This window comes from Protomyctophum bolini (genome assembly GCF_963924005.1).
Source record: "Protomyctophum bolini genome assembly, chromosome: 19".
NCBI classification, from domain to species: domain Eukaryota; kingdom Metazoa; phylum Chordata; class Actinopteri; order Myctophiformes; family Myctophidae; genus Protomyctophum; species Protomyctophum bolini.
In genome coordinates, this window is record NC_137880.1 from 28,710,194 (window position 1) to 28,782,282 (window position 72,089).

At 43.0% G+C, this 72,089-nt stretch overlaps 4 protein-coding genes across 8 annotated transcripts in view; 2 read left to right on the forward strand and 2 right to left on the reverse strand.

The window, feature by feature from the left end:
• Positions 1–5,890, reverse strand: part of ostm1 (osteoclastogenesis associated transmembrane protein 1) — a 6,966-nt gene extending 1,076 nt beyond the window's left edge. Inside the window, exons 1-6 of the mRNA XM_080790635.1 lie at positions 5,422–5,890; positions 3,117–3,237; positions 2,516–2,631; positions 1,781–1,891; positions 1,203–1,368; positions 1–159 (exon numbers count right to left, since the gene is read on the reverse strand). The exon at positions 1–159 is cut by the window's left edge and continues 1,076 nt beyond it. Coding sequence (XP_080646761.1) covers positions 104–159; positions 1,203–1,368; positions 1,781–1,891; positions 2,516–2,631; positions 3,117–3,237; positions 5,422–5,814 — 963 coding nt within the window. The 5' untranslated portion in view covers positions 5,815–5,890 and the 3' untranslated portion in view covers positions 1–103. The remainder of the gene's footprint in view (positions 160–1,202; positions 1,369–1,780; positions 1,892–2,515; positions 2,632–3,116; positions 3,238–5,421) is intronic.
• Positions 5,891–17,942: 12,052 nt separating this feature from the next.
• nr2e1 (nuclear receptor subfamily 2, group E, member 1) lies at positions 17,943–23,810 on the forward strand (the record flags this gene model as incomplete). 2 transcript variants are annotated; one of them, XM_080790350.1, is made up of 9 exons in its annotated part: positions 17,943–18,003; positions 20,458–20,603; positions 21,130–21,217; positions 21,480–21,715; positions 21,954–22,097; positions 22,312–22,408; positions 22,601–22,750; positions 22,921–23,026; positions 23,540–23,810. In XM_080790350.1, the coding sequence occupies 9 exons, from the start codon at positions 17,943–17,945 to the stop codon at positions 23,700–23,702; spliced, it is 1,191 nt and encodes a 396-aa protein (XP_080646476.1). In that variant the 3' UTR covers positions 23,703–23,810. The 2 variants fall into 2 exon arrangements, with proteins under 2 accessions (XP_080646476.1, XP_080646477.1); XM_080790351.1 differs by having other exon boundaries at positions 17,943–17,970.
• A 1,101-nt stretch (positions 23,811–24,911) lies between these two features.
• On the reverse strand, positions 24,912–46,661 carry snx3 (sorting nexin 3). Of its 2 annotated transcripts, none has more exons than XM_080790809.1 (4): positions 46,380–46,661; positions 30,877–30,972; positions 29,555–29,679; positions 24,912–25,892 (listed from the first exon to the last, which is right to left on the reverse strand). In XM_080790809.1, exons 1-4 carry the CDS (start codon positions 46,542–46,544, stop codon positions 25,787–25,789), a joined length of 492 nt encoding a protein of 163 aa, XP_080646935.1. In that variant the 5' UTR covers positions 46,545–46,661; the 3' UTR covers positions 24,912–25,786. The 2 variants fall into 2 exon arrangements, with proteins under 2 accessions (XP_080646935.1, XP_080646934.1); XM_080790808.1 differs by lacking the exon at positions 24,912–25,892 and adding an exon at positions 29,162–29,405.
• A 971-nt stretch (positions 46,662–47,632) lies between these two features.
• Positions 47,633–72,089, forward strand: part of afg1lb (AFG1 like ATPase b) — a 34,358-nt gene continuing 9,901 nt past the window's right edge. For all 3 annotated transcript variants that reach the window (XM_080790342.1, XM_080790343.1, XM_080790341.1), the window contains exons 1-9: positions 47,633–47,753; positions 48,264–48,565; positions 53,107–53,167; positions 53,966–54,067; positions 54,374–54,501; positions 58,312–58,411; positions 63,926–63,984; positions 70,975–71,057; positions 71,896–71,966. In XM_080790342.1, coding sequence (XP_080646468.1) covers positions 47,639–47,753; positions 48,264–48,565; positions 53,107–53,167; positions 53,966–54,067; positions 54,374–54,501; positions 58,312–58,411; positions 63,926–63,984; positions 70,975–71,057; positions 71,896–71,966 — 1,021 coding nt within the window. In that variant the 5' untranslated portion in view covers positions 47,633–47,638. The remainder of the gene's footprint in view (positions 47,754–48,263; positions 48,566–53,106; positions 53,168–53,965; positions 54,068–54,373; positions 54,502–58,311; positions 58,412–63,925; positions 63,985–70,974; positions 71,058–71,895; positions 71,967–72,089) is intronic.

Sequence of the window (72,089 nt, forward strand, 5' to 3'; positions counted from 1 at the left end):
TAAATGATCTTCAAGCTGAAGGCTTGAACAAAGCAACTTAAAGTTATTAAGGATACTGGGAGCGGTGACTTGTTTTCTTCCATTTTAGCCATAATACCACTTCTCAGCTGAACTTGTCCTGAATGTTCATAAGACTGGTCTTGGACTTGGCTCGTTTTGCTGCAGAAAGAGAATTACAATTAAATATGTACTAACAGACAAGTATGACATCCAGAAATGATTTACAGCAATGTTTCACATAGTATTATTGGTTAGTTTTTTAAATGTACATACCATTTACAAAGCAAACAACTCATCACTAAACACTACTAGCTTTTGTTTTAGAATAAGATTACTTCTCAGTAAATTAAAACGTAACATGGCAGACAGTCAGAGGACTGCAATAATCTCACTCAAAAAATATAAAATATGTATGACCTTCTTTCTAACACTGTAAATATGTTTTGCTCCATTGCCCTTAATGGGGTCAAGGTCAAATCTTTAATGAATGTGAACATACAAAATAGGATGGCCATGAAAAAAAAAGAAAACTAAAGATCAATGAGAACACCGTGTTAAACTACAAGACAACAAACTGTTGGAAATACATAATGTATGTGTAATGCTATATTTCAATATATAATTCCTCCTGTTATGCATTTAAAAGACCAAATGCTGGTAGAGATTAGAATGCACATAACTTTGGATACTCCATGCCACTGGATATTGGAAGCTAATAAATCCATATATAGTAGGCCTATAAATGGAAAGTTATGCTTTTGTACAAAAGTGTGTTTATAAATAATTAACTTAATTAAATAATTAACCCACTCTTTCATACCACTTATCACTTACATTACTTTATCAAACATTAGTTCTTCAGTTTCGATGTCTAAAGTGCCAAACCCATTAGTTATAGATTTAGCATCCACCTAAGCTTCACACCCATATAAAATCTCCCTGCATTTTTCTGAAACCTTAAAGAGCCCCTGTGGTCACTGACCTCTCGTGCACCACCCAAGGAATCCTTCAACCTCGATGATCCAGAGGTTTGCTAGAGGCAACCGTGCAATGCTTTCAGAGCTACCCAGGATACCCCTCTCAGCTAGACCCCCAAAATCACCCACCCTCCTCCACAAAAGACACAACACTCCTGCACCCCTCAAAACCCCTGTCAAAAAATCTCTCTATGCGACAATGGCCGAATTAAGCTGGTTACTCACGGTGTATGAGCTTGCGTTTCTTTTGTTCGGAGTGAAGGAAGCTGCTCAAGTAGAAGATGATGGGCAGAAAGAGCATGAAGCAGGACACAGCGATGACAGGAACCGTCTCCTCGCGGGGAAAGGAACAATTGAAATTCTTGCTCCACAGTCTGCGGGTCACGTTCATCTGAAACGAAGGCAAGGTGTCGAACAATGCTTCAGATGACCACAGTGAAGGGGCACACTATCAATTTAAAGAATATTTTATTAGGCGTTTTCTTTCCATAAAATCCCTTAACTAAAATGAGCTATAGAATAATTTTCTCTAGTACCTCTTATTTGGTGTATTTTCCTGTTTTCTATAGTCTTAATCAGATGAATCCTAGTGCCTCTATTCTGCGCATGTATATTCTGCGCATGTCATAATAGGCAAACATTTGGTGAAAATAGAAGATCTACAAGCTCACAAGCTTCTATTTCTGGCAAAGAGATTTGATATAGAGGGCAAAAAGGTACAGACTCCTGGGGGACCGCTGTCAAAGTATAGAGTTTAAGTGATTAAAAAGCATTTTGCGATTGCCAAGTGCACAGATACATACCGCATCCTCAATGTCGATACAAAGAGTTCCGTTCTTATCCATACGACCATACAGCTCATTCAGGTCCCTATATGTGATCTTACACTGCTTGCACAGTTCTGAGTGGTTTCCCTGTTTGACAAAAAAAAGAACAATCCTCCATATAAATACATGACCTCTCAGCAGAAATAAACTCAATATTGAACATAACTGGGGGAGGGTGGTATACGATGATATACGTATATTCAGTATTCACAAGCAACATGAAACAATGGGCAGTGCTATAGTGAGTCTGAGGAATAGATTTTTCTGTACATGTACAGTATGTACATGGGTCATTCAAGCAATTAGCACTGGCAATCTGTGTGAAAATAACAGCTTATTTACTAAGGCAGGAGCTAATTACGCCACCAGCGAATGGACCGCCTTCTTTACACATTTTTGCACATGAAGCCGAGCTTAAAAGGTGAACTTGAACGGTTGGATCTTTGCAACATGTAGCCCTCTACCAGCTCAGGAATGAAAATAAATTCTGAAATATAAATATAACCCTAAACCTAATTAAGTAACAGAACAGACCCATTTTAGAGGGACACAATGAAACTCCAACTGTCTGAAAGAAGTGGAATGTGGGCAACTGTTGCTCATATAACGCATATAGGACAAAAAAAATGCATAAACAGAGTGCATAAAAAGAGGATCGAAATAAGTTTGGAGTTTCATTTTGGACCCAGTTCTTCCACATTCACACCTTACCTGTTGAAACTTCTCAAAGCAGGTGAGAGATTGGTTGAGAGCCTCCATGAAGTACAGCGTGTCAGTGGTCAGGCCTTTGTATAGATAGTCCTGGGTTTTGTCCTTGATGACACAACCTTAAAAACATTTTTTTTTCACAGACCCATAATACTTTTTTTTAAATGGAAAATACAAAATATGTTTAGATAATATGCATTATCATAGTACTTGGATACAATCAGCAGATATAATAGAACATGTTCTGATATTGGGCAGCTGGAGATTGTTAAAGTACGGAAATTAATGGGTTTGGTGCCTGCAGTGGCCACTTTTTCCTATTGTCATTGAGTAAGACATTGAACTCTTATTCACAAGGCACTCCTTGTTGGTGATTATTGGATGTGTATGGCTCTGGCTGTCATAAGCCCAGTCTGCACCAATGATTTTCAACTTGCTACCAGCTGCAAGAAATTGATTTGACCTTTTGTAGTAGGTCGGCAAGTTGCAACGAGTTGCATTGTGAATCATCGGTGTACTGTGGACTGAGCTTTATGTGGACAATTCCCTAGTTATTCTGTGGGTAATATGGTGATTGAATGCTTGTTATTCAAGAACAGCTTACGATCACAGACTGCTATGTCCCATATGTCTTTCAGGTTACTGTACAGCAGATAGACCAGCATCAGGCGGTCACTCCGTAGAAGGCTATCCTTGCAGCTCACGTTGCCAGGCGGCGGCCCCATCTGAAGATACACAAGCACATTTAAGAAAACAGTTGGGACTGTTTATTTTCATGGCATGGCCTACTATTTGTTGATTTATACAAATATAAAAAACAATAAAGTATGTTTAGAATAAAATAATAATAATAATAATAAAGAATCGAAACTCCTCACAAAAAGTTTGGAAACTTCATTTTGGTTGATTATTTCTCCCCTTTAATAATACCAATTGGTAATTTGGTATTGAATTTTATATTGTTTTTATCGTCTTTACCACATCCGAAAATTTGCCAAAATGGCTGGGGCAAACTTTTCCGGGAATCTGGCCGACGCGGGTGGAGCTTCTTTTCCATCCACCAGCTGTCTAAAAACCTGGAAAAGACCTCTGGAGTCAGCTTCCTTTGGCCGTGCATGGAATCTTAGATGTGCCCATAACCTGTTAGGGAACTGGAACACACCACAGCTTGGCATATGGGGCGGCATCTCTCTCACAGGCAACACAGAACTCATCAGCAATCTCAAGTCAATGTAGTGAGATATCAGGATGATATTTTGGAGACAGTGGCAATCCCATATGTTCAGAATCTGGGACGCTTGCCCCCACAGAGCCCATTTTTTATAATGGGATTAATCTAGAGTTGCAATAACCTCCATTGACATCCCATTGATCCAAATGCATTTCCGATCTGCTTGTATTAAACAACGTTAAACTCACCACAAACTCACACCGTGGCGGACTGGCGGTGGATCAGCGGTAGAGTGGCTGGATGGGAACAGCAAGGTTCCAGTTAGAACCTGGGCTCCCCCAGAGTTATTAGTGTCGAGCAAGATGCTGAACCCCTAATTGCTCCCGATGTGCAGGTTACTGCCTTGCATGGTTTCCTCCATCATCGGTGTATGAACATGTGTGTGAATGTAATGCACAATCTATGTAAAGCCCAACACACACCGGGTGCGCAGCGCAACGACGCGGCACAGGCGTTGCCGCGCGGCAACGCCTGGAAAATAGAACAGTGGCGTATCGGGGCGTCAGGCGAGGCGTGAACACACGTCGGACGCCGCCGGTGTGGGATAGGTTCATTGAAAATAACGGAGGCGGCTGTTTTGACGTGCGGCGTTCGCAGACGGTGTGTGGAGGGCTTAAAGCGCCTTGGATAAAGGCACTATATAAATGCACCATTTACCAATATTGCAGCTGTAGAGAAAGCTTAAATTATCATCTTCCAAACTGTTTCATAAAAATCCACCGTAGACATGTTATGAGCTACTTTCTGTCAAGAAATTATGTGCAGGTGATTCTTTTTCTAAGTGTTAGAGTTTGTTAGCGCTTGTCAAAGTCACTGAACGGTCCTGCATACCACCTGTTTCAAATTTGCACAGAATGCAGGAGGTAGCTGCACGACCGGTTAATAAAAAAATCTAGTGTTGCAAATTGCGGCTAAGAGTGGAGAGGATGGAATGGCCTGTCGTGAGTCCAGACCTCAACCCAATTGAACACTTGTGGGTAGCCCCAATATGTTCCCTCAGCACTACGCTCATTCTGTAGGGAGAGTGCACATATGGAACACATATAGAGTGACCAACTCTTAACTCTAGCAACCATGTTGGCTGACTTGCAACAACACCTTGTTGAGGGATGGGCCGGATGCTTGGTCCTTACAAACTGTAAAAGGTGACTAATCAACGATAAAAAACAATAAATACAATACCAATTGGTAATATTAAAGGGGAGAAATAATCGACCAATCCACCTCTCCAGGGACCCTCAATGTTACTTCAGGGGTTTCTAAATCTACTGTACAGTTACAGGTCTAACTCCATGAAATCAAAACGGTTTGAGAACCACTGACTGGTGGTAGGTACGGCCTTTTCAAAAACACAAGCATCTACAATCACACAACATGCACAATCACAACAGTGTCACTCATGGACCAAAATAGATAACCGCACCATGTGAACTGAAATATGGTTCTGCTGCTCTGCATGCCATTTTGAGAACAAGTCGCATGATCCCATAGTTCACGGCACGCCACTATTACAGCAGCTAGACATGCAGGCAGCATCACATGATCTCGTGACTGAAGAGATGGGGGGGGGGGGTACTTTACTAGTCCAATCTAATTTGCACATGCAGGCAGGCTCTATTGTACACAACACACACATTCAACGGTGTCAACTTTTTTTTGTACTTAGTATTTACTATACCTCAGTTGATATATTGTGGTAGATGGCACCAAGGCTACCATAACTGGCGAAACAGTTCTGGCACACTTTGACAGGTCGCGCGGAGGGCACCATGCAATTCACATACGTGACATATTGTTGTCCAAAGAGATGCAGGAGCGCCGTGCAATAATCGCTGATCTCCAGATCTTCTGGAAATGCAGCGACCAAGTTTAAGGAGAAGGAAGATCCCGCAGGCTTGAATACGGGCGACTCGGCCACCACTGCATGGCTCGACACGGGGATTTGTTGTGTCATTTCTCCGACTAATTCTGAAGCGGTAAGGTTCGCTGTGTCGGAAGACGCGGACGCCCAGCCGTTTAGTAGGCCTACCACCAGCGCCATCAAAAACAAGTTCACGTTGCGCGGAGCCATTCTGTAAAACGGAGATGTTAACTGGGCTTCTTGCTTCTTTCACATCTAAGAGACCATTACAACTTGACTTCCTTGTTTTCTCGATGTGATCATGTGACAGTCAGCACAGATCTCGCGAGTGTTGACGCGCAGCTCTAACTTGGACTTGGGGTGATCGATCTCTCTCTCTCTCTCTCTCTCTCTCTCTCCCCAGTCGCAGCCAAGTGTGAGCATTAGCAGTGTGAATACTGAATAGCTTGTGATGAAACAAGGCATATGCATGATATGCTGCATGCATAATCTAAAAGATTGCACAGACTCAGTGACAGAGATGTAGCCTATAGACTTTGTAGAAATATTGCACATATATAGCCTTATTAGCCTATATAGATACAGAAAACATGTTGTGTGTGTGTGTGTGTGTGTGTGTGTGTGTGTGTGTGTGTGTGCGTGCGTGTGCGTGTGCGTGTGTGTATGATGGATGTTTACCCTGTATAACTTATACAGGGTAAACATCCATCACACACACACACGCACACACACTTATACAGTATAAGTTATAACATGTATAACGACACGATGTATAGCATATAGCTCTTATGTTATAGCCTACCCCCTCAGTTTATACATTTTAACAGTTTTTATTATATTTTGACAAATGCTTTGGCAAAGTTAATGTATGTTTTTTCATGCCAATAAAGCTCATTTGAATTGAATTGAGTGCCTGTCTGCCACTCTGCTCTTACTATAGTACATGCATGATGTAGAGCTCAATAGATATTTATAATGTATAATATAGCTCGCGCATGCTCTCCCACTCATTATTTGGCATTTGCACACTATACGGTTTTGACACCATACAATTTTCGAATGTGCGTGTGCTGCATGGTTCGGAGCAAATAATCACGGAGTCAAGGTAAATGATTTGGGTTCAAATTCTGATTGTGATAATTGTCGAAAAGCCCTCGAATCAAACCACTGCAGTCAATGGTCTTTAATGTGAAATTAGTGGCTCTTGATAACTCGCAGGCCGCAGCAATCCTGCAGTCATGAGAGCCTAATGAAAATGAGGGGGAGAAAATGCGTGGCATTAGGGTCTATTCTAATACTGCTCACAAGTCTAGCGGTAAATATGCCGTTTTTATATGGATTCTGGCCTCTATACTCCACTCGCGGCACTCGATACCGTCAGCTCATTAACTCTTCTGTTCCTGTCCAGAGTTCAGCTAATTGTTCAGATGTTCCCCCCCCCCTCCTCCCCCCACCAGTGCATCCCATCTCTAAAAGAAAGAAAAAAGATGATTAGGCTATACATACTGTACAGCTTTGCCTAGCTTTGAAATTCTTTCTGCATCCATACATGGGTTCACTTTGGTTGGAAACATTTTTTGGAAGGAAAAGTATAGCCTTATATACATGCAGCAACATAACCATATACAAAATATATATTAAAAAATCACACCCATGTGAAGTGAGGGGCGCTAATATATTAAAGTCAAACAAACATTAAATTATCTTTATTGTTAATGGTATTTAATGTTTGTGCTATAGGCACAAGATGACGTACATTTTCCCTTCATTGTCAATGGCGTTTTGAAAAACAAACATTGAACTAAAAACAAACATTAAACCTGTATATAGGCTCAAAAATAACATAATAATAATAATAATAATAATAATAATAATAATAATAATAATAATAATAATCAATTATTATTATTATCATCATCATCATCATCCAGGGCCAGGCATATTGTTATTTGCGCGGTGTAGGCCAAATCTATAGGCATGCAGGGCTAGATGGACAATGGTCTCAACTCTCAATGAATGTGCAAAATAATAAAATAATACTGATAATACTCAACTGTATATTATTTCGATTCATTGAATTGTGGAATGAAGAAATAGGCCTAAAACGACATTTAGATTATCATGGATCAGCCTCTTCCATAGGCTAATCAACAAAATCGGCATGTCATAATTTGAGATGGCCGTTCATTTCAGAAGGAAAAAAATATAGCCTATACCTAAAATGTGCCTATATACCCAGATAGTGAAACCGGCCTGACGAGGACAAAAATCACTTTAATTAGGCTCAGAGAGAGAGAAAGGCCGCCACGAGAGCTCTTCAAGAGGGTGACGAGGACATACAAGATTCGTGAAGTATAGCCTGCAAGTGCGAAACCTGAAAGAAACCTATCAATAATGAACTTGAAAGAACGTTACGTAGCTTGTATGACAAAACAGAACGGTGCACCTGCGGAAAGATATGCAAGCTCCATGCACTCAAAGCCAACAACAAACAAACAAGAAGTACTACATTCCCATTGTAGTCTATCACGCCATGCATTAAAATGTGCCCAAAACGACATAGCCTATAGCCTATCTTGGTCCGATATTGCTACAGCCTATAGCCTATTCTTGTCTATACTCGTGAACTGGACACCACAAACGGTTAACTTAAACCGATTCAGTCTTAAACTTGGCTCTACAGCAAGGGAGAAAATAGCTGTAAAGTTATGCAGAAGTTATTCTTCATCCTTCGGGCCGTCCCTAATCCGCCAAAACCTCATTCTTTCATCAGAGAACTGTGCCTCTTTTCTTGTTTTCTCCTCTCTATACAACATAAAGTCAGACTGCATTTAATGGTTATGTCGGGATGTGAGAGGGCTTTCCCAAATGCGAGGCCCCTTTCTTCGGAATATTGCCCTCTTCGTCGTGTGAGTCTACCAACCCACAGCGACCCCATATATTCTTCCTTCGCGTCTGACTCGAATAACAAACTAGCCTGATTTTCACATTCCATGGGAAATGCAGAGGGTGATAATAGAGATTTCGCTTTCATTTTTTACGCTTGACTTGGTTATTGTTGCTTTTCTCTTCTCCCGTGATTCCCTTTCCAGGGATTAGCCCTGACTTCGCCCACTACTGGCGGCCAAAGTGCCCTAAAACCCCGCGATGACAATTGATGCAGATCAAGGCAGGTCTATTCTGTGCTATTTCAAGTTGAAAAGAAATTATCTGAGCAAAGAGAGACCCATCAAGTGGAGTTTCGGTGAGGCCGCTCACCAAAGTGAAAGCCACTCTTTAGTGGAAGAAATGTAAATTAAAAGTATAGGCCAGACTAAAGAGAAAAAAGGGGGGAAAAAAGGTGAAAAGTTGTCAAATGCAGGCAGGCCTATAGCCTTCTTAGGCAGGTGCTATTATCAAAGACAGGTCAATATCAGAAAGTGGACAGTCGCATAGCCTAAATGAATGCTGGATTTGGTGTTTTGCTAATAGCCTATTATAGCCGATCGATTAACGATTACGTTTGGTGTGTCGCCTTTGCCTGCTGAAATACAACATGATACATGCATGGGGGACGTTGTTTGACTCAGTGCACTGAGTGCAGCGCAGCCCTTTGGCAGCATTTAACACGAGAGGGGTAGGCTGGCTATAGGCTGTGTATTGCTGTGTGACTGTCTTCCCCAATCAAGCATCTCTGTGGCACTGTGAGAAGTTAATCTTTGTTGACGGTATATTGTGCACTCTTCCATCGGCTGGTTGGTTTGGATCTCTCTTGGAACCCAAGTCTGCGCACACAGACAGGATAATTAACAAACACGCAGCCGGCAGTAGCGACACAAAAGCGGCTTTGACTTCCTCACTGCTGGTCGCCTCTATGGGGCGGCCGTGCGCGGGGAGCGCGCGCTCCCATGCGCGCACATGGCCGCTTCTCGTCGCTCCTGCTATAGCTCAGATGCAGTCAGAGAGTGGAGGAGACGTCTTGTTTCATAACAAGACACGAAGCTGACTTCTCTCAGCTCCAGTGAACTGGACATAAACCTCGACTGACAACCTCCAGTGCCCAAACAGAACGAGAGGGCGGGTGGGCCAGCTAGGGATGGAGAACAAGAGAGAGAGGAAGGGGGGCAGCAGACTCGGACTCGCACAACTTAAGAAATGTTATTATTCGGCAAATTCTTGCATCTTTTAAAAGAAAGAAAGACTACAGCCTATATCACCGCCACCGGCTCTTGTATTGAAGCAGAAATACCCCATGGCCATGGGGCAGTTATTTTGTCCTTGCCAGTTCAGTATCATTTAGGACCAAACATTGAATCCAGCTTTTTCCTTTTGACTGCAGCACTGCCTGGCATAGAGAATATATTTGTTGTACAGCTCCTTGTTAGTGGCTAACTCATTTTTGTGAGAGTTGTTCTTTGTTGGCCTCTCAGAGCCATCTTCCCCCTCTCAGAGCGCAGTGCGTTACACCAATTAAAGTACGACGTGCTGTAAATGTAATGGCCCGGGCGGTGATTGTTTCTGACAAGCAACAAAACACATAGGCCCGCCCCTCCTATTAGCCCGCAGGAGGGGGTGGGGTGACGGGTTCACGTCGGCCGACCTGAGACGGGTCAGGGCTGCGTGTGTGGCGCGCGCGCACGCGCGTGTGACATGTATGTCACTTTCAAGAATTTGTGGGGAGTCGGGACCGGCAGTGGGGATTCATCATCATCATCATCATCATCAACATCATCATCAACAAACAACATCTTCATAAAGCCCTATAAAAAAAAGATATAGGCAGCTAATGCCTATTTGGTATAGTATAGCCCTATAGGCTAAAATAAGCTACCACAAACTTTTATGCTGTGATCTAAGTCACCTTTACACTTTTACAGAAAATGTTACAGAAAAATGCAGGCTATGTCGTACAGTATTATGGAGATGCCAATTTGCTTGGGTTAATTATTTTGCTCTTGTGGAAACTGGAAATCTGGAAAACAAAAAACTGCCTGGAACATAAATAAATCAAAATCAGAATAACTGGTGCTATAGAAACATGCCAACTGGCTTTTCAACTAAATATCCTGCATATTTTGTATGAAGAGGAACTGTTAAATTGACTTAAGTAAAGCTGAAATATATACTAGAATTAGGCTATAACTTATATAGACTCCAAAGGAAGTTAGCTTGTTAGTTAGTAAGAAGTTATCTTTAAAGTGAGCTCAGATTTGTAAACGAGGGATGCTGGAGGGCTTGGTCCTCAGGAAAGCCTCTCCTGGCCCAGAAGAAAAGAACTTGGCCCAGATGCAGGCTGCATGAGGCAGCGATGTTAACTTTGAGTGGCCCCTGTGGCTCCAGCGCTGTGCCACCCCCAACCCCACCCCCCACACTTCCCACTTCCCAAGCCCCCAGGTTGCCTTTGCATGACATCATCCCCAAACTATGCCCCCCATACCCATGTGAATTTGAGCTGTCACAATCGGCAGCTCCCCCATTAAACTGTACTGCACTGCACCCCCCCCCCCCTTTCTCTCTCTCTCTCTCTCTCTCTCTCTCTCTCTCTCTCTCTCTCTCTCTCTTCTCTTGGACCAATCTCCTCCCTTCTTCTTCTTCTTCTTTTTTAACCCCCAGAAAGGCATTGTTTGAGTCAGGGCTTGATCAAAAAACTGTTGCCGGCCAACCATGGGGCTTTCTGTAAATTCAATAAGGCCACCTTAAAGATTTTCCTAATTAATGGATGACATCTTTGGCTGGAGGAGAGGCGAGGCATTCTGCTCCAGCTCGCTCTTTGTTCACCTCCTAATTAACTTTCCTAGGTCACTCAGGTCCCCGCAACCTGAGAGTGAAGAGCCCCCATTGAGGAGGGAGTTGTAAACTTACTTTTTTTGCCTCGGCACTTAAAAGGGGAAAGCAACTATAGGGAACAGAAAATATCCTATTTAAGTCCTTTGTGCGTGAACTGCTTGCACATGTTCTAATAAAGGAAGTCTTCTAAATAAGCTGCCATGTTGCTCTCCACTCCCCCTCTCCCTCCCTTATTCCACCTCTTTCAATCCCAGGTCCCAACAGAAAGGTTATGAATGATAGCTCTAGGTTGAGGGGGGTAAAGGACGAAAGGACAGCATCTGGGCATTGTTGAATTGTTAGCATCTGAATCTTTGAGGGAATCTGAGGATGGGAAAGCACTGAACTGCCAGACGGTGGATGGGCTTGATGACTGAGAAAAATGCAGTGAATATGAGTAGGGGGGGAAACAGTTTCTTCATCCTTATCTTTGTTAAGAGTATATTTCTAAAAGACCGTTTTTCCACTGATCCTTATTTTTCAAAAAGGTCCCACAACCATTAAGTCATTAATCAACGGTATGCAATCAAAACTGAAGAAGCTGCAGAAATGTACGTTGTTGGTGATGTAATGTGTATAATAAGGGCAGTGATGTGGGTGCGCAAAATTGCTAAAAAACTGAAATGGCTTGAGGGGAAAAAAAGTGATGGTAAGACATAAGAGGATCTAAAGATAAATTTCACATAGAGGAAGAATTTGTAGTAGTCTCTCATACCTTGCCTGATCACTTGCTATGGTGATGTCTTCAGTTTCATTACATTGAGTCAGTCACAGATCATATAAGCATGGAAATCTTCACTTACCCTCACACTTTCTCAAACACCCGTAGTTCTCTACACACAAGTTCACAACCAACCACCCACCCACCCACACTCTCGTGCACGCAAACACACAAACAAACACACACACACACACACGCACACGCACACGCACACGCACGCACGCGCACGCACACACACACACACACACACACACACACACACACACACACACACACACACACACACACACACACACACACACACACACACACATAAATACCAGTAAGACGCCCTGCCCTGTCTTACTGGGTCGCGTGCACACATCCGCCTGAGTGACGGTGGCGCTTTGGCATAATGTCAGATCAACATATGGAATGAATTATGTACTGGCCATATATGGAGAGTGTCTTGAGTGTACAGGGTTTGATGAGGTCAGATCAACATATGGAACTCCACTTATGGAGATCTAAGGGTTTGAGGTCAGATATAGAGTTGCTGGTAGGCTGCAGATCTAGGTGATGATTCAGTCCATCTCCAGAATCAAGACCTCCTTGTGAATTGTGATTGGTGTCAACAAAAACAAGTGTGTATTTGGGATGCTAGTAAAAACATCGCATGCACAACTAAACCAAACCGGTAACACTCTTGAATGTTTATACATTGCAGCACTGGATGGCATATATTTTCGAACTGCATCAACAATATTGTCGTGGCGAGCAATATTCATTTTTTTTGTATGCAGTATGCACTACATCCATTTGTTATGTGTGCGATGGATTCTAGGTGTTGTTCAGAATCATGATGGTTTATACAGAGTGGAGGGTGGATGTCGGAACTCGGGATACCAGATTGACAGATTGTACGTGGTTAGTAATACTTGCAGTCTTGCTTTGATGATGAATTTTAAAACATCCTCCCAGTATCAAATGTATAGACCCATATAATGGCTTATTAAAGTTGGTGTGAAATACAAAAAACAAAAGCAAACATTTTATGTATCACATAAAGCACATCAGAAGCAAGTCTAAATTCACACAAATCTAAATACCAGAAAAGTAACACATTCCTGATTCCATTTTGATACCGCAAAGGTGGTGTTATAGTGTATCCCAACTGTTGGTATCCCTTGTGCAGTCTGCTTGGCTGCATATTAAGACCCACTAAGTGAGTGTGAGGTTGCCAGTGACAGCTCCTGTGCTGCAGGGCCCTTGCAGGTTAATGACAAGGGGAAACTGTGACCTCCAGACCGTGACCATTGAACCTGACCTGTGGGCTGTGGGGCCTGCCGGCCCTGGTCGGTGTGTGAGGGACCATGACTGACTGCTTGTGAAACAGAGTCGCTTACGCTACGGCGGATTGCAGGAGAATGACTGTCAGAGTGACTCCAGGTGAACTTCATGGAGGGATGACCGCGACAGTCGTTGTGGTCACAGCCAATGATAGCGATTCTGTGGCTAATCTATCCGACGACCGCGACCACAGTGTACTACTGTTGTCCAAAGACAGTCACTCCATTCATTTAGTGAATATGTGTATGAATTGTGTGTGTGTGTGTGTGTGTGTGTGTGTGTGTGTCACTGAAACATTCATAAATGCAAGAGCATATACAAATGTAACCAAATGGACACTTTTTTTGTACACTCTCAGAGGATTAATCTGCGTATGGCTGGACTTGATATATGTTGGTTGGTTGAAGTCACACAAATCTCTGCAATGTGGCATTCCTGGCTCCTTTGCTTTCACATGTTTGTCTTTGTGGGTGTGAACAGCCTAAGCCCCTCTACTCAGCTGTCATAATTTGTTAACGAATCTTTTCAGTGGGGGGAAAAAAGAAAGAGAGAAGACAGAAAAAACGAAAGAAAAGAAGGCTCTTCATGAGTGACTGAAAGCAGAGGTCCATCCAGAGAACCCACGGGTGACATCAGACTGATTTCAGACCAGCCTGTGATGGCATCTCTGTATATTTTAATATTAATGACTTGGGCCGCAAAGCCGCCTCTAAGCCTGTAACAGGTGCCTCAGCCCCACTTAAGTCTGGAAAACTGACACATCCAGGATCATCCAACATCCCACTATTAGCCACCATGCACTAAAATGAAGAAGAAAAAGAAGAGGATAAGGAAGAAGAAAGACGGTGGAGGGGGTAGGCAAAAAGTGGAAGCAGAGTTGGGAGTCAGTCATCTCTCACAAATAAGTTTTTGAGTCACTTTCCCGAGCTGAAACACGGGTCGATATTTTTCCACCCTTGAGAAAGAGATTGACTTTTGTTTGGAGTTTGTGAGAAGTGGGAATCAGGACCAGGACAATGGGACTCCCCATGGTGAGAGGCTCAGAGGAGCCATCTCAAATCAGTCAGCCAGGGGACTGACTAATCCGTTCATTGTCCCTCCCTAGCCACCGGCCGCACATCAACACATTCGCCCCCATTGTCCCCACCCTCATGCAGCGGGATTTGCTCTCCCCAACAGCCAGTTTTGTCCAAGGCAGTTCGAGCGGAAGTTTCTCACTGACAATTTGCCCCAAATAGATTTGTCAGAGCGTCCAGTGCTCTGCACCGACTTCTGGGTTTGGATCTCGGTCCAGGCTGGGTTAGCCCTTTCCTGGACTGTTCCTTGTTGAAATTGCACAGAGTGTTCATTTAACTCTGAGAGTACTGTTCCCTGCATAAGCGGGTCTATGTGGTTACATTTGCACACTTTGAGAGTTAAAAATGGCACTGTGTGTGTGTGTGTGTGTGTGTGTGTGTGTGTGTGTGTGTGTGTGTGTGCGTGTGTGCGTGCGTGCGTGTATGCATGCATGCATGGAGGCTACATACCAATGCACACAGTGTGTGTGTGTGTGTGTGTGTGTGTGTGTGTGCGTGCGTGTGCGTGTGCGTGTGCGTGTGCGTGTGCGCGTGCGCGCGTGTGTGCGCGCGTGTGTGTGTGTGTGTGGGTGGCCTCATGGCCAATACATATGTGGCACATTTATACCACCAATACAAATGTGGCAGAGTGACTTGAATGTGCTCCCTCCTGTACCTGCAATAAATCATTCACCTGGCAGTTTTGCATGCGTATATGATTATGTTTATGCTTCCTATTAAAGACACATGAAGGGTCCTGAATAATAGGCTATACCGGCTATTGCAAATTGTCAGCTTCTTGTCAGACTAGAGCCTCTAGGGCCCATTATCCTTATGGTTACATCATGATCCATATTATTGGTTCATATAGAAAGAGTATGCCATGATAGGAATTATTAATCTTTATGAATAAAGACTGTTGCATGGCACAGCAAAAATTGTAATGTCAAATGCAGGAAACGGTGGGATAAAACAAAATAAAAACTGTGCTGCATGGCTTTTAAATTGATCAGCCGAAATATTGAATTGCACCAGAAATGTCATTGAGCACGTAATCCATTGAATTGAAGAAAAATGAACTGTCCGTGGTACTGAAACTTGCCAACATAATTTGCGGTTTCTGATTAGCAAATTTGTATTATAAGTGTATAGAAATGTTTGCTCTTGTACAAGTATTTTGTTTTGCAAGCACACGACGACAAGTTAACATAAAGATTTATATCGATTTGTGTATAAGGCCTATAGTTTGAAGTGCATGTATACTTGCAGTGCCGTCCTGCTATTATGGTCCTCAGGACAGTTTTAAAGGATGGCTGCGCCTTTGGTTGGCTTGAATTCTTGCTATTATGTTTGCTCTCTGGCGCTAAGTGACTTCTCTCCAAAGCCAATTGGTTTACGCCTGGTTACCTACGCGCCAATAGCCGCCTACTCTACTCCTCGTGTCTGACATTTCACATATTTTCAAAGCTATATTTTTCTCCACAGTAATTTTACACATCTGACGACGCACACATCAGTATAACTTACAGTGACTTCTTACTTAGTCCTCCACATAGGCGCTATGGGCAGGGGAATCTTCTCGCATTAAGCCTTTGGAGAAAACAAAACATATAGCAGCCGCATGAGCTACACACAAAACACAATCCACTGGTCCTTTTAACAATATTTCATTGACTGCTGGAGGAGAAGAGAGTCACTAATACAAAAAGTGAAAAGGCAACCCGGGCAACCATGATGTTGGTTATATTTGTGTAAAGGCTATCAGTGAATGACGAGGATTAGAACGAGTTAAGGAGATTATGTCGCACATTCACCCCCACCCGCCCAACCACCTACCCTACCCAACCACCCACCCACCCACACACACTCATACGCGCGCACGCTAACAATAAAGTGAAGTTATTCAATTATGAAGACCACATGGCGCAGTCATTTTCATCGTCCGTAATACGGTATTGTCGTAGTCTATGTGTGGCTACGAATTTAAAAATCATGCTTCTTAGCTGTGTCGCTATAGTCTCTTATAGGTTGAAAGGTTGGACAATAGCTAATTGCAATTAACTACGCCTCTCTACCCCACCCTCGTCCGTTTAAATCGACACTTTCAACGTCCATATGGCCTCTAGTGTACCGTGGGAATGAACACAATTAAAAACAGAATATGGATTTCTGGAGTTACCGGGTGAAAGCACAGCAAGCTGTCAAGGTCAGGGTGTCAATGAATGATGTACGGGTGCTCCGACCGACCGACCGACAGACAGAAAGACAGAGAGACAGAGACACGCGCGCGTGTGTCTCTGTCTGTCTGTCTGCGTGCACACACACACACACACACACACACACACACACACACACACACACACACACACACACACACTGATCGAGCCATGCATATACGATATACAACCTGTTGAAAATGTCCAACCTGTTGAAAATGTCCAACCTGTTGAAAATGTTCAACCTGTTGAAAATGTTCAACCTGTTGAAAATGTTTAACCTGTTGAAAATGTTTAACCAGCTGTTGAAAATGTTTAACCAGCTGTTGAAAATGTTTAACCTGTTGAAAATGCTCAACAGGTTGCACAAAATTCTAGTGACGCGCGATGGTGTATAGGCGGCTATATACAATATGTCCTATACAACAAAATAAATCACCACAAATGTATCAAGAAACATCGCAAAAACACCATTCATTTCATTCTCTCGAAAAGGAAAACAAATCTCTGTCTTGCATCTTCATTATAGGCAACCTGTACACCCGAACCTCCCCCCCCCTCCTCCCCCCGTTGGTGACGTCATGCTGGCGCTGGAGTTGGGAGTAGAAAGCAGGGAAAGCTAAGTGGATGAAGGAAGTGGAGTTCTCCACCCTCCGCCTCCCCTGACTCCTCTCATAAATATTACCATGCAAGGTTTAATCTAAGGACTCACGGCAGTAAGTCACATCGGCTCCCGGTTTGAACAAGCTCTCTCTGCTTAGAGAAGCCTATATTTGTTTTTCATTAAGAATTACCCACTGCCCACTATAGGCTTAGTGAGGTGCGCTGCATCGGGCAGTTTTTCCGTTTCTTTCTCAACTTTGCGCTTTGGTCGCCCAGAGGCGAGCGACTGCTTCTGTTGTGGTCGGTCCCGTTAACTGCACGCACGGCGGCAGCGGGTCTCCAACTCTGTAAAGGACCTTGTGTGACCCGGACTCCGGTCTGTCCACGCCAAGACGATGTGCAGTCGGATATGTTGATTTGGGGTGCTTGGAAACTAGCTATATAGGCCGTCTACTTCACGTTGGGTTACTCTTACTGCAGGACATTAATAGCCCATCTCGATGAGTTTGTAAAATTAAGGCTTTCATAAAAGGTTGCTTATTGTTCGTGATTTCAACAACAGAAAGAACGTTTTGTTTCCAAACTTTGCCTATTATTAAGTCAGTTTCCATGATGAGCAAACCCGCCGGCTCAACAAGTGGCTGTTTGGATATTTTGAACGTGAAATCAAGTAAGTGCTTCCCGCATTTCATTATGTGGAGATCTTTACAAATCCTGTCTGTTGACAAAAAGTGCATGTCAGATAATTAAAAAAAAAGTATAAGCATAATTATCATATTTGTATTGGGCACCTGTAGCCTGCAATCAGCAGTCTATACCGTCTATTGCTGGCGCTGGCATATAGGATGCATATACCTTTTTATTACAAACGTAGCCTACTCTTTAAAGCTAATAGAAACATGTGTATATTTATTGAAATTGTGTTATTAGAAATCCCACATTTTGCTTAATGCGCCACGCAGATTGACAGCTGCGCAGATTGAATTGCGTTTGCTTAATTGATCTATTAAATCTCTCGTGCACGGTTTGTTGGTTGGGTGATGTGTAAGTGAAGAAATAAAATAAATAGCCCATACACCAAATGGTCCATCTTTAAAGTTAGGCTAATGAGTGTCACTTTTATGTTGGCTATCTCATTTAAATATTATTGTCAAAATGATTACGTTTAAGAGTTAAATACAACAGAGATAAATAATTAAAACAATTAATGATTCTCATTGACTGTTTATTTATACGTGTAAGCATGGGTGTGTGTGTGTGTGTGTGTGTGTGTGTGTGCGTGCGCGCGTGCGCGCGTGCACGCACAACACGTATGAAACGTTTAAATATAGCTTCACATTAATTAATTTAATTATTCATGATTATGTTAATTGAGTTGAATAAAGCTGCTGAATGTGTTACTGCTTTGTAATTTTAAATAGATTTTAACGGTATTTTTTTCCTTTGTAAAATAAGAATTGTCACATTATCAGATATGAATTAATTCATGTTATATGTATAATAAATATGCCTTTGATAATAATAAATCTGCCTTTTAAACAGCAAAACGTGATGCGTTTAATTTCGATATAGCCTATTATAACTTTAAAATATCAGAACATATGCCTACAAACATAGGTTTGGCAAGTTATAAAGGTCTACTTCATGATTTTAAAGAAAGTCCCATGCATTAGGCCTATACAGATATGGGTGTGGATGGGACTTTATCAAATTTAGGAATGCATGCAAGCTGCACGTATAGGAAACTTAATTCCCATTTAATATGCCACATAACGAACTATACTGAGAGCAGAGAGGTGATAAATAAGTTCCCATTTTAACAAACTGTATGTATTTCAGTCATTCTTAATCTGTACCAAAAAAAGGATTTGATAGTTTATAGTGGAAATATTGGAATCTTTCGTTTGATGTTTAGGCCTATACTATATGAATGAATTATTCACACTTTGTTCACAATTGTTTTTTAAAGTGAAAGTACGTGCAGTGTGAATTTGAAATTTACAAACATATCATTCAATAGCTGACCAGCTTCTTTTTGAATCCCAGATGTTTCATTTAACTTCACATCTAGCTATGAAAAGTTAGGCCTATATATATTCTATTTATTAAAGCTTTTTTATTTATTTTTTAATATAACATATCAAAGACTCGATAGTGCAAGTGCAGAATGCTAATTCGTCTCTTAACTTAGACTAGCTATATATTACAAGGCAGAAGCGCACAGTTTAATATGCTATTCTGATTCTCATGGTGGGCTCTAGTAAAATGTCAGCCCTATAGTGAAGTCGATTGTTTTTGCTGCCGTGTAGTTAACGGGCGGGCCGCATCCGAATTCCCATGCTACCCCTTTTGACGGGTCACTGGTGAATCAATGAGCAGGTGGCAAAACGTCAGTGTAATTACATAGACGGCTTTCCCCCGAGAGAAAAAGACTCCCTCATATGCATACAAATATAGTTCTTTTAAATAGATTTGAATACAACATCTTTACAGAAATCACATTTTTTCATCTACTCCGGGGTCGATTTACATACACTTCATTTGAGTTGGTGAAACGAGTTGGTGAGCATTATTCTCGGTGCCGTGTCACTCCCTAATCCTTGGGCCTATAGACCTGCGGGATAAAGCAGCTGTCGAGTCCCATTATGAAGGGGAGTTGGCAGCTTGTCGAGATCGAGGCAGTCAGACGAGGTTCAATGGGGAAAATCATTAAGTTAACACTTTCCCTAATGTCTCCTTTGTGCGCCTTCGCGCATTGTCTTAGAGAACTCAGATATGACGCTTCCCACCGAACTTTTACTTGAACTAGTATATACATGCACATACAGACAGTGGGTTCCAATGGTAGGAGTTGCATGTGTGTGTGTGTGTGTGTGTGTGTGTGTGTGCGCGCGCGCCATGGGAGGTATAATGCGTGCAGTTTCATTTAACTTTTTCGAAGAATAAATACATTCGATATTTCCTCAGAGATAGAAAAACAATCGTTAATATAAACGAATAGAACTTTCTTCTTTTGTAGATTGACATATAGGCTAATTATGAAGTTTAGAAGTTATGGAAGATTCGTATTCAATAAAAACTAAATGAAGACGCTGCAGGCTAATTGAATGTCTGCATTTCACAGGTCGCATATTGGATATTCCATGCAAAGTGTGTGGCGACCGCAGTTCAGGTAAACACTATGGTGTGTATGCCTGCGATGGCTGCTCTGGTTTCTTCAAGAGGAGCATCCGCAGGAATAGAACCTACGTCTGTAAATCTGGCTCTCAGGTGATTATTTCCCCTTTAAAACACAATTGGTGCCTATATATTTTTTCACCTTGTACAAAAAAATAAAAACTCACAAGGGTTTTATACCCATGGATTGCGCATTTTACGCACCGCCACCAAGTGTTTTATTTGGTTCACCTCCTCGGGGCTCATTAAGTCTTCGAGTATAGCCTATAGCTACGAGTAGCCTATACCTTAATGTCTTCTCCTGGATCATTACCTACAGGGCTAAACACCGCGCTGCTTCAATAGATCAGGTGTAATCCAATCTAATGTATTGACACTAAGGCGCGGATTTAGTCAGCAGTGGGCGGGATACGCTACTTATCTGCTGGGATGAGGCCGCACTTGGAGCGGCAGGGGAGCAAGTTGATCACTATGATAATAGCATGATCTTTCACCTGGAGATTGGTGTCCCAGGAAGATAATGGCAAGAAGCTTTTGTCCCCGTGCTGCGCGAAATTCAGCTTGAAGCTGTGTAAAAAAAAACCCTCTCCTCTTTTTCTCCCTCCCTCTCTTGTTATAGGGGGGTTGCCCTGTGGACAAAACTCACAGAAACCAATGCCGAGCCTGCCGCTTGAAAAAGTGTCTGGAAGTGAACATGAATAAAGACGGTAAATGGGATTTAATTGAATCAACACTCTATTATACCGCATGCGGTTTCATTTAGATTTGGGGTGGCCAAGTCGTTTGGAAAAGTGTATTTAACGCAATCAACTGAGCAACACGCGTTAACAGGGGTTGCATTCATAACGCTCCATGCATGAGAGGCAAATCATTCATCTCACTGTGCCTCTCTACTAAATACAAACAAACTTAATATAGCGCATTCACTCCCAGAGTACATCAGAGTCGTGTATCTCTCTCATTTCACAGCCGTGCAGCACGAGAGGGGCCCCAGGACTTCGACCATACGCAAACAAGTCGCCCTATATTTCCGGGGACATAAAGAGGTGAACGGCTCATCGACCCATTTCCCGGGTTCCTCTCTAGCAGGCCCGCCATTCTTCACCACGGTCACGCAACTGGAACCGCACAGCCTGGAGATGAGCTCAGTGGCGACCACACCAGAGAGGCAAGCCATTGTTGGTCTCGCTCAGCCTACTCCAAAGGTAAAAGCACCTGCCTTGCGTCACAATCCGGTAGGCCATGTGCCCTACAAACGTTTAAACGCTGTACCTGTATGGCTGTATTACAACATATGACATTCTTCTTCCGTTTCAGTATGGCCTATAGAACCAACTTTAGAAATTGTTTGTGTGTGTTTTCAATTTAAGATAATTAACTTACTATAGACTAGACGAGAATTAAGTATACTGATCATGATCATGCCATTCAATGTTGCTACAGTACCCACATGAAGTGAGTACACCCATGTATCTGTACGAAGTGGCGACGGAGTCCGTGTGCGAATCGGCCGCGCGCCTGCTTTTCATGAGCATCAAGTGGGCCAAAAGCGTGCCCGCCTTCTCCACGCTCCCTTTATCTGACCAGGTATAAGTCTAAGAAACGCAATTAACTGATTATTAATGCATTCAAATGGGGTGTCATATTAAAACCCTGCTTTTACGCACACACATCGACGCGGTCTTATTGTTCCATCCATTAAAAATAATAAGTAAACTGATTTCCATTCAAAGGCTATACCACATTTCCAGTTGTCTCTCCATAGTGGTAGGCCTACTTACTGAAACAATCCGTTTTGCAGCTGATCCTGCTGGAGGATGCCTGGAGGGAATTGTTTGTTCTCGGTATCGCTCAGTGGGCCATTCCTGTGGACTCCAGCACCCTTCTGGCGGTTTCTGGTATGTGTAGCCTACTGGGCATCATGGGCATGAGAACACACACACTCACATCTATATGCATAATAATAATAGTCGGGACGTCAGCCGGTTCCCAAGGATCCCAATACAATTGAAGATGCCAACAGATGTGCGTAAAATATGTTAAACATGCGGGCTATATCTGTGCTGACTTTGTTTTGTGATCATTTACAGGAATGAATACAGATAACACAGAGTCTCAGCGACTGAATAAGATTATCTCAGAAATACAAGCGCTGCAAGAAGTTGTTACGCGTTTCAGACAGATGCGTCTAGATGCAACCGAATTCGCCTGTTTGAAGTGCATAGTCACATTCAAAGCTGGTGAGTTAAAACCGCCTCTTCACAGTTACTTCCACCAATTCAGCACCTACAAGTTATAAGAAATAAGATATAAGAAACCTATAAGAAATTATGCAAAGGAGAAACAGTTTTTAGAGGTTATAGCCGATGCGGCAAAGGTTAAAATGCCTCTACCCTCTACTATCACACAGTTCCAACGCATGGTGCTACTGAATTAAGAAGTTTCCGCAATGCCAGTGCCATCGCCGCGTTGCAAGACGAGGCACAGCTCACACTCAACAGTTATATACACACCAGGTAGGCCACGAGTCAACCTCTGTTTCCACTCCTCCCATTCCTCTGGGCAGTCAAACTTGAATTCACTCGGTGGATTAAACTTCGGCATTTTTGTCCGTCTTTTTTTTTCTTTCTACAACGACACGCCCGGTTCTGACACCATGTAATGTCTGTTGATGTGTATCATAGGACATATAATATCACAAGCAGACTCAGCGAGTTCTCATGTCAGTTGTAGTAGTATTTATTATAACTTCCCTCCACAAGCTCGGGTAATACATTAACTTCCTTTATGACGCGGACCGGATGTCCACGTCACTCAAGACACAACACAACGACTCTTAACAAGACAAGACCACTGTCTCAGTACATTCACTCATTACAGTGTGTGTCATTAATTGTGACAGTAGGCCTTATACCAGTGACACCAGTCATTGCATATATATCACAATAAGAGATTGCCTATATTATATTGGAGAGAATTCAACTGTCAATCACCTGGATCAACTGACGTTGAGCCCTTGTGTATCTCAGGTATCCCACTCAGCCCTGTCGCTTTGGGAAGCTGCTCCTACTGTTGCCCGCCCTCCGCGCAGTCAGTCCATCAACTATAGAAGAAGTGTTTTTTAAGAAGACCATCGGAAACGTGCCAATCACGAGGCTGCTCTCTGACATGTACAAGTCCAGCGATATATGAAAACATGTGGTCATTTCATTGCACACGGAAGTGACTTAAACAAAGCAACAATCAAGCACTCCACCCAATGCAAAGTCGTATAGCAGGTGGAACCATGGACTGAATCTTGATGAGCACATTTCTATTCTTAATGGTTTAAGAAAACCATTTAGGCCTGAGCTATGTTGAAAAAGACTGTACAACAGCTAACAGTGGCTCTAGTCTAGAGTTAAGGATAAAAGAGTAGCTTTTTATTTTATTATAGTGTCCTTAAGATGTTGAACTACAATCTTTGGTGTAAGCCTCGATGGCCTATACAGTGTAAAGTTGTAAATGTTAAGGCGAACCCTGCGAATGTTTTGCAAAGAAACTCCTCCCACAAGTTTTTCGCGAGTGTAAAACCAATGAGCTTGACAACCAATGTCCTTCCAATCCAATCCAAACGGAGGAAACCAAAAGACGACACGTGCGTATGCCAGGGCAGCAAAACATGAGAGTCGCTGTCCATCTGACCCAGTGCTGAAACCAAACGCGACGCATGCGCCGTCGAAGAGGAACTGAAGAGACATTCTGCATATGAATATGCTTGCACTGGCTCCCCAAACTCTGAAATTGAAATGACCAGAAGGGGTGTCTGTGTTTAAGTGGATACTTTCATGTTTGTGTTGGTGTGCCCCAGCCAAGAGACAGCATTAAACCTATCAATCTACAGTACTTTGTCATGTTAGACACTAACACTGGATTCAGCACTTGGAACAGTTTTATGGGCTGTAATATTTTTATTCTGTTGTACAAAGTGGAAGTTATAATTCTTTGAAAAGTGTAATGAAGTATAGGACATTAAATATGTTGAATTAAAATGTCTTGAATATAACCTAATGGAATTGCAAGCTGTTGTTTTGAAACACGTTTTATAGAACAAATACTGGTCGGGGAATTACACAGGGGGCAAAAAAAACCTTGCTAGTGCCACAAATTATCACAATTTCAAATTGAAAACAGCTCCAATGACCTCATGAAAACAAAGAAAAACCCAGACAACTCAGGACAATGTTGCCATCTCTGAAACTCCCAGGGTAGTCAGTGGACAACATATTTACATTTTCATTCTTCTATAAACATGATAAAGGTTAGATATGTGTGCCTGAGTTACTGTAGTAGTTCTCATGTGCATGTACAGTGATGGTGAGGATCATCGATGAATGACAGCCTTATATGCTTATACATGAATGCATTTGACCTGTTTTTATTGGAAAATTGTCAAAGTACAACAAAAATGGCACAGCAGTATATAAATCTCAAAATGCACATAGCCAGTAGAAATACTGCGGTTCCCTCTGTGTATGTTTTACTCGCTAGAAAATCATTATAGGAGGATAACAGGAGAGGTGCTGGTTGGTGTACAGTACACACACACACACACACACACACACACACACACACACACACACACACACACACACACACACACACACACACACACACACACACACACACACACACACACACACACACACACACACACACACACACACACACACACACACTTAAACAAAGGGACAATTACAATGTGAGATTTACATGGCAGGGACCATCCAGACGTGTGTGCTAAGGTCACAGTTATGGTGAGCAACATTCCAGTTGGATATATATATATATGTATATATATATATTATATGGAAAGTAAAGTATTGTGGCTTTTACACAAGGTTTGCATACGTGGAACATTCTTTTCATGTTACTCTATAAATGAATACATACAAAGTACAAACATACTTCACTGATAAATACATAAAACACCCATGTTAGTGGCAGTTCCAGACCAAAACAGAAATGATTATAAATTATTTTCAACCACAATTAACAATAACATGTCACACATTCTTATAACTGGATCAAATTACAAGGTGAAAAACAAGCACTAGTTGGCATCACTAATTAAAAGGGGAAGAAGGGACAGGTCCCTGGAAAAAAGATCATTGAAGTGTTTGTGGGGTTCCAGAGGGATTTTTTTCTTAGCAGTTGAGAAAGAGCTTTGGGTTGCTTTGGGGCTGAGCTGGTCTTAGCCAGGCCACACCAGGCCAAACAAAGCCACCGTGTTAGCTTTAGGCTTGTCTAATTTTGGACGGGGTGTAGGTCTTGTCCACAGATTCGTCCTGTAGAAACATGTGCAGGCAACGTTCATTCTGGGCTAGAGGGTGACCGGCCACTCTGAAAAAGAAACGAGAGCAAAAAGGTAAGTTCACTCACACACGCACACATAGGAGTGATGAAGTCAAAACAATCGAACCCCTGCATTGTGACTAACTATGAAAATCTGCAAATAAAAATGAAGTAAACAAGAGTTCATACATATGTTGATAAATCAGTAGTTCATGTCAAGGACCCCCCAAAGATGAGTTAAAAATATTCACTTAAAAAAAAAAGTCAGCGTCAGTTCTCTCTTATCTCCTGAATAGATCAAATTAGTATCCTGACCTAAAAATGCCTTTTCTGTTCACTAAAGAGCGGAGAGACAGGTTGAGCTCGGTTACTGAACAAACACCCTATAGCGGTGATTCTCAACCTGTGGTACGAGACGACCCCTCTGGTGGTACGAGGAATCGTCAGAAAATGAAAAGGCGTGATTGTGATTGATGTCTCGGACGGACCTACAACACTATGGCTGCCTTCAGGAGCGCCAGTGAAATGACACACAGGTTGGTGTTGTGGTCGCCGTTCAAATGGAAGAAACACTAGAGTGGGGGGGGGGGCAGAGGAGTGAAAACAAAACGCCTGGAGACGTCTTCAAGGCTAGCAGAGGAGCAGCCTACAGACAGTGGTAATGAATGAAACCCATTTCAAACGCATCTTACAGCCACAGCCAAACGTACGTAGCCTACTGAAAAGTGTTGATTCAAGACAGCTGTAACCAATTAAAGCCAGCTACATGCGTATCGCAAAGCCGGTGGTAAAAGTTAAACTTTCTCATAGCTCCCTTGCACATTTTTCTACTTCTCACTAGCAAAAGCACAAGTGTGTGCGCGCGCGCGCGTCTCTCCATCTGTTGTGTGGCAACTGTAAGAGTTAAAGTGCCAGTTTTATTATCATTTTCTTTGTTGGCTGACAACTGTGGAAAAATATATACTATTTTCATATATAAATTAGAATTAATTTGCTTCCTGTGGGATTAGGATTATTAGTGTACGCTACTGTATTTGAATTTAAATCATAATGGTGGTACCCCGGAGAGAGCCAAATATTTTCTGAGGTGGTACTTAGTGAAAAAAGGTTGAGAACCACTGCCCTATAGCAATAATACTTTGACACTTATTTGAACAAAAACACAACTTAACCAGAATTCAGCACTAAACATCAGTAAGAGTACACATGTTACAAACACAAATCTGACTGTATGATGGAATGCCAATGTTGGGCAAGAAAATAGCAGCCAGGAGAATGAGAATAGCAGGACACTGCCAAAGACACCAAGAGCTGCCAGCCAGCAAACTAGTGCTGTGGGATCCAACACACGGCCACCAGTCACAAGGACGTCCCACATTAACATATGGCGCAGGAGCGCAAAGCACCAACGAGCTGGCCAGATGTATGGAGAATCGGGATGACTGGATTCAGCAACGATGGAGGGCTCGTCTGAGGACGACCTAGAGGTCTCTCTCCAAGTCGTCCTCAGACTTAACGGACCTTTAAGTGGCTAAATGAATGATGTATCCATTTCAATACCATTACAAAAGCATGTGATGCAATGCAAACGTCCAAAAGCATGGGGAGAGAGTATGTTTTGCACCTTGTCCATCCATCCGTCCGTGCACTTGTGTCCTTCTGTGATCAGCTAATCTCCGGCACCATTGGCTTGATCAAAGCAAAACTGTGCACACACACTCCCTGGATGGCCAATGTTTTTCAAATGGGCCTGTTATAGCGCAACCAGGAGCTCGATTTTTGCAAAATACATTTCTTGACGGTACACTTACAGATTGTCAAAACATCAAGCAGAATCTCTATAGCCATGAAACGAAATGAGTCTTTCAGATGCTTCATACATACTTCATACTGGCTTAGAACAAAGTTTGTAGGAATGCTCCATTTTGAACAAAATGCCTGAATTAATTAACACAGTGTTTGTTTTCCATGTGATCAGGCATTCTATAATGATTTGTCATCTAAAGTTTGCAGGTGAGGCCCGTTTTGAAAAAAATGCCAAAAAATCATGAGCACAACGTCCTGTCATAATAAATCCTCCACCCACATCACACTACAACTACCATCTACTGTAAATCATTGTCTATTGGCTATTAATAGCCATGAATTATAATGCCAGAATTGTACCTCTTAGTCCCGGCATAGTAGTTCCGGAGTGGTTCCAACGGATTGTGTGGCCCTGGTCTTTCCCTAGTGGGTCTGATCGAGGGTAGCTACCGGGACGTAAGTCGGGACTTGATCACCCCGGCTGGGTCACCCGAGTGAGGGGTATGATGTTCGTGAGACCCGAAACCCAGATGACTTTGGGATAAATCACTGAGAATACGTCCCAGTTGCATCCATGCGATGTATTTTCGTTCACCTGGTAATAGTGTACACCCCAATAATTGTATGACAAAAATTATACCACTATGCCAAGAAATCAGGATTGGATTCCTCTCCTTGTTAAGCTTTTAGAAGCTCTCATCAGAACATACAGTAGTGCACCTGAGACTTTTAAGATGTAATCTTTCAAGGGCAAATCTTTCATAATAGAAAATGTTCTCCTATCAGCAAATCTCTATTATAATAGCCAGGCTGAGCAGCGCTAAACACATACACAGCTGAACTTTTAAATGGGAAATATTTAAGATGGGGGAAAGCACTCTCAAGGAGGCACTTACTATGCAGTTCACAATTCACATACCATTAAAGTCTGTTCATTGGAGATTTTAATTTACCCAACATCATCTTCAAGGACCAAATTAAACCTACTCAATTGGTTTTGGAAATTTTGACAGGACGGAAAAATGATGCAAACAACTTCTTCAGTTGAAGAATGCATTTAGTCTAAACTCCCTAATTGAAAAGTGACAGTTCTCCCTCCCTTTCCATTTGTTGTGTGGCGATAATCATGTTTACCATTCCAAAACATTTCCCCCTCACAATGCTCTCAATCACAGATTAAACACCATCGTCAGCCAGCTTGGCCGCTATTAAGTCTGAACAATGATATGATCAACACTAGTGTTTCATTCACAGGAATATCTTAATTACCAACATATTCTGAGCTTCTATAAAAAAGAAGAAGAAAAGAAATCTATTTATGGATTTTTTTTATGTTCTCGACTGTCTACACACACACACACACACACACACACACACACACACACACACTTAAGATTCTAACAGGTAACGCTGACGCATTTGCACATGAAACAAAGATAATGGCCAAGTCTGCAATCAAAGCAAATAATTACATTCCCACTGTAACTTTTATTGTTCGACAGCGAAGAATGAAGACATACTGGATCAAAAATAAGCAGGGGTGCACACACTATCCCTCAAGGAACCGTGCGCTGTAATTTGAGCTGCAATTATCATAAATTACACATCAACACTTAAACAAATGTGGGAAAAATTATTGTTGCAGGGGGTGCGCACTTGTGTCCTCTTTGGCTGTTCTCATCTTGTACGAGGTAATTATGAAAGAGAATGGAGGAGAATGTGAGAGAACGGCTTACCCTTCTCTTTGGGTTCAGTCTGTTAACAATACAAAGAGAAGTGAAAAAGTTGTGTCTTCTGCCCATCATACAAAAAGTGTTTGATTGTTCACAAAGTGAAAATGATGAGATAACACACTTGTGTGCAAGCTAGAATGAAAATAAACTTGCACAAGTTAGTTGACTCACTTGTTGAGGAATTGTTCCAGGCCTGAACGCCGTTCCTCGATGAAAGAGTCATCAAATATTCCATCGTCTCCTCGGAACGGGAGCTGACGGAAGAGCGCTTTGCCAGGAAGAGGTGGGACCACAACCTGGAGCAAAAGAAACCAAGGAGTCGTACAAGAGGTGGTTTATGTTTCTTCTTCTTATTCTGTTTTTCCCTTCTAAAATGTCCCCCTTTCCTCCCAATTTGGCTATTCCATTTCCAAATTCCCCACACGCTTGTGTAGTCTTGTTACCGCTGGCTCCTTCTGGTTAGTCTTCAAACTGACTGGTCCAAGGGATGGCCCTGAAACCATACTATGCGTCCTCCAATATGCATTGAATCACCTGCTACTTTTCCCCTGCCAGTGAGGAGCCTCACTTGGAGGATGTACTCACAGTTCAACTAGAGATCTCAACAGGCCTGAAAATAAAGGCCCGGAACGTGTAAGGTCAGGTTTGGGCAGAATTTGAGAACTCTATCACAGAGTAAAAAGTGAAACAGCACCATCTTCGTAATACCGTAGATTAATACACACAGAACAGAATCACCGTTATTATTATAACAAAACTAAATATACATATATTTTCTCATGGAGCCCAAGGCCCCTCTATGCATTTTAGGCCCGGCCCGAAAAAGTTGGGTCGGGTTCGGGCAGAATTTGAGAACTCTAAGTTCAACAACCCATAATGACAGACAAGGTCCTTGACCAACCTACAGGAGTCACTGATACACTCCAGTGACAATGACTGCATTCCCTGCCCTGGCTTCCCTCCCGCAAACAAGGCTCTATGCACACCAAGCCCCCAGGGATGCTCTCCAGCGTTGAAGCACTCTGCCCTACTGGTCAGAGCTGAGAATGCAGGCGGGCCCCTGCATTTTGCCCGAGGAAACCCTGTGCAGCTCGGGTTTAACATTGAGCGACAACCAACTGTTGGTGTCCAAATGCGGTGTCCATAGCGCGCAGAGCTTTTCCAGTTAGCCAACATGCTCAATACAGCAACCTGCCTGTTTGACCAGAATGGAACAGAGCCTTCATTAGTATCATCGGTAACACCTGTGAAGGAAGTAGGGAAGGGGCCCAGTTCCTTCCAAAATGGCATGTATCCACATAGCCCATTGTGCTCATATGGATGGACGTAATTCTCTATAACATCATAATGACACTCACTTTCTTGGTTAACAATATTTCAAATTCATAGAATTTTTTTATTCAGTCAATACTGAAAGAATAAATCTAGTGAAAGATTAATTAATTAACTGAGAGGGACAAGCATAGGTTGAAAAGCTATAAACCATAACTTACCTTACTCTCTCTTTCCAGCTCTGCTCTGAGCCATTCAAAGTCACTGTATCGCCTCCGCACACGAGACTCCTTCAGCTTGAAGATAGGCAGGTTGGTCTGTCCAAACACACAAAGATGACCAGCGGACAATAGGGAATTAAAATATGTTCTACTTGTTCATTTGAAAAAGGCACTGGCTCATTACACTGTTTGAGAGTGGATAACTTGCCCAAATGTAAATAATGTTTCCCTAAAGATTCTGATGATGCGAGTTGGCCAAAACCAGTAATTGAAAATAGTTTTACTGATTCATTGATGAATAGAATAGTTGAGTTCAATGCCAGAGTTCCAGGGACCTTCCCGTACACCGGGGCTCCACCGGGCGCGTCAGCGTCACGTCTCCGTCACCATCAGGGAATGTTCCCTTTTTAATCAATGAAGGGTGGCTCCACTGCCCGCGTTGCGTTGAGTTGCGTGACTGCATTAAAATTGCCCCGGTTTGTTTTTTGACGCACGCTGATTGAGATGCACCGCGCCCGGTGGATCCTCGCTGTTATATTCAAACATATAGTGGCAAGTACCCTATAGAGCGTCGCAGTCCCTCCCCCTTTCAGAACGACGAGTGGCCCAGGAAATGAAATGCGATGCATTTCTCCCATAGGGTTTCTTTAAGTATTTATTTAAAGACGGTTACGCCGCGGACAAAGCCAACTCGGATCGTGACAAATCATGACAATGAACACAATGTTTTGGGCCGATCAAATAATTTATAAGAAGAAAACCAAAACAAAGTGTTGTCTCCTGCCTTTATTTTCTTCTTTCTAATGATTTGATCGGCACAAAATATTGTGTTCATTGTCATGATTTGTCACGATGCGAGTTGGCTTTGTCCGTGGCGTAACCGTCTTTAAATAAATACTTAAAGAAAATCCTATGGGAGAAATGCATTGCATTTCATTTCCTGGGCCACTCGTCGTTCTGAAAGGGGGAGGGACTGCGACGCTATAAGACTGTGTTCTTTCCAATAGAAATATCCTAAAAAACTCGGTCGTATTATAAACAGGGACTAGACTGTTTTGACATTCAAATGTTCTTTTTCCACAAAAAAATGGAGGTCTTATAATCAGAGTCTAGATATTTGGGACAATACATTATTATTTTTCTCTCAAATACTCAAAACTGAACCTTTCCTGGCACTAAGGTCACCCACCCATCAATATATAATAGGAAAAGAGGAACCAATGCCTGCCTGCCCGGTGATCATTTTATGTCAGAAAATTACTGACAGAGATGGAGTGCAAGATTGTGCCAATTTCAAGCAGTCAACGGATTGAAATGTCTCCTTTTGTTTGGTTTGTTTCTAGCTTTGTGTGATCCACTCCGACTTGATTTATTACAAAAATAAATTGAAATCCAACTTTACTGAATAATGAAAAGAAAATAACTTCACCAAGGTATCTTGTGTGTGTGTGTGTGTGTGTGTCTGTCTGTATGTTTGTGTGTTTTATTCCAAGTTGCGGTTTACAAGCAATCATATTAAAAACTGGAGATGTTTTGACATTGACGGAGAACAATGAAGCAAACAGCACATTAGAGCACAATGCCAAACCTCTTAACACTAGTCTTGACAGCACATGGCCATCAGATGACAACATACAGACGAGCAGGGGGAGAGAGATAGAGAGCACAGGACATTTCATTGGCGGAACACAATCACAGAAGGTCAGAATTCACAGCAGAAGGAGCTACAAGTGCAGTGTACTTGAGTGCTGTACTCGGTGCTGCAGCTGCGATAACCGCACGCAGCCCGTGAGCCGCGCGCACGCATGCAGACTGATCGATGGATAGACTAAACGTGTGTAAAAGAGATTGGAGACGAGAGTTAACTTGACAACTGGGTAAATGGCTGAATGGAGGAGAGCAGAAGCAAGGGTTGTAGTCATTATGGACCAGGAGGAGAGAAAACTGAAGAGTTTTATTTGCTCTATGGATGATTAAATTAACAGTATAGGAGGGCAGAACTGGCCATGGTCACCCACTCTGTGACAATAAGTCAGACGGTCGCCCTTGAGCCTCCTTTGAAAATATTTTCAATGTGGAAAACTCAAACCCTCTCTTCTCTATAATCTGCCCACTCTTCAGTCTATCAAATTCTGGATCTGCACCTCCTCACCACTGCTAGAGGGTCAGTCGTTAATATTGAAAATAAAGTGTTAAAATGAAAAAGAAAAACGATAATCGTAGGGCACTTCCTACGTCTGTGTGTTACTTCCTGATTGACATGTCAACTGGCGATGACGCATTGTGTTCATGGACGTTACGGTAAGCGCCACCCCGCTTGCGCCAAATGTGACAAGCTTTATTGCTTTCAGATATAAACAGCTGTAGTGAACAATAGGAGATCAAACTAATTTGTAATTTTAACTATAAAAAAAAGTAACTGGAAAGAAAATGACGTTTTAAGTTAAAAGTTTCTATGTCAGTGGTATTCAACGGGATATTGCCCAGGGCACGATAGAGGCAGGCACCAAGCCACAGGTGTAATCTTTTGGATGGAATTTTGGTGGCCGTCGGACTGATTTCAAGTGCTTCGGCAACATACGGACACGTAGCACCTCTGTTCATGATTTATCCGTCTCCCTGACACAGACTGCCACCCTCTCTATCTCAAGTTTGTTATCATTTGCATAATGCTTCATTTCTTTCCCACCTACCCTCTCATTTCAAGTCGTGGAGTTCTCCCCGAGGCGAGGCCGGCGGTGCCCCCCGCCCCATACCCCCTCCCCTTCACTCAGGTCACAGGAGAAGTGGATTAAGCTTAGCTTTATCGCCCCACCACCCTTGCATTAAACCTCCTCTCTCTCTCTCTTCTCACCGTGGGCTGGCCCGCTGCGTCGTGTTACCTCGCAGTGTGGAGCACCGCAAAGTTAATCCCCCCATGACAACAGATCATGGTTACAGGTAATCTGCCACCGCCGTGACTCTAATCCCCTCATGTACATACCCAGAAAGCACACACAAATGCACGGACACACACTATGCACAGGTGTTAAGTTATACACGTTTGACCAGTCGCACAGTTAACGCAAATAATAAATGATAGCACGCTGCATTGCATTCGAGCATGCTCATACACAGACAGACACACGTACGTACACACAGGTATGGGCCACTCATCTCTTGACAAAAGGTGCTTGGAAGGAGAGAATAAGTCACCTGCCCTTTCAATCCCCTCTCCCAGTCAAAAGCCTATGATTAAGAGATTGGCATTACAGGACGAGGGGAGGAACGAAAGTGTGGGATTGAAAATAGAGAGGTATGACACACACACACACACACACACACACACACACACACACACACACATTAAAAAGGCGGTGCGTGGGAGATCTACAAGTCAAAGATCAGATTTCCCTCGCCTCTGTTCCCTTCACGGCTGGTTAGAGGTTAGGGCTCGGGTGTCTCGAGTTACCGGGACACAGGGCCGGCCCACACCCCTCCTAGGTCTTAGCATTTTCTTAACAGTTTAAAGGCACACTTTGTCCAACTCACTTGCAGAGTAAGAAAGCGGAGAGAAACCTAACCTAGCGAGAGAAGAGGATAAGCAATTAATTAAAGAATAGCAGACCTACAAGATCATAGACCATACATTTAACTGAGAGTGGAAAAATGTACCCCAATGAATGGTCCCATAATACAAAGAAAAATTAATATGAATCCATAGTCATCTCATCTATAATAATCACAGACCTAACAAGAAATGTAACAAATTAATTTAACAAATGATGCGATAAGAAGTGTGGGAGAGAGCATGCAAAGTTGCTTATAGAAATCCAAATACGGTGGCCTGGGCCATGGCTCAATGGTCCAGGCACCTTGGCCATGGCTCAATGGTCCAGGCACCTTGGCTGGTAATCCAGTCTGGCAGTGTGACGTGGGTTCGACTCCCGATCCAGACAGCCTTTACTGCATGTCACCCCCCCCCATCTCTCGTCCCTCCATACAAAATATTAAATAAAACCCTGCATAAGAGAAGCAGATGATTCATCATGTTTAGGACATGATGAATATGGCTCATTAAGGTAAGGGACAGGCTGAAAAGGATCCCAGAGAGATGTGTGTGTCAAGATCACTCGTCTCCTGTGAGAATGGTTCACAGTCGCCGATGCTGCGATGCATTAGCTTTTAGCAGGATGGATTAACGCATTCTGACCCGAGATCAGATTCTAAAAATGTCTTCTACATCCTGACAGTTTTCTGAAAAAACTATGTTTCCATGTCAGTCGTTCTTCGATTTAAAAAAAATAGCAGACCTACAATAGCAGATCTACAAGCAGATCTACAAGCTCATAGCGCGGCACTCGGTGGCGCGCTATGAGCTTGTAGATCTGCTATTTTTCAATAGCTAAAGCATATCATAATGCTAACACCAAAGGGGTTCCCGCCCAAAATGGTTTAAGTCAAGTTTGAGCATCCTTAACCCGGCATGGCCCCTTCTTACCCCTCCCATGATTCCCCTTTCACAATAATGGTATTAAAATGGCAACACAATGCCATCTCCATTGCATTATATTCCGAAAGGAGAAAGAATATATATATATAATATATATACAGAGGGAACAAAAGCGACGGGGCTGTGGGTCTTTCACTCACTCTACTCTCTCTCTCCATGTACTCGCTTTATTTCTCCCTGGCTAGCTGGCCCCTGTAGCCCCAATGCCTCCCTCCTCCCTCGACTCGCCTAGCTGACAAAAAGCTGCTTTGTTGCCATAGTATCAACTCTCACTTTTGATACTGTCATTTCAAGTAGGATATGGTAGCCTTGATACAATATGTTCCCTATTTCCATTAAAATAGTTGTCGGAGGATGCTGTAGACTTTGGATTACCCTTGACTGTGCCTGACAAAACCCCCCACCAAAAACCGTCCTCGTTGTATTAATGACCAAACACCCCCAACTCCACCTCCAAATAGAAGAGAGAAAGAAGGAGAGAGGAGGGGTGAGAGTACCATAAGAGCTTTTTATGTGCTCCTGTCCATAAACAAAGTGAGATCCCAAAGTTCACTCTCCTGAGTGTGCCCTTTGGAGGGGATGGAAGCCAGCAGCAGAAGACAATGCCTATAATGCTTTTTCCTTCCATTGTATGCAGAGTTCAAAACAGTAATAAACAATATGCTTTTAGGGGCAAGACCAGTGGGGAGACTCATTCAAACCCACAGACTGAAAGGATAAGCATAAAGGTTATATAGAAACTCTGCAAGGAGTGACCTAGCATGAAATATACAAGAGGAAGGTAAGGGGGGGGTGATAATCAATACTTATTCAACCTGCCACTCATGATTGACAGTATATGCCCTTTGAGAAACCTAAAAATTCGTATAACACAAGACAGAAATGTCACAAGTCTGCAGTTTGAAAAGTACTATAAAATTCAGGAATTCTAAATAAACTTTCCATCTATTCTACCTCCTTCTCAAAGACCATGAAATCTAGATCACATCACCCTATGTAACCAGTTGGCCTTGGCGTGTCAAATTGGTCATGTGACAAATGGGCCATGAAGTCTCTCATATGACCATGAACTCCTTCAATGACCTTGCCCAAATGTTTTGTTGTAAAGGAATAAGCAGGTTAGTGATATCTAATTACTGACGTAAAAAGGTGCATTACAACTTTCCCATTGATTTTATTTTTGGCACATTATTAAACTAATTTGACTGCTGGGTAAACATACTAATCAATTTCTCTAGAGAAATCTTGTGATAAGCATTACCAGCGTTTTGTACTTTATCACATAATTTGACCATTAATTTTACCCAAAAGAACCAGTACAGCCACAGCCCTACAAAGCCTCCACCTGTAGGGGAGTGCTACTATATGGGACTGGTCTATATAGTCATCACAGGGGCTAAGATAACCATTCTACAAACAAGGCAACTGACTGCACACAGCTGGGTGAGAAAGGGGATAAGTGGGAAGGGAGACGAAGGCCGTCGGGGGGGAGGGAAGGGGGCAGGGGGTGGCTTTCTGCCCTCCTATGGGTGGGGAGACAAGGATGGGGAGCAAACGGTCCAGCTCTCCCACCCCCTGGCCCGATTCATTCTTATCCCCTCTCAATGAAGGGATTAGGGCAGACTCACTCAGTACGGACGCAAGGACTCTCTTGAATTGGGACGGATTGGCGGTGGTGGGGTGCAGTGAGAACAGAGCAGAAGGGGTTGGGGAGTGATAAAACCAAACATTTTATGGCATATAATTAAAGAAAAATACATTCAAATTTGGTCCCCAAATATTAGAAGCATGGTTTAACAGAAATCCAAACAAAAGCCTATGCCACGCATTCCAGTCCTAGGTATCATGCCCTTCACTTTCACTTGCCGTAAAACGCTTCTAAAGAAAAGGAGAAGAAAGGAGGAGTAGGAGAATCGAAGCAAAGTTGACACCACGTTTGTTAAGAAGTAAGGGATGCTCCTCTTCTTGTGCTCTTATGCAAAGCAGGGTCACAGAGGGTTACGAGGCGCACAATAATGCTGATTACACGCATATGCTAATTATTACACGCTAATCAAGTACAGTAGCCTTATATTCAACCGCTTATTTTTTTCTTCTTCCATCCTTAAAAAAGGTATGGAAACTATAAATACTTGAGGGCGCTAACCAATCGAATTGCTCCAGGCCACTAACCACAGGGATGTCAGTCACACCGCGGATGACAACCAAGGAAAACACCAGGCAATCATACAGAGTGGGAAGACTGTTCCATAGCGCCTATAGCCACCACCTACACATCACAAAATATAAAGACCTTCCAAGAATAACTCAAATCGATACTAATGATTGAATGACAGCTAGAACTGATGGAAAATACAGCAAGACTGAAATGTCTTGGACAAGAAACTTTTTTCTAATCATGAAAAGTATTGTAATTAATAACATGGAACTCATGTTTGTTCTACCGTCTATCTAACTAATAGGGGTGGGGGTTGCAGATCAATTCATGATTATTAATTTATTCATAGAACAATTAGATATTCATAGAATGCTAAAATAAATGTAATTAAAACTCTAAATTATGTGCTAATTGACCCAGAGGTGAAGTAAGCTGAAGAACAGTCTGTTAAGCTAAAGAACAGTTTGTTGTACAACTGTAGGGATGTTGAGACTAAAGGCCCATTTATACTCAACACTGAACTGGCACGAATACTGGAGAACTCGGGTCGCCGACTCTTCTTCATCTTTGCCGAGATTTCTTCCCCTTTCGCCGACTCTTCGTCACTTTCCGGTCCGAGTTCTGTCTGAGAACTCGGACGGAAAGTGACGAAGAGTCGCCGAAACGGGAAGAAATCTCGGCACTGGAGCGCGCATCTAGCTACTGCATGATGATCATGCACGCTGATCAGACAGCAGATCAATAAAAGCATGCAAAAGCATTCAGCTTTCACAAGTGTGCCCATATAGAGAAGGAAAATAATTAAGAATTCGGTGGCATTTCTTTCACATTGCAAAAGAGCAATTTTTGCTCTTTGCTCTTTGTCCTTATAGATAGAAATGTGATGATTTTTGTATAGTTGTGGATTAACAAATTATAAAGCACAGGGCCTCGCATTTCTCAATGAATAAACCCAAACATGGTATTTCATGTTTTATTTTATTATTTAAGACATTGTTTCCTTCTCTCAGTCCCTGTCGCAGGGTAAACAAAACGTCATATAGCACATGGCTAACTGAGCGCTCGAGCACTGTTCATGCAGCCTGGAGTTCAGAGGAGTGGGACTAGCTGGAGTTTGATAGTTGAGATTGTAGAGCTTGTAAATCTGTCTGTTTTTGCAGCTCCGGTGTCAGGGTAACAATAAGAAAAAATTATAGGCAGAGATGAAGTGAAGTTGAACAGCCAAGCAGCAGCAAGCTAAGCTACGCTAAGCTAACATCACCACCACGGCTGGTGTTGTGTTAGCTTAGCAGCTAAGCCTTAGCTTCTTGCAATGCTATAGCGTTCTCACTGCGGTCTCACGGTGCAGGCACTGTGGGCTGCTGCTTGGAGAGGAGAGGCTACAGGCGGCTCAGCGGCTGCTATGACCAAATTGATTGTGTGCAACATGACAACTGTTTTAAAGTATTGTACAGTGACAACTATTGAAACTTTATTGTAAACAAACACTGCGGTCCACCCAGCTCCACCCCCCTGGCTACAGCAGGCAGCCAGCAGTGAGCCTGAGCACCGCGGCGAGCGTTGTTTCCTTCCTGAAAATGATCATTATGATTCTAGATAGATGGCATTCCCGCTCCTGCACGCTCCCGTTGACTTTCCCGATCACGGGATTAATAAAAAAATGTGGTTGTGTTGCTTTAGCATCGTTAGCACAGTAGCTAGCAGTAGCTAACATTCAGAAACTTGCAGCTGCAGCTGCTGAAAGTGCCCCGAAACGTGGAGAATATTCGGCAGAATCTGAAGAAGAGTCGTCGCGCGGCGAATCTTCTTAAGAGTCTGCCGAATATTCTCCACGGTTTGCCGACTTGTCTTGAGAAGTCGGCAAAAAGGGTAAATCCGCCGAGTGTTCTTGTTACCACTGGCACTATGTAGTGTTGGGTATCAGGCTCAGCGGACACTTTTGGAGAAATAACATGATGGCAGCCAACGCCTTTGCCTTCATTGCCCAAGATTTGTGACGTGAAACTCTTTGCTGGAGTGTTTTTGCCTGAATGGGCCGTGCCGGCATGCCTGTGACAGGCTCGTGAATGAACCCTGCAGTGCATTGGGAGTGGAGAGGATGGAATGGCCTGCCATGAATCCAGACCTCAACCCAATTGAACACTTGTTGGATCAGCTTGGACGTGCTTGTACGCGTTAGTGACCAACAGAACCGTGACGTTGTCTGACTTGCAACAAATCCAGGTTGAGGAATGGGATGCCATCCCACAGCAAAATGTGGCTAGGTTGGTGACCAGCATGAGGACGGCTGAGTTTGGATTCTCCACCCGCTACTGAGTTCCAAAACACTGTAAGATTTATTAATAATTAATAAATGAATAAAGTGTAAAAATGAACAATATGTGTTGCTTATTACTGTGGGAGAGTGCAATCATCCAATCCACTAAGATCAAGTAACTCAAAGCAAGGGTTGAACTTGAATACCATCCATTTGCCATTTTTGCTAATTGTTACATTTTTTCTTTTATTTCGTTTCAATGAATAATTACTTCTATTACTTAATCTAAAAAAAACACTCCAGTTTGGGTTTAGTGTGTAGTTCTCAGCACCAACCAGACACATGTAGTCTTTAAATAATGTTTTATTGTGTACAATATTTTAGAGCAATAATATTGAGTTTTGAATAGAAGCTGGCATGAGGGAAAAGGCTCAGCAGCCACCTGAAGTTCAGAGTAGGACCCGCATCGTCAGGCGTAAAACAAGAAATCTATTCTGTACTGCCCGAGAATAGAAAACATCATGTTTTCTAGTATGGAGTTATTTTTGTGTTAGAGTAAAATAGCTTCGCTTAGGACGCAGTAGTGCGCAGTGTCACTCATAAGAAATAATAAAATGAAAGAAATGTGGTATTTTAATTTCGCTACGCTAAAATGAAACACTACTTTGTCAGCTGTTTATTATGTGTACAGGCTTTAGTTTAGACATACTATTGGTCCGACTGTCATTAGACTGACAACCTACCTCAAACCCTAACCTAAACCCAAACCATGCATGTCCGACCGTTGTCGCATATCAGTCCGTTGGTGCGTCTAATCTGCACGTGCATCCAGTTTATTATGCTTTGTATGTATCCAAGTTTAACATGCAACGTATACACTGTGAATTTGTAGCGAAAATAAAATACACAAGTAGTGTCCGGTATTTGTACTATAAGTTAGGTCCAAGTTTAAATGTAGCCTGTTCATAATAAACGGCTGACATTTGTACTTTACGTTTTACACCTGTAATGTGACAAAGGTTCTGATTCTGAGTATGTGATGCAGTACATAAGGGACAGGCAGCTGTCTGCCCCTCAAAAAAAAAGAAAAAAATTAAATCCCTGCCCACACCGATTTCACAGTTTTCTCCAATACAGTTTTTAAACACCAATGTGTCTTATGATGAGATTCTGAATTTGTAACCCCACCTACCCCCATGTCACGCTGGGAAAGACCTACGCTGTTGATTGTCTACTCTAAACGGAAGTGGTGGAATTTGGCAGAAGTGGGAAAAATGACAACTTCCAGGAAGCTCTTCTTCCGGCTAGTAGTGGTGGGTGGGTATTGCCTGCAAACTCACAATAGATGTGCATCATGATACAGAGGCCACAATACAATATATATGTAATTATGTATCTTGATATACAATATCAAAAGTTGATTCCAAATAATGACCATGTATTTACTATAAGAGCTCTTCTTTTGCACAAATAAAACACTTTCACTTTCTGACAAATTTTCTGCAGATATTGTCCTTTGTAAAGAACGAAACAACGATACATTGCATGGATGCAACTGGGACTCACTCCTCAGTGATGTAGCCCAAGGTCATCAGGGTTTCGGGTCTCGCGAACATCATACCCCTCACTCGAGTGACCCAGCCGGGGTGATCAAGTCCCGACTTACGTCCCAGTAGCTACCCTCGATCAGACCTACTAGGGAAAGATCAGGGCCACACAATCCGTTACTTGGAACCACTCAGGAACTACTATGCCGGGACTGAGAGGTACAATTCTGGCATGTGGAGGGACTAGGCTCTGTGGGTTGACTTTGACTCCTGTCCGGGCCCCTCCTACGTCTCACCAGGTCCACTCCTGCTCTCACCAGGAGTACAGCTCCTGGTGTTTGTAAATATATACCAATAAATGATTTTGTGAAATAAACATATTTTTTCACTGATAGTTCGATTATGTGTTGAAAAATGCATTATTTCCATGTGTCACGGGGCAACCCGTGCCCTATATACAAATCCACATCAAACTGCTTTTATAACATGAAAGGACTATCGTTTTAAACTTGTACTGTATTGAAAACCATATGTTTTGCCATTTGTCTCCTGCACTGCTGGTGTCAATTCCCTTGATGGGCCAATTGCTGTGCAGGAGAGGGGTGTTGGTTTCCTATGTTATGAGTAATGTTTCTTTTTCATTGAGATTTCATGCTGATTTGTTTAATTGTAACGCATCTTTAGTATGTTTAGGTTACTTTTATACAATTTGTATACAATATTTATGGAAGTATTTATATGGAAGTATTGTTAGTGTATTGAATAGAATTGTTGCTAATTGATTTTGTGTCCTGTGGTAGGATCCACTCTCCTATTTTAAGGGAGGCTGCATGTGGGCATTGACACAGATAACATCCCTGAGGGAGCGCTACAGGGCCTTGTGTGATCAAGGCATAGCCTGAAGAGAGTTCTCATCCTGTTTGGGTTTTGTTAAGGAGTGTTGAAGTATTTATTTATCTTTTTGTCCTTTCTTTATTTTGTTGCCAGTATTATAGTTTGCTATTGAGAATTATTGCACTGAACAATTCTGTCTGGACTTTTGATGGAGGAGTTTGGTGGAAAAAAAAGCACTTAAACTGCATTTCTGACATGCCTTGGCCGTTCGGGCAACTTCACACCATGGCCTTAAAATCATTGAATTAATTGATGGCCTTCCTGCCACAACATGTGGTCTGTGTGTGTGCCAAATCATTTACAAGATTACATTATTGTAAATTGATTATAACCTCCTAATTTTCATAATTGAATTTGCTAGTTAGTTACGAACACACTGAACTCTGAAGGGAGGCTGGAACAACAAGTCAAAAACACAATCTGGGTATATTTTTCAGTCAAATAATCAGACTTTAAAGTGTAGGGCACAACAACGCTGTTCTACATGATCCAAAACGCAGATATGTTGTTTAGGTCTACTAAGGGCTTGTGGTAAGCTGAAGTTCAAATCTAGACAGTTTCTTCTTGAAACCGACAGCAGACACAGCCTCTACTGCTCTGATGCAGATCGTGTTGCATTTCCAAACAGGGTTTTTTAGATTGCTCAGAGTGCAAATATTTCTCTCTGCAACAGACTTGGTTGGTAAACAGTTATTACCACACAGATTGCTTCAGCTGGACCTACATTTTCATTTTGAATCGATTAACGTGATGTTGTGTGATTCCTGTCAAGTGGCCGTGCATTTAGTGCAGTGCAGTGATCCACCAGGTATTGCGAAAAGCCCTGTGACGCCAGGTTAAACCTGGCTCAGCTACAGTATTGAGCAGCCAGTATATGGTGGATTAGAATGGAACTGTGATCTTGTAAGGCCAGCTGCTGTGCAAGTTTACATGGGCCCAGACTGAGCCATGGGAGAACTTGCAAGGCAGACTTTAAAGAATATATATTCAAGACTTAATCTTAACATTTGAATGTTCTTATTTTTGAGGGGCACTAGCACCTCCTATGTCCAGCTTTTTGCGTAGGCTATGTTCACAAACTTTGTCCTACACAAACATTAAATTCCTGCTGACAATAAAAGGGACAATTTACGTCATGAACATGTACGATGATAAGATATCATCAACCAGTATCAGGATGCATTAGGATGTTGATATTCATTCATCAGCCAACACTCCCCACTCACAGGTAGTACCCCACCCCCCAGAGGACGTATAGGGCCAAATCACACCTTGGAAAGCATGAGTGTCTATTTCAAACAAATTGTTTTTTGACTGGGGGGTCATATTTTGACAGCAGGAATTGCCTGTCATAATTTGACCCCCCAGTATCAGGATGTATTAGGGCCGATTCATACTCCTATTTTACCGCTGTTTCGGCGCTGTAGTGCCGAAATGATTTCGGCTCGTCAGAAGTTTTCAGTAGCACCGAAGAGACTACTTTAGCACGGTAACCGCCCCCCGAGCCTCAAATGATGTCAAATTGTAGGCTCTACAGAGCCGAACCGACTTTTATTCGGCTCTAAAATAGGAGTATGAATCGGCCCTTAGGATGTTGATATTCATTCATCAGCCAACACTCCCCACAGGTGGGATCCTTTTTTTTTTAGGGGCGCCAGCCCCTCATATACACAAGTTTAATGTTTGTCTTTAGTTCAACGTTTGTTTTGTAAACGCATTGACAATGAAGGGAAAATTTACGTCATAATGTGTCATTTACGTCATATTGTCTCTTTATTGCTAATGGCGTTTAATGTTTGCACAGTTTGTTTTACATCACCATTACATCACCTAATCAAGTTAGACTTTAATATATTAGCGCCCCTCATTTCACACAGGTGTGATTTTTACAATTTTAATATAGGTTTTTAAAAAGGAAATACATCGCATGGATGCAACTGGGACGTATCCTCAGTGATGTATCCCAAGGTCATCAGGGTTTCGCGAACATCATACCCCTCACTCGGGTGACCCAGCCGGGGTGATCAAGTCCCGACTTACGTCCCAGTAGCTACCCTCAATCAGACCCACTAGGGAAAGACCAGGGCCACACAATCCGTTGGAACCACTCCGGAACTACTATACCGGGTCTGAGAGGTACAATTCTGGCATGTGGAGGGACTAGGACTAGGCTCTGTGGGTTGCCTCCTGTCCGGGCCCATCCTACGTCTCACCAGGTCTACTCCTGCTCTCACCAGGAGTACCAGACTCACAGCACCAGACACTTCATTCAGGAGTGGTGGATTCTTGAGTCTCAATGGTTCTGCAGGCTCCACCGCTGGGCAATGGTAGTACTGCACGCTCGACTTGCGGCTCAAATGGCCCTCCTAAAATCCTCATTGAAGGTTTTTGAGCTTCCTCCTCAGGAGGATGCAGGCTGGGGCGCTAACCCATACTGCTCCCGGGGTGCCGTCTACATTCCGGCTGTCACCCGTCTCTCCGGTGGTCACCAGACTATACCTGGTTGTCACATAGTCTATTCCTATGAGTGAATATTATTTGACAGGCTTAATTAAAGACCTACTTCAGTACACACAACATAAGAGGCCCGCCTATTGTATGTATTGGGTGCAAGGTTAATAGAGTAACAGCAGAGTCAAAAAGTGACCCAAATTGATTTTTGAGTCCTTGAGTTGTTAAATTTTAACTGGCAGCAGGATTACACAAATGTTTTGCAATAAAAGAGGGTCCAATCATACACAATACATATTATTAAAGAAGGATTTGGGTCCTTGCAAAAACCTTCTCATTATGACTATATTCATCTTCTTTGAGAAAATGTGTGCTCTATATCCTCTGCAACTGTTGACCAAGGGGAAGGAAATGCGAAGTGTGGGGCGGTGGACTAGGAAGGACCGGGGAGCTTGCAACATCCTGTCTGAAGTTCCAGCTAAAGCTGACTAATGCAATTCTGTTGCCTTTTACCGCTCATGCTGGACAGCATTCTAGAGTTTTGTAGTGGAATAATAAAGCCAGTATAACACATGTTACACACATGTACCAAACCCATATTGAGTGTGTGAAAAGGGAACTCCGTTTTGGGTCATATGCTTCCCTTTCAAATCAGGTTATCATGGTGTGTGACATACTATTATCTATCCTTTGCAGTGAGTAACAGGGTGTGGCTGGGATTCATCATCTGCAACGATTCGAAAATAATGTCACTTAGTTTACGAACAAAGTTAACTGTGATCTAAACCTATACTCCTATTCTTGTCAGCTATTGGTATATTTTTAGTGCAGTTGATATGTTCACGCGACACCACAGAAGCCACAAGTGTAAACAAATGATCTGCTGCAGCAAAATTGTTAGCTATAGCTACAGGTTATGAAAAACCTCATTAGATATTGTTATAATATTAGCTGTCTTTAAATATACCGAGTAATGTTTGCTCGCATCATCCTCAAAGTGATATTGTCAATAACGTATCGCAGCTATTTAACGTTGGCAAGCCAGCATTCTGGCCCAGGACCCAGGTAACATTAACAAGACTGCTAAGAAGCTAGTAGCAACCGTTAGTTAGCATAACAGCTACCGTTATTCAAGGAGCAAATAGCAGTCCGTCAGCTGTGATCCTGTGACTTTGTAAACATGTTCAGACGTCACCTAACATATTTATATCTAGTCTAACATTGCATGTTCTTCCTTTTCACTTGACGGTTAACATTTCGAGCACTTTTTTGTCCCATATAAAAAGTTGTTAGCAAGTTAGCTTACGGGCTGGTATTGTCACTTACTACTAGCCTGTAAGCTAACTCGATTAAGTGAATGACTAAATGAGCAAGAAAGGGCTTAATTTGAGGGAGTTCAACAAAAATGATGTAATTTCTTTCCCCACACAGCCATTGGAAATTGCCATTTTCTGTCGAGCGAAAGAAAGGCTCGGGCGATCAAATAACACAGCAGCCCTTTGCTGCCGAAAATAGCCGATATACAAGCTCACAACACGCCGCATCTGCAACGAGTTGTGAGCTTGTAGATGGGCTATTTTCGCGACACGGTCGAACGACGAAGTGTATAAGCAGACAGGGCTTTTTATTTTATTTATTAAGATGGAGTGGACAGTGGAGTGTGGACTGGTCTTTCCCTTTTAACACGGCACTGCTGCTGCTCACCTTCAGTCTGATTTCATACGTGGTGAATCTGGTCCGGCCGACCCCTACTGTCTCCGGGTTGCTCACGTCGATCTCTAGAAAGTTACTCGGCGGTCCATACGCGTCATTTAAGTTCTGAGGCTTGGTGAATAGCCTCCTTGTATCAGCTATGGTATCAGCCATCATGTTGTCTGCCTTTTTTCCACCCTCCTGCTGTGCTAGTGCTGCTAGCTAGCTTCTCTCCTCCACCGACACACACGCTCGTAGCCTGCCTCACTCACTCACTCGTCTCAGTCACACACACTGCTGGCCTGCTGCTACACTTCCGATCAGCTGACGTTCAGCTGATGCTGCTGGCAACCTGCGGCATGTTTTTGTTTACAACCACATAGAGCAGTCAGGGTGACTGATTCTCCAACCTTTTATCAGTCCCCCCCCCCTGTCCACCCGTCCCACGTCCCCCTGTCCACCAGGCTATGGGCGATTTTGATCTCCGGTACCACATTGCCATTTTACTACACTGTTGATTTTACAGTGTAGTATAGGGGGTCTATCGCTATTCGCTACACCTACCCATGTACCTGTTCAAATTGTCACACACTCACAAGTTACACCAGAGGGAGTTCAACAAATTCACATGCAACTCAGATTCGGCACAAACAAGGGACTAAATTATTTTCGCTCCTATGCCACCAAAATGTGGAACGCCCTACCAACAGTCATTAAGACATGTGAATCCCTTGACTCCTTCAAAACCGCTCTCAAAGGGCACCTACGGATGGCTGCAATTCGAAACTGGCCTCTGTAAAATCTGAATCCCCCCCACCGCACCCCCCTTTTCCCCTCACTGTATATGTATCCTTTCCCTTTTTGCTTCCTACATGATGAATTCCTGTTCTGTTCTTTAACTACATAGAAGTGTCTATATTTGTATGTCTCTAAATGTTTTGATGAATTGAACAATGTGGACCCACCCAGCTGTTGTAAACAAGTGTAATGCTTAATTGGGTCGTCCACTCACAGTTAACAGTCTCTGTATTGAGTTTGTGCTTAAAATGTACTGTAATTCTACAAACTGTTAATAAATATTTCAATCAATCAATCAAACTTGTTTAACAACATTATTTGATTGTACAAGTATTGGGAATTACCACTAGAAACTTAGAAAGTGACAATTTGCAAGTGCTGCCCCTATCTGCTATACTTGGAATCGTGATTATGTGAATGCATGTTCTGTTCTCTCGGGTGTATCAATAAAGTTGTATTATTTTTGAAACAACATGGCGAGTTACATGTCGCCTTTGCCGACTAGAACTTTGATGAAATGCTTAATGAAATACATGTTTATGAGGCCAAATAAATTGCGGTGTCTTAGTTCCTGTAACACCGCGAAAGGTGAGCTTTTCTTCATTTTGTTCGGGTTCTTAAATTGTTGACGTCATTGATGTCAATGGTGTCATTGGTGTGTGTGTACAGTACTGTGTTGTAGGGCTGTATAGGGTACTATGTAGCCCCTCTCGGAACCCCCTGGGTCAGCCCAATCCGAACCGAACCGGGCTGACCCGTAGGGTCCCTGTGCGTTACTTTGTTTTCGTATGGGAATGTTGGAACAAGGACATAAATATCCTCGGTAAAAATATCAGAAACTTCAGTACCATTGGGTTCTGCTTGTAGGGCTAGGTACTATATAGAGTAGACTGCATAATGCAGTCGTTGCTTTCATACACTACATTTACACTACTGCAGCACTTTCTGGTCACAATTTAGAAGTTGTGGCTTCCCTTACTAAAGGTAAACGACAATGATATACCTATAACAATAAGCTTACATTTTATTTGCTTGATTTATTTAGCCGCCCTATGTTTGGTATATGACTAATGGTTATTTTATTTGTGGTGTCTATAGGTTACTCTTCGAGCACAAGTGATGCATCTACTAAATACTTCGTGAGAAAGGCACACTCAAATTCTTCTACCTCTAGTAACATTATTGGACACTATGACAGCCTCGTTCAGTGTGGCTCCCTGCTGGAAGATGCTCAGCAACGAGATGTCCTACACCAGTTCAGTCTAGTGCAGAAGACTCTACAAAGCTACTCCAACAGTGTATACTTGAAAGAGTATACTATGCCAAAGAGTGACAAAACTAAACTTCATGAAGGAAAGAATAAGGAGCCCAGGTCCAGCAAAACAGAAAATGAAGAAAAGGTAACATTCTTATTGGACAACAGTATGGTGTGCCACTGCCAAACATACAAACTATTCGCATTTATTTAGGATTAAGGCATTTCTCAAGAGCTGTTAGTAGCTTATTGTATTATTGTTGTTAAATGCTATGGCTCATGGGTGATAGTTTTTATTTATTTATTTATTTTAACCCAAATGCAGGATGTCATTTCAGTAAGCTTTTCTGTCTGCAGTGACCACGCACACCCCATGGGCACATATGAGCAGACAGCCGCGGACAGAAGAAGCTGCGTTTGACGTCATTTCCGAGTTTTTAGACAGCTGGTAGATGGAAAAGAAGCTCCACCTCCACGGCTGACTGACGCGACGGACAGATTCCCGGAAACGCTCTCCTCCGCGTCAGTCAGCCGTGTAGGTGGAGCTTCTTTTCCATCCACCAGCTGTCTAAAAACTCGGAAATTACGTCAAACGCAGCTTCTTCTGTCCGCGGCTGTGCGCTAAGGTCTGCCCAGGGGGACACAGTGTACAATATCTCTCACTAAACATGATGCACAACCCAGAGCCATAGAGTAAGACAGAGTTACGACAACTCCGTTCACTTCATGGGTAGTCTCGCGTAGCCAGACAACTATTCCACAATCTCCGAATGCTATATAGAGTCTGGCTCTATAGCCCCCATGAGCTGAGTAACGGAAGCTGCCATTTCCGTTCACAAAAATATATTTAAAAATATCTTTAGAGCTTATTATTTTATTTCCTTTTCTGCTAAGCAACAAGCTATATGCTTAGATGTTTTCTATTTATATTAGGATAAATGTGCGCGATTGTAAAGACGAAACGGAAGTGGTGAGGAGGCTCCACTTCGGCTTTATAGTTTAGTCATGACAGCTCTTCCGTTGGCCCAGACTGTATGATGAAGCATTTGGAAATTGCGGAGGCAACAGTCTGGTAACACGAGCCTACTTCATGGGGCCAGTCCAAAGGCGGCTCTGAACCGGAAGTTTACGGAATGCATTGGAGTCTATGGGTGTGTTCGGAAATGCGCCCTGAACGCACCAGTGTGCTCTCTTGTCGTTCGTTTATTCAGTGCACTCGGTGCGTTGTCGTTAAAAAAATCCAGTCCGCTGCGCACCGGGTGTGCCAAGTGCCTGCAATGAGCGACCCTACCCTGAAGCTGGGATGGTCTGGTGTGAATGCGTCACTCACAGCTGTGGTCGTTCGTAAATAAGGCACACTGAACGCACTCTGTGACGTCACCTCCCACCACACAAACTGACCACATTCCCGGTGCGCATTTCCGAACGCACCCTGACCTATATATGCTTTACACTCAAGTTTACAGTGACCAGAGCCATAGAGTAGGACAGAGTTACGACATTGAGGGGGTAGAAAACAGCCCGGTCACGTGGTTCATGTAACTTGTTTGTCACTGTAAAGTCTATAGACTCCAATGCATACCGTCAACTTCCGGTTCAGGTCTTTGTCACTATTCGCCAATAGAAGTCTATGTAGAAGAGCCACCATTGGACTGGCCCCATGAAGTGAACGGAGTTGTCGTAACTATGTTTTACTCTATGGCTCTAACGGTGACAAACGAGTTACATGAGCCACGTGACCGGGCTGTTTTCTGCCCCCTCAATGTCGTAACTCTGTCTTGCTCTATGGCTCAGCCTCTGTCTGTGACTATAAATGATTATAGTCAGTGTAATTAAAGTGTAAGTAAAAGGAATCAAAAGTATCACATTTAAAACTGCCAGCTGGAGCTCTGAATGAGCCAGCTCTCATTTCAGGCCCAACATTTCCCTCTCTTTGATGATGGTGTGTCATGGGGGTTCAGTGCAGTTTTTATTGATTGATTGAATTTGAAGTATTTATTCAATTTGAAGTATTTATTAACAGTTTGCAGAATTACAGTACATTTCAAGCACAACTCAATACAAAAACTGCTAACTGTGGATGGCAAATTCTCCTTCTACAGCACTGCCACCCAAGTGTGGAATGCCCTGACCCCCTCCCTCAAAAAATGCAAATCCCTGGCGTCCTTTAAAACAGGCCTGAAAACCCACCTTGGCATGCCAAAGGGAGAAGAAATGATTACCCCCTTTAGTCTAGTGACTACCCCCACTTCCTTATAACCCCTTCTTTGTTCCCCAACCTGTACATATTTTGGGTATTTCATGATGATTTGATTTTTGTTGTTATTTTTCATGTCATGATTATGAATTGAATATCCATCTCCCCGGTCCAGAGGGATATTGGTTTGATCTAGTGGTTAAGACTTTCACACGGGAGGCCCGAGTTCGAATCCCGGGTGTTACAGTGGCATAGGAGCAAAATTAATTTCGTCCCTTGTTTGTGCCAAATCTGGGTTGGACATTGTTTGTTGAACTCCCTCTGGTGTTGTGGACTTGGTTGACATTAAGGAAGTATTTAGACAGTTGAGAGAGATAGGTGTCTTTTAAAAAAACCGCAGGCGTGTTTATTCATGGATTAACTTTTAAACTTAACAGAGAGGCATCTGAACTCCCTTCTGTCATAGAGCCCTTTTGCCATATAACATAATGGGAGGACAGTAGACGTTTAGCAAGCCCATTGCACTGTAATGCATTTATTAAGGGAGGGTAGGGGTCTGGGAAGTGTATTGTGTGCGCGTGTGTAATATGTGGGTTTTGGAACAGTGTTGGGGGGCTGTTGTTTTTAGGTCAGGGGAGCTGACTGTCTGGTTGTGGGAGTTTGTGGATTGTCTGGCACACACACGGTGTTCGGGAGAGATTTTGGAAGGCCACAGGACAGACCTCCCGCTGAGCTTGTCCCAGCAGCCCTCTCACTCTCACCGGTCCTATGCGGTAATGAGGGGATCCCCATTGTCCGGGACATTCTCGTCTTTTTTTTGCTTTTGATTCCGGACTCCGCCAAATCAACACCAGCACCCCCTCTCCTCTTGAACCTGTCTCATGTACACACACACACACACACACACACACACACACACACACACACACACACACACACACACACACACACACACACACACACTCGGACTGACTGGGGCTCTTATGCAATTATTCTGGTTTGAATCAGGTCATAACACTGTCCTCTCAGTGTCTGTTCTTCCTGTGAAAGTGCCGCCATTGTCCTCCACTAACTGACCAAGTCTGTGAGGAGAGCACACTTGACTTAATATTGACCCAATGTGGCGTGGTTTTGCGGGTGGTCGAGTAACAATGAGCCATTGTTTGGGAAGATCCACCCAATTCATGTGAGCCTCGCTTGACGGATTTCTCCTGCATAGGTCTCAAACTGATCAGTTGGCCTACTGTAACTGAGGAGACACTCATCATCATCAAGATTTCTTAAAAGGGATATGAGTGGAACTAGATCTTGTGGAAAAGGGCCCTAGTGGCCAACACGGCATATGAACTTTCTAACCGTCTTCCAGTCCTTTACCTTCTACCAGGCCCAGTAGTGGGCACTGGGCAGCGAGATGAGATGAACGCCGGGCAGCTCTGCTAGACAGACTGCCTGGAGCTCATTGGTTGAACTGTCTAAGGGGATAATGTTGTCCTTCTGCACACTGTAGCCCACCATAGGAGAGGAATATCTTGGGAACTTAAGTCAGAGAGATTAAGTCACGCACTGGTATGCCAAAGCATCCATAATTCGCCACATGATGCAGGGGGTTATACCAGATTGGGGGGTGGGGGTTAGAAAGAGGAGTAGGATGCCAACCAGGTGTTTATTTTTCACCAGAGTAAAGTGTTGCATGGAAGCGAAAGAGGACATATCTAAAATACTATATATAAAATGTATATATTTATACATAGATTTAATTTCAAATTTATTCAATTTTGCTGGGTTAGAAAGATGGAAAACAGTCTCAACAACCTGTATTTTCCTAAAACTCCAATGATCTTTCCTTCTGCACAGATTAAAAGTTAGACAACGTCAAGTAGCCAAGACCTACTTTTACCACATTTTGGCTTTGCTATGAGATTCTCAAAGAACGTCTCAGAGCCCGGTCACATGGAAAACAGTGTTTTTTGAAGCTTGGCCCTTTTGATGATAGGAGGCAGGCAGCACAATGACTTCCAGCAGCACCTCAATGGAACAGCACCGTATCACAATTAGCAGTGCTAAACAGGCTCTGTGGAGAAGTCCACTCCACCTCGTATAGAGCCTCATCCAGTCCTCCCCGTTTTGTCTGACAAATCCCCCCATTGTTCCTCTGATGATGCTTTTCTTTCGTGGGAACCCTGGCTTGTCTTGTTGATTAGATCCCCTTTGTCTTCCTCCCTGGGCTAGTCTGGAGAATGTGAAACCTCACACTGTAATGGTGGCTTAATGCCTTGACATACTGTTTACTGAACGACGATTCAATCTTATATGCTAATGATTTTGATACAGTTTTATGTTGGACACAGAGCCTATAGTGTCATGTGTTTTATAGAGTAATTTAGGCTTGATTTTTATCGATAAGGTTTGAACTGTTCCTTTCACAGGATTAATGACAGGATTTATGAAAAATAAATAGCTGTCATTTTTCTCATTTGTTTTCCCTACAGGAAGAGCGCCCTCCTCCGCCACCTCCTCCACCCAAGGGATTCTATATCTATGGAGATGTTGGTATGTGTATGCTAGTGCTACTAGGCTACATAAAGACGATGCTGTTTACAGTCTAGCTATCGCCACAGACTAGTCCACTGCATTGTCTATTATTGTGTTACTTTTGGAACTTGATTCTGCACAGAAGATGCAGTGGTGTGCACATTATTTCGTCCTGAAAGATAATCTGCCCTCATTGCAGAGTAATATAATTGATAATTGACAAATCCCATTGTTCTGAACTTCTGATGTGAGAAGATCATGCCGGTACAGTCACAGACATATTCTGTCTTCTGTATATTTCTGTTGTTCTGGAGTATGGGTCGCATTATTTTGTGTCGAAGGCCAGGCATACACGTAACACATTTTGTTCATTTATATGATCTCCTCAACATCAGAACATTGGGATTTAGGTTTAAGGATTTAAAACTAATTAAAACCCCCTGAATTGGTGTCAAAGGAGCAGGTTGCTTCCTTGCAAGGTTGCATCCTCCGCTAACTGTGTGTGAATCTAATGCACATTGTAAAACGCTTTAGATAAAGGAACTTTATAAATGCACTATTTAGCATTAACATATTTTGGAAAATTTCCCTTTTAAGTTACAGTACTATTCTTAAAAAAAAATATATTTGGGGCTTTTTATGCCTTTTATTATAGATAGGACAGTAGGCTGACAGCAAATGGGGAGAGATATGGGGGGTTGCATGCCGCAAAGGCTGTCGGGATCGGGACTCAACGCACCGGCTACACCAGCAGTCCAGGCATTACACCACTATTCTAATGGTTTTCTTTGTTGTTTTCATTTCTGGCACTCTCAGGCACAGGAAAGACCATGCTAATGGATATGTTTTACTCTCATGTGGAAAACGGAAACAAAAAGAGGGTCCATTTCAACGGATTCATGTTGGACATCCATAAAAGTTAGTAATCTACTCCTTCTGCATCTAACAACTATCTACGTTGGCATGACATTGTGGAATTTGCAGAACAGATGTAACCGGTCCATTTTTTTGCATTTGTACACTCTCTGAGTCACAAATGGATAAATTAACACAGATGTTTTACCGTGTATATTTACCTCTCTGTTTGTCCTGAAGCAGTGCCACTAATTGTCTGCCATTATGCACATATGTAAAATTACTGCTTTAGTGTGTATTGTGAGGGGCTTCGGGGTGCTGATGCAGGTGTTCTTTAAGATTTTCCTGACGTTTGTGTACCGTTTAAAGGGATCCATCAGAGGAAACAAAGCCCGCCTAAACGAAGGCTAGGGGAAATGGTTACCTATGACCCCATATCGTCAGTTGCCATGGAGATAAGCAATGAAACCTGCCTCTTGTGTTTTGACGAGTTTCAGGTGAGTGTGTGTGTGTGTGTGTGTGTGTGTGTGTGTGTGTGTGTGTGTGTGTGACTGTGTGTGTGTGTGTGTGTGTGCGCGTGCGTGTGTGTTTGCTTGTGCGCACGCGAGAAAGAAATATGGAAAGAGAGAGAGAGAATAATTGTGTGTCCCCCCAAGCAGGTAAATGCAAACTACCCTGTAACTGTAACTGTACCCTGTAACTACCCTGTAACTGCAAGTAACCACAATTAGAATGATGACATCTGTATATACTGTATCAGTTGCAAAGATTACCATAAATTAGTGACACAGCGATAACTTTTCTGATGCCTTTAGTGTGTCCATAAACATACTGTTGTAGTAGTGGTGCCGTGTTTATCTCTGACCTGCAGGCCTTACCTGGCCAGTGTGGTAAATACTGGATGTTGGATTCTACATGAAGTACCATTAACCTTTTATTCACCATCATGTCTCTGCTCTGCTGTCTTCTAAGCAGATGATCCAGAGAACTTGAACCCATGAAACAGGTCTGGGGCCACCTAGTGGCTAGTGTAAATGTAGCAGCTATGTTGGGTGACAAGATTAGGAGTACAATAAAGACATTACAGTGTGTGTGAAATGTTTCATGCATCTCTGAGGTTTAACCGGTACCACTTATATCCTGTGAATTTGCGCAAGCTATTCCCTGGCGAGTATTTCCTGTTACCCATCCCAAGCTACTATAGACAAGTTTGTTGATTCTTGAGTCACCGACGTCACCGTGCCTAAAGTCAAACAGACGATTCCCTCACTGGTAACAAAAACCAAAATAATTATTCTGCTCCTAAGTACTGCAGAAGGCTTTATTAGCGCAGTATTTGGTTACAATGAAAGCCAGCCAGTTGTGGCGCTGCCTGTAAACAATGATCTTGAAGTGAGTCATTCAGTGCAACAGTGATAGACATAAATATGCTCATGTCTCTGTCGTTTGTTTGTAAGTTGTAACGGAATAGGCTATAATCCTTCAGAGCCATACTGCTCATAGATATCATTATACCTGACCTGCTAATACTAGCAGGTCACTGTCAGAGGACACAGGTGACTGAAGGTGCGGTTACTCTCTGTATCACCATTCTGTATGCAAGCATCAAAAGCTGCTCCTTTCATTGCCTGTTTTTTTGTTGCAACTGTTGCAACTGCCTGAGAATATAGGGGGACACACGTTTCATGTGTGTGTGGTGCATAAACAAGAGGTTGTAGATAGGATAGGGGAGGCTGGGGTAGAAGGGAGGGGATGTGTGGAGTCTATACCAATCAGTATCCTCCTCCACTCAGCCATGCAAATGATGCGCTGGGTATCAGTCGCACTCTCTTCGTTCCTTAAGTTGAGTGGAGCTAGAAAGCGACTGGCAACGGCGGCGGGTCAGATGGATCTTATCCTCTTAAATGCTAATGACATTTCTCCATTCTCTTCATTAGCGCTGTGCCATTATCAGTAATTTGTAGCCCCCTTCCGTCCTTTTGTGCCCCCGCCCCCAGTTCGCTTAATGAATGCTCACCATTGAGAGGTCCAAGATGGAAAGATGGAAAGGGGTGTGGGGGGGTGCATACGGAAAACGAGAAGAAGGGTGAGAAGAAAGCGCTCCAGCAACATTGTCTCAGGGTTCCAGTGACAGTGGGCCCTGTGAAATTGCTCATAGGTTGTGTACATAAAGAGGTGTAGGATCAAAGAGGCTTAATTTGGCACCCGTGCGCCTCGCAGCAAACTGACGCCCGCCCGAGTAATTGGATGCTCATTTAAATATCACCATTGACAGGCGGAGATCACGCCGTTATTTTTGTTTTCCGTAAGTGTAGTACATTAGCCCCCCCCCCCTCTCATTCTCAGGTACCTATTCTCCCTCCTGCTGCTGCTCATTCAGCAATCAATATGAAGCCCTCGTGAGCATGCCCACGATGAGGGCACATTAATAAACAAATCCAGGTTGTATGAAAGGTCATTTTTAAATGATTCTTTTGAAATGAAAATAAAATCCTGTGGTTAGAGGAAAGGAGAGCTCATTCAGTGGCACACAGAGACTTGGCTTTCTGTTGGTTCTCATTACACAGGCACATACAGTACCCTGGAGTCTGGACATACTCATCTGATGCCCAGAGCCACCTCTCCTTAGCGAAATCAAGGCTTCCACACAAATGTTAATAGAGCATTGACATGGGCAGCGAGGCTAATATGCAAAAGCGGAGGACCCTCCAGTGTATCAAAAGCAGCATATGTTGTGGGTATGGCCCTCAGAAGTGCCTGTTTTACACTGGAAGGTAAAAGCAGGGGGTACTGGAACACACAACGACTGGAAGTCATTCCAAACGATTTTAGCACATCTTTTGCTACTTATTTTGTCCAAACATCATGCAAATCGGTACACATCCTCTTTGTTTACGATATTTTTGGGCTTTTCTGCCATTATTGATTATAGTACACCGTAGAGAGAGACAAGAAGTGACACGTGTCAAAGGTCATCAGGTTTGGGAATCGAATCTGCGACTCGCTGTCTAGCTGCATTATTATAGCCTATATGTGGTATAATGTACAGTACCATAACGCTATAGGCCAGCGGTACCCGGTATACATATCTCTATAGTCATGTCATCAACCGTCTGAATTTGCTGTTTGTTTGTTTGCCTGACTGAGGACCAAGTTTTTCTAGTTTTATATACTTTTTGGAAATTTGTCCCTGAATTGTCAAACAAAAAAGAAAATCAAACCACTTTAATGAATGGACTTCTGATAGGACCATTCTTAAAATTCATGGGTGTCCTTTTGGAAGGAAATTCAATTAATGCTGAAGGCTGTCACTGAATTGGATATTTCTATATTAAATAAGAGCAAAGGCACACAGTGTTTATAATGCTGTCCACCCTGAATACGTTTCAATGAGAAATGTTTCGGTTTCTCTTTTCAAGGTGGTCAGTTCTCATCATTCAATCATGACACTGAATCAGTGCTTGACCCAGCACATAATAATGTGGGCGCTCGGGTTGCATGTAGCAGCGTGTAGTTCAGGCAGGGGTAACATGATTTCTATATACTGTACTCATGGATCCAACAGAGGTAGAGAAGGGGTAGTAAATGAAATGATAAGAACAAACGCGAGTGCACTGGATTGCTAATAGAAGTAGAGAACCTCTTCATATTTCTCTTCCAACGTCCTAGCCTCAGTGTTTTCATAAAACCTGGTTTTATTGTGCAGTCATGGAAATTCAATGTGTTTGTTGGGTAGCAGACTGCGGTTGAATAGTGTCAGTGTATTGTAACTTCATGGGCTCTGTGCCTAGTTTAGTGATTCTGAACACACACACACACACACACACACACTCTCTCATCCTGTTCAATTTCATCAGTCTCTACCTTTATATGGCCAGCTGGGCTACAGGCTTTGTCTGCCATTGTGACCTCTGTTTGAATTCATATCGCTCCATTTTCATTATTCTTTTCTCTTCTGCTTTCGCTCGCTCACCCTCTGTTCAGTTTGATTAGCTCAGCCTCGCTGCCTTTCCTCGACTACTTGTCCTCGGCAGAAAGCCGCTTCGTGACCATTTGCAGTCATCTAGAGTGGAGTATGCGTGTGTGTGTGTGTGTGTGTGTGTGTGGCCATGACCAAACAGAGAGAGTAGAATGAGCACACCTGAATGACACTAATCAACATGGAATGGAGTGTTGATTCTTTTCTGGCGAGGTTTGACCTGTGGAAACATACTCTTAATGCACACACACACGTCGCACACAGACAAAAACATGAATTGCAATGAATGCAAATTAATTAATTTCTCTTCTCGTCTGCTACTGTTCAGGTGACAGACATAGCTGATGCCATGATTCTGAAGCAGCTATTTGAGACGCTGTTGAAAACGGGGGTAGTGGTGGTGGCCACGTCCAACCGACCTCCTGATGGTACGTACAGTATGCCCTGTGTGGGCACAGTGGGTTGTGCTGTGTGCATATCCTATGTGTTGTCATTTCCTATGCATATCAACTGTCTTTGTCATAGAATAGATAGATGGAATTCCACGGCCACATAGAAGAACAGCAATTTCCAACTGGCCAATTGATGCTGATACAATTTGATACAAGTGCCTGGCACTGAGTAGTTAGTTACACGTGCACAGCACGCACACACAGATGCACATGCACACACAGATGCACATACACACTTTTCAATACTTTAATGGAACCAAATGGACCTGATTGATTGAATACTTTATTAATTCTCAGGACGTCTGGAGACGTCTTGGGCACAAATTGCGTTTTAACAGTTTGCAGAAAAGAGCACAGTTCAATACAAAGTCTGCTAAGAGGATTTCAAACCCAAGAAAGCCTATGGCTTGTTTCCATTGGGGTCCTTCATATTCAATTCATCAGAACATTGAATGACATACAAATATACAGTACTATGCAAAAACGTCATGTAAATTATATATTAGAAATATATATTAGAATGATTCTGTAATTCATTGTTGTAAATGATATCTGCGTTATCAATAAATAAATCTTTAAAATATATATATATATAATATATATTAGAAAAAATAAAATAATAATATGTATAGTGAAGGGGGGGGGGGGATTCGCCAGTTGCAGTCACCAATTCTAAACCGCTCTTTGAGAACGGTTTTGAAGGAGAGTAGGGATTCACATTCCTTTACGACTGTTGGTAGGGTGTTACAAATCTTTGTGGCATAGGAGTGAAATTAATTTAACACCATGTTTGAGCCAAATCTGGGTTGAATGTGATTAGTGGAGCTCCCTATGGTGTTGTGATTGTCATCGGCGTGTATTGTAGACAACGTTCAAGGTTGTATAGTACTAATGCATCTTATGTACAGGTACATGTACACAGGTTTGTTTGGCTTCCTTCAGACAATGCAGCAGCAAATATATAATATAACATCAAGCAAAGACAGCAAAACACAGCAAAGTGCAAAAAGAGCAAACAAAGAGTAAAGAGTATTATATGTGCATGTTTTCCCTGTAGTAGGCTAGTAGTAAAGTTAGGTGAATTTTGTGTGAACAACTTCACACAAAAATTGTTTAGAAAGGTGAAATTTGAGCGTAATAGTGTGAGAAGAGGGCAAATGTGCGAGGAGGCTAGCGTTTTCCTTTTCCCTGATTTGCTCTGTTTCTTATCAGTTTGTTCATGTATCTGATTGTTTGGGGAAAGAAGCTTTTTTGCAATCTATTTCCAGTGGCTTTGAAACTACGAAACCGTTTTCCATGCGGCAGCATCTCAAACAGTCTGCTGTTTGGATGGCTTGAATCCTTCATGATTCTTCAAGTTTTGTTGACACAGCGTTCATCGTACAGGGCTTGGATGGGGGTGGAAAGCATTACTGCTGATGCGTTCGGCTGTCCACACTCCACACAACCCTCTGCAATGCTTTGCTGTTTAGGTCAGTGCAGTTGCCATACCAGGCCATACAGCAACCAGTCAGGATGCTCTCTGTGGGGCCTCTGTAGAAAGCTCTTAGACCTTTGGACCCATGCCAGCTTTCCTCAGTTTCCTGAGAAAGAAGATGCGTTGTTGTGCTTTCTTCACCGCCTGCCCTGTCTGCAATGCACAGGTGAGGTGTTCAGTGATGACCCTTTCCACTGCAGCACCCCAGATCTGGATGGGAGAGTGGCCTGTAGTCAAAGATCAGCTCTTTTGTTTTGTCAACGTTGAGAGACAGATTGTTCTCGTGACACCATTTTGCCAGGTTCTCCAATTCTATCCTGTAAGCTGTTTTGTTATCGTTCGCGGTCAAGCCTATGACTGTGGTGCCGTCTGCAAACTTGACCACTTGGTTCGAGCTGAACAAAGCCACACAATCGTGGGTGTACACTGTTCAGGGAGTAGATAAGGGGGCTCAAAACGCATCCCTGAGGGGCTCCTGTGCTGAGGGTCAGGGGGCCAGAGGATGTTCCCCTCCGCACCACCTGACGGCGCTCTGACAGGAAGTTGAGAATCCAGACCAGGCCCATTGCAACTCGCTGTACTCTATCATCTACCCTAAGCCATCCTAACCTATCAAAATGAGTAGCGGTGAGGTGAGTTGTAGGAGTAAGGCCAAGTAAGGCCTGACCAGTTTGTTTTGGGATGTCTGGATCCTTCTTTTTAGAGCCATTGTGATGCTATGGTAGTGGTACCATGATGTGCATGCATAGTCGAAGAAACCTTGAATGGTAATGACCAGTGAGGAGATCCGGTCCCAGCACAATTTACAGTACACTGATAACGTAATAAGACATAATAAGGCGTAATTAGAAATAATATGTTATATGTTAAACACAGTTATACCCTAATCATACTAAATAATTCCTACATTATGGTCAAATCAAATAATCGCATGAGACCTAACAAAGCCTAATTAAGTAATATGTTCTTTATCTAATTTAACATATCTGTACTGTAAATTGAACACGACCCCACTTTCTATGGATAGATAGATATGCCTTTATTATAATTAGTCATTCCTTTGACATGCCGACAAAAACAGATGGGTACAACGGGTACTCTGACACGGGTACACTGGGTATTGCATAGCCGGGTGGGGCATGGATCTTCAACTTCCATCATTACCGGCTCTGTGCTCTACAGCCGGGCACCGGTCTAGTTTAATAAAGATCATTATTTCTGATGAAGCCTAACAGTGTAGTAACATCATGGCACACTGGATTTATCACGGGATAATGAACGTAGGCATATTCTATAGATGCTGGGGTCGTGTTCAATTTACAATACATATACGGTATGTTAAATGAGATATCATGTAAAGTATAGTGAAGGGAAATAACATTCAATAAAAGCATAATAAAGAACATGTTATGTTAGGCTTTGTTAGGTCTTATATGTGATTTCTTATTAGACCATAATCTAAGGATAATTGTGGATAATTAGGGTATAACTTCTGTCTAATAACAAACACATTATTTCTAATTACGCCTTATTGCGAAAGCAGTGAGCACTTACTATGAGACCTAGCAGATCATGTCTGTCTGTCTGTCTGTGTGTCCGTGTGTCCCCCCTTTGTGCCCATATATGGATATTTGGACGTATAGCTGCTTTGGGGACTCCTTATATGGTTATGGCTGAGTCATGGTGACATGAGTGTGATGGCTGCTTTGGGGACTCCTTATATGGTTATGGCTGAGTCATGGTGACATCAGAGTGCGAGCTGCGTTCGCTTCCCGCGTTTGCGCGTCTTACTGGTTAGGTCTAATTAGGTATACTGTAAATTTTACTGCGATCCTGTACAAAAATCTTGTTCTTTGGATGACTTTTTTTGATTACATTAGTTGTCCATTTCATCACTGGAACATAAGGGAATGAACAAGGTGCAGAGATGTATGCGTGATGATTTGCTCTTACGCTTTCCATTCATCTCTCTGAGTCATTCCCTTTCCGGCCACACACACTCTCTCCCTCGCTCCTAGTCCTCTGTGCTCTGTTCCAGGTTCCACGTTGGTATCTTGAAACGTTGAGTGGGCCCGGGATGGATGGCGGCAAGATGGCTCTCGCAGACAAAGAGCAGCTTCCCTGACATTTACCCGCTATTAAGAACAAAGCGGCAAACCGTGCAAACTTGATAGAGAGCCTGCTTGCTTTTAATTACACGGTTAATGGAACACTAAAAGCCTTAACCCATTTAGGCCTGACGTCGAAATTTAAAAGAATGTCTTCTAAATTCTGACAGTTTTCTGAAATACCTTGTTTCTGTATCAGTGGTGCTCAATATTTCATGTCAAGGACCCCAAAAATGATATGTAATTGGCCACCAACCCCCATATGAAAATATTTTGTTCCAGGGACCCCTCAGAAGCAAATATTAATAACCACTTTTCAACGATTTTTCAACAATAGCAGACCTACAAGCTCGTAGCGTGCCACCGAGTGGCGCGCTATGAGTGTTGGGGTTCCCGCCCAAAATGGGTTAAGAGACAACAGAACATGAAAGGCACGCATATTATATTTTTAATGATTTGTGTGCACACTAACAGTGCTATCAAAAGGACCTCTGCGTGGGTTGAGCGATTGGGGGGGCAACATAGAGATTTCTTTTTTTGTTTTGTCTTGCACTGCTAAAGTAGCTATTTTTAATGTGGTTTTCAGCACATTGGTGTTCATAGATCGTGATTACATTGAAGAGGATATTAAAGGGTGTGGATGATCATGTGTATGCTGATTTTTGGATTGGTTTTGATTGCTGTTTTAATGCAATGATCTTTAGTGGTCTGGTCCGACCACTGGCACTAGTGGTGTCAAAACGGTTACTTCTCATGCGATTTGGCAGCTGCCAAAGTATGAAAGCTCGCTCATGGTGCTGTAAGGTCTTAATAGAGTTATCCTACATCATGCTGTGAATTTAGCTGTAGAGGTATAGGTGACATGAACCCTTAAAGTAAGCGTAAAGTAAGTGATATTGTCTTGTTAAAATAAGGGTTAAATAGCTCTATATTCAGATATATAGAATGGAGTGTGTTTTGTATAGTGACTGGGGTCTCAAGTTGCTCTCAAGTGAACCCAAAATAAGGTCGGGTCGGGATTGCAATTGTATCCAAATTTGGAGAGAGTACCCATACATGATACAGGATAAATGATAAAACTGGATAAAATCTAATCTATGTGGGGTTCTCTTTACTGATTGGAAATGAGAATGTATCTTTTGCTTATTATAAAGCCATGTTAAGCCTGTTATTGAACAGAAACCAGAATATAGCAACAATTACTGTCAGAATATGTACAGTATATGAGTATAATAGTATAGAGCTTGCATTTGGTTTGTTTTACAAAAACATCACTTACACCCACTTATACGTTACAAGAATGTAATTTTGTACAAACAATTATTTTAAGTCTTGAGCAGCAGCAGACCTTGTGCAATTGTCTCCCAAACGGGAACAATTTAGCACACTATAGCAATTTTCCCCTGAAGTATGATTCCTTTGTTAGATCCTATACTAAAGCACCCCCCAACATTTTAACAACCACTCGTTTGCATTTGCAGCTGTAAACAGCTTAAGCCTCATAGTGCATGTGTGTGTCTGCCCGTATGTTTGTGTGTCTACCTTTGCGTGTGAATCCCTATCTGTTTTATCTATCAGGGATGCTACTTCAGATGTAATTTGTTCCAGCCGAGCTAATTGAAACCTCCATTCAGGAAGCCCCTACGGACATTGTCCGTGCTGAAAAGGCGTCGGTCTTTTCTCCTGCCACCATTGTTTGGGAATGTAATGAATTTTATGTTGCCGCCGCTTGCCGGTAGAGAAATCCATTTTTCCTCCCCTGGTCCCGGACCCTTTTGTGCTGCCTTCCCCACCCATCCTTCAGCTCGTCAATAGCCACTTTATCTGCCAATCTGGGGCGAGAGAATGACATTATTAGGAGGCTAAACAGCAGCGCTAATACAGGCCCTCCCCTCTCTGTTTCAGATCTGTACAAAAACGGACTTCAGAGGGACACCTTCCTGCCTTTCATCGATGTGCTGAAGGTAGAGACAAAGTCACCCCCTGTTAATTTATTCATCTGTTTATTACCCACTTGCACACATGCATATGCGAGCACGCACGCACACACACACACACACACACAGTCACACACACACACACACACACACACACACACACACACACACACACCTGTTACTCTGTTTCTGTCCTTTTCAAATATGCCCCCACCTCGCTCCCCGGTTTGATGTGGTCTCGTTAGGATGTGGTGTCCTACCTACAGTACCGTGGACCAGCATGTTCTTTGATCATACCAGTGCACAGTGAATGACTCTGAGAAACGGAGTGAGTGTGATGGAAAGTGAGAGGGCACTGTAAATGCAAGAGAGACAGGTGAGCAAGTTAAGCAACTGAACTAGACTAATTGCATTTCAAAAGTGTGTGTGTGTGTGTGTGTGTGTGTGTGTGTGTGTGTGTGTGTGTGTGTGTGTGAGAGGATGAAAGGTGCAGTGGATGTATAGGTTAGCACTGCTGGCAAAAAAATACTTACCGGTAGCTAAAGCAGACGGGACCATTGTCAGTGTGCACCAGAAATTATTATTGATGTGTTTGGAGTGATTATTAACATAAATAATTGCAGAATAATTTAGTTGTCAGGCATTTTGCAAAAGAGGCGGTAAGCATTCTTGCATATCTCTATTTAAAGGACCATATCGCTGGCCGCTGCTACAACTCAATACTTGCACCATTATTTCTTAATCAAAATGATCTCAGTCAAAATGACTCAACGATAGCTAGATAGCTATATTCCCCAGTGGCTCACCGTGTTATAAGAGCGCATAATGCTGTCGTCCTTCATGCACTCTGAAATAGAGATGGGGCGGGAAAGTCCAAAACACGTGCGTGAGATTAGCTGGTCCTAGGTGACACTTTTTGGATCAGTGTCACAAAAGATATAGGCAATTTGACTTTTAGACCACTGGACTCTGTGACTTTGACTCCATGATGTGCACAAATAGACGCACACACACACACACACACACACACACACACACACACACACACACACACACACGTGTATGAGCAATGCATGCACAGACAAAAAGTTAACCACTGTAGAACTGTGGTGGTGGCTTCAAGTCACCCCCTTCCAAAGTGACCGCTCCCCCCCACAAAGCACCACCCTTGCCCTTTCTAATCCACCCTCATCAATGCCCTGAATGCCTCTTGTCCCTTTCTGCTCCATGCTGCCTCCTCTCTTTCAGGGTCCCATGTTCTCCTTTGTGAGGCCATCTGGTTTGGGGTTTGGGGGTCTTGGGGGTGTCTATAGTGGCCTGTTCTGTAACGTTAGGTATGCCTTAGTGGGGTCATCTTGCTAACTAGCTGACCCTTAATCAATTGAATTAAAGCTTGCGGGGACTGCTGATTGGGGCACTCTTCTGACTTTGTGTGTGTGTGCGTGCGTGCGCAAGAAAGGTTTTTTTCTGTAGTGAGTGAGGGAATGAATGACGGAGTTAAGAAGTAAAAGCCGCACTGACCTCGCCTCCCCATCACCTGAGCTGGAGTGTGAAGGGTTAATCCCTCCACTCTGTCCCCCAGGGCTGACGTCTTTATTTATCTATTGACTTCTGATTAGACGGGAGTCCCTCTGCTCTGCCACCATGCTGTGGCCTCCCATACTACCATGCTCTGATTCCACATGAACCCTAGTCAGTTAAATGGTGTTTGTTAACCCATTTAGGACTGAGGACTGAGACTGTCTTCTAAATCCTGACAGTTTTCTGAAAAACCCATGATTCTATGTCAGTGGTTCTCAAACTATTTCATGTCAAGGACCCCAGAAATCATATGCAATCGGCCGCCGACCCCTATCTGAAAATATGTTGTTCCAAGTTCCAGGGAAAGCAAAGATTTTAATTAAAAACTCTGTGAAAGCATACAAGATTTGGCCACATTGTCATGATTTTTCAAAAATAGCAGATCTTTGTAGATCTGCTATTTTTCAATAGCTAAAGTATAACATAATGCTTAAAACACAAAAAGAGGTTACCGTCCCAGGCCTGGATTGGCCACAGGACGCACCAGGTACAGTATATGCCCGGTCTGGGCCAAATGTTAAATTAGTTGTCTGTTGGTTGTGTATCATTTATGTTGTACTGTAAATGTGGAGGGCTTGTATTTCAGGTATTTGTAGCCTATGGGCCTCGACCCGAAAAGTCAGTAGAATATCTGCACGCTGGTTGAGGTGGGCCAGCTAGTCGGGGCCAAATTCCGCGAAAATGTCTGAGCCAGATTTTTGTCATAGTCCAGCCCTGACCCGTCCTGAATGGGTTTAAAGGTTAAAACTCTATATTCCAATTGCAATCATTGCGTGTTTGTTCATTAACAACATCTTGCCAGTTCTTTAATAAACAGATAATACATTGTCAGGTCGGGATAGCAAGTATCTAATCAGGAAAGAGAACCACACAACGATCATTTATCAGATTCTATTCCAATGTTGTCTGCTCATTTGTTTTGCTTTCACTTCAAATTCACTTGTTTGAGTATTCAGTGCTGATTGGATAAAATTCGTATGCCGACCTGAAAATATGTTATGTTGACTAAAGGCAGGGACAACCTTGTTCAATACACTAATAGCAATGATTACTATTGGAATATAGATTTCACTTATCAGTTCATGTTTTGTCAATAATGTTTGCCATTAAACAGCAGTGAGGTGACAATGTGTCACAAGCTGCAGTTTGAAACCATGCATTTGCCAGGACAGGAACATACTGTAAAATGTACAGTATGTTACAGTATGTAAGTGCCAGCTGGACTGTAGCATGTTGTTTGCTTGTTCATTCTGCCATTCTTGGTAAAGCTGTGCAATTTTCTTTCTTCCACTCCACCTTCCATTGCTCATCCTCTCTGGATGCCTCTCTTGTTTGGTCTCACTCTCCTGTTTTGTGTGTTGGCTTTACCTTCCCAAGGTCAGGCTCTGTGTTTTGTAGGAGCAGTAGCAAAGTGTGTTGTGAAGAAACTGAAAATCTTGTCCATGTCTGCACAAATGTCTGTGGGGCCTATATGTGGAGAAAGAAAGATTTTGATTGTATGAATTATAGGCCAAAACATATAGTGGCCTGTTATAGCGCCACAATGAGGCCAATTTGAAGAATTAAGGGCAGCTGGTTCTTTCTTGGCCTACTGGGAGAGTGAGTGCAAAGTTGACGATCATTCCAACGGTGCTGGAGATTAGTTGTTGACACACAAACAGACAGACTCACTGGAGTGAAATCATGGCTTGGGGTGCCGGCCGGCGTGGTGGTCCGGGCACCCCTAGGCTGCAATGCCAGCCTGACGGCATGTTGCGGGTTCGAATCCCGATCTGGACAACCTTTGCTGCGTGTCAATCCCCATTTCCTGTCAGTCTACTGTCCTATCAATAAAAGGCATTAAAAAAATGCAATTAGCCACATTAGTTATTTAGTGTGCCTTTGCGAACATCATGCGAGACCCTATTGGCCAGGTGTAGGTCAAAAAGGGGGTGGGGGGGTTCCAACTTCCAATGGGGTCCATGATCAGGAAAGGCGGGGCCCTTCGCTAAAAAGATGTTTCCCCAAGAGAAGCAACCGAGGCAGGGGAGGTTGTGAGAACGACCGAGGCAGGGGAGGTTGTGAGAACGACCCCTCAGAACAAACCATCGCTGGCCCAAGGCGGTCACACTTTAGGGGAATAGATCATTAGGTGTAATTAGGGTGTTCACATTGTTACACCCCCACCACCCCATTCCCCAAGACTGAATAAAAATCACCAGATACACCCCCCCTACCGCCACACACACACGCACACACACACACACAGTCACACACACACACACACACACACACACACACACACAGTCACACACACACATGCTCACATATGCACACGCTCACACACCAGCTCCCCAGTCACTGAAAACACTTTGATGTCAGAAGAGTCTTCCAGGACTCGGCAGCATAAAGGCACTGTTTTAAGCTTTCTCTTTTTTCTTTTCTTTTCTCTACTCTCGACCCCTCTATCACTGCCTCCCTCTTTTCTTCTGTCTCTCCTCACAAGCCTGTAAGACACACATGGATGAATGAAGGACAACCTTTCCCCTTCTCCCTCCCTCCCCTCGTGCTCTCTCTCCCTCCCCTTCCATCTCTCTTTTTTTTTCCTTTTCTATTTTTCAGCCTTCCCACCCTGCGTTTCTTTGAGGCCTGGTCAATTCTCTGGGCTAAACAAGAAAAAAGGAAAAAAAAAAGCCCATCAAATGTTTTCTGCTGCCAAGTAATGAGGGAGTGGACCTCATCAGGGCCCAATAGTCGGCTATCTTGGCTTTTGTAGCAGCTCAATGGCACCGCACTCTTTGAAAAACTCAAAAGCAACTTTTTGAGAAGCAAAGGACAGAGAAATATAGGGTACGAAGGGTGTGTGTGTGTGCGCGCGAGTGCGAGTGTGTGTGTGTGTGTGTGTGTGTGTGTGTGTGTGTGTGTGAGAGCGCATGCCGTTTTCATGGTAAATGGCTGTCCAGACAGCTCGGACAATGACATGATTGGAGCTACATGTGTTTGAGATGACTTTCTTCTCTATAGAGACTGCAGTGATTCTCATGTCTGTCATCTGTCTTCTTGCTTGCACCCCCTCAACCCTCCCGCAAGTTGTGCCTCTGCGTTTGTGTTCATGTCTATATGAACGTGAGTGTGTTCATATCATATATCATAAACTAGTGAAACTACAACCGGCAGATTCATACTGTTTTATTTTTTCACACAGCTTCGTGTGTTTGTAGCACGGAATGTGATGATTTGATTGGCTGACGTATGATGATAAGAGAGCCCCTCACTTCACACAAGTGTAATGTTGTTAAGACATAGACAGGCATAAAGGCTGAGATGTCAAAGTAGATTTACTCGGACAGGCCTGTGAGTCGAGTGTGCACGGCTGCACGCGCGTGCGTGTGTGTGTGGGGCTGGGTGGGTGGGGGGTTGGGGGGCGTTATACCAGACAATATAGGTGGATGAAATCCCAGAGGAGGGAGAACTTGACAATCCCTTCAAGATGAATAATCAAGTAATGACCCTCTGCCTCATCTGATTATAAATAGTCGATGGAATCATCACCGCTGATTGTGTTTCCCTTCCTACTTCGTTCCCCTCTCTTATTTTCACATGGAGACCATAACCCCATCAGCTGTCTATAGGTCTGTGGGGGGAGGGGAGGGGAGGGGAGGGGGGTGGGTGGCAGAAGAAAAGACGCGCGCAAATTCTTAAGACGTGGCGGTGATGGTGACAAGTGTTTTTATATTTTAAAGGGACTCTTTACCCGTTGGTGGCAGACAGTGATGAGGTCACGGTATGGCTGATGAAATGACACCTCCCTTTTGTGCGCGGGGGAGGGAGAGTTTGTCAGGTTGTTATTAAAGCCTGATTCAGCCAATTGGCTCGGAGTAGGAACCCCGTTTTGCGCGGACGCAGAGAAATAAAGTTGACAGCAGAGAAGAATGGAGTATTTCCGTCCCCTTGCTTTGTGGTGATTACTAATTATCCTCCAGCTCAACGAGGCCGGTGGCAGAAATTCACTGATTTCATAATTTGCTGGAGCTGTCAGTGAATCACCCAGTTGCCCAGCGATTGGTTTGGATGGGATGATAGCAATTCTTTTCTTTGCGCTGATAGAATGGAGGAGATGATGATTATAGTTTGCGCTGTACTCCCTGACATGAATCCTGTTGACGTTTTACACCAAATGAGAAAGTTTGAACTCTGTATCACAAGTTCACTCTGGTTTAGCCTACTCTACTACTAGATCAGCTCCGCGTGTTTAGAAGTGACACAAGGTGCCAGTGACGTGGATGAAGTGTTTTCCTTTTAACCTCTTGTAGGTTTTGTTTGGAATTAATTAATTCAAATGAGGCAGCAACAAGAGGACCATCATCACAATACAATCCACTCTTAATGTAACTAAGTACGTTTAGAGTAGGAACAGCTGCAATACCGCTGGGTGACCTAAAGTGGCACTGTTGAGCAGCGTCACACACACACACACACACACACACACACTGCACTGCTCAGTTCACACGGGTACGATTTTATGCACTCTGATCTGAAAAGGAGATACGATTAATTGGCATTATATTGACGACATAATGACAAAGTATACAATAATAATCTGTTATTCATAATTCTATATTATACCTTGCCTCCAGTTTCCAGTGCGTGACACCAGCACACAGTATGTACTGTATAAATCAAATCAGGCTTATAGGACGACTTCAGCACTTTTCAACCTATCTTCATATTATTTGTCCTCACTAATGTTAAAATAGCACAATTATTTACTACCCAGTCTGTGTCTCATAGGAGGGCTGTGGGCATCATCGTTAGGCAGATTATTTTTTAACAAGACTTTCGATTTTTATTATCCTGAGAACGATGGCTTCCATTTTCACATTGCAACTTTTCAGGAATAGAAAGCACGCCGTTTCTATTAGCTTGGATTCCCCATCGATGATGTCATTATTATGGTAATGGCACTGACCTACTTCAAACTCTGCGCACGCAACGGAAAGGACACAAAGCAGACTGGTTGTGTCTCCATAGGGAACCACTGCAGACTGGTTGTGTCTCCATAGGGAACCACTGCAGACTGGTTGTGTCTCCATAGGGAACCACTGCAGACTGGTTGTGTCTCCATAGGGAACCACTGCAGACTGGTTGTGTCTCCATAGGGAACCACTGCAGACTGGTTGTGTCTCCATAGGGAACCACTGGAGACTGGTTGTGTCTCCATAGGGACTCCATGCGACAAAAACAAAAGTTTATTATATACCCATGAATTCAAGTCTCCATGGGGTTATTAATCTATAGAAATGGTCATTTTGTGGGTGGACTATCCCCTTAATGCTGCTACCAGCTGTATTGTATGTGAACCTCAAAGAAAATTCTAAAAGCCAATGCATAACCATTAAAAAAAGTAACTACATAATTATATTATACTTTTGTATATTTTATCTTGTGTGTTTGTAGGAATACTGCCAGACCATCTGTTTAGACTCCGGAATTGACTACAGAAGGCTAGACAAAGCTGGAGCAGGACGTCTGTACTACCTGTAAGAAGCATGCACTCCTGTACACATGCACATGCACATGCACACGCACACGCGCTTTGTGTCCCAGTTTGTTTACTAGCTAAGCTGAGAGGGTGCACTTGTCTTATAGTAGTTGAATAGGACTTTACATCTCCCCCCACGCACACACGCACGCACGCACGCACACACACACACACACACACACACACACACACACACACACACACACACACACAAACAAACACGGATGCATTTGGTGTATTACCTTGCGTTGTTATTGCTTATTGTAAGTCGTCTGGATTAAGAGCGTCTGCTAAATGCCTAAATCGTTAATTGTAAATTGTAAATTGTAAATGCACACATTGAATGTCCATATTTGTTAGAGTTTCTATTTAACAGCTGAAAGAGAGGGACACATTCAGACAGTATATAAATGGTGAGAAGCAGCCAGGAGCACATAGACAGACTTGTTATTATCTTGGGAGAACCGTCAGGAGAATCATAAAAGGGGAATCAATATAGGGTATGAAAAAATGATTCACCTTTCAAAAGCTACTTTTCTGTTTTTCTCCCATCACATACACACACGCGCGCACACACACACACACACACACACACACACACACACACACACACACACGATGTGCATTCACAGTCTGATGCTTGTGTTTAGAGTACAACATCCTTTTCTTTCCTGAAGGAGTGAAAAGCTAAGTACCCCCCCCCCCCTTGCTCACGTCGCTTTCACTGTTTGATGTGGCCACTTCAGCAATATTAATTTAATATTATATTTTTCCACCTTTCTGTCTGTCTGTCTGTCTGTCTGTCTGTCTGTCTGTCTGTCTGTGTCTCTGCACAGCACAAGTGAACCTGATGCAGAGGCCTACATGGATGATCTGTTTGATGAGCTGGCCTTGAGACAAAAGACTGGTATGGAGGTTAATTCACCTCTCCTGATAAAGTAAAAGAGTGAGTGATGAAGGGAGTGATGTGTGGTCAATGTATCTAGGTTCTATCTAGAGGGAGAGAGAGTTGCCTGTGCTAGCTATTTAG

Excerpts from the sequence above, each read along its gene's own strand:
- snx3 (XM_080790808.1), bottom strand. The coding sequence starts at position 46,544 with ATGATGGCTGATACCATAGCTGATACAAGGAGGCTATTCACCAAGCCT. Across the intron at positions 30,973-46,379 it reads CGTATGAAATCAGACTGAAG|ACCAACCTGCCTATCTTCAA; the intron begins GTGAGCAGCAGC and ends GTGTTTGGACAG. Across the intron at positions 29,406-29,554 it reads CTGGAACAATTCCTCAACAA|ACTGAACCCAAAGAGAAGGG; the intron begins GTGAGTCAACTA and ends TATTGTTAACAG.